Consider the following 72,089-nt stretch of genomic DNA (forward strand, 5'->3'; position numbering starts at 1 on the left):
TCTGCAAGTTCTTGTACACAGGTAAACTATCACAGGAGTCAGCAGGATCTGACACTAACACAAGGTATTACCCCAGGCCTATAGATTACTCTGCTTAGACTTCATCCCAAGATAATTTCCTTCCATCTGGAAGATGATATGAAAAAATGGTACCTCCTTACTCTAGACGCACTTTCCTGGCTTGTTTATAATGATGTTAATTACTTCAAGTACACAAAGACCAAAAACGGTACTTCTTTTTGTAACTAAAACTATGACAAATGGATTCATCCTGTATTCTACTTAATGCATCATCAAATAAAACCATTAGGCATATTTCAGTGACAAAACACACATTACTGACCACAGTGTAACAGGGAGAAAGATCCCAGTTTGACTTTTCAGATTCAACACTCAGTTTACAGCACTTACATTGAAAAATTACTCTTCTGATTTGTAAATGGAACTCACTCAGTATGGGAACTATTCAGACAGAAAACATATGGAATACTAGAGGGTCATTTTATCAAGATACTTTTCTGGCTGCAATCCTTAGGCACAAACATGCAGAAAATTGCTTTCTTCCAAAATAGGAAAATGGGACTCTCGGATGCTGTTCATAAAGAGAAAAAGGGAGCAGAAATAACCACATTTTTTTTTCTGCTTAAAAATGTACGTAGCATGGAATTTAAATCACAATCTGAGGCCTTTCAAAGATGGGTAGTAATAACTGCCATAAGCATTAAATTTAAAAAAAATCACACAAAACCCAGGGGCATTTTCATCTAGAAGTTATTACAGAACTGGATTTAACAATGAATTTCATTCTACTTTGAATTAACTGACTGAGCTGCAAGTACTGAGGTCTAGTTTTCAAATTTTTCATTGCATATGTTACATTTTTTAAAATACAGAAAAAAATGATGATGTATTTGAGAGTCCTGTCTGATACACTGGTTCTCGAACAGCTAAGAACTGCCCTGATTACTCAGTGCCAGCTCTCCTTGTTTCCAGCTGCTAAATCCCATTAGAAGCAGCTAAAAATACATTAAATACGTTCCTAATATTAGTTTTCCGTATAATCAATTGTTGTAGTTGTCATGTGGATAAGAGGAGACAGAAGAACTGGATCAGCAATAAAATAAACTCCTTTCAGAAGTGTGTTCAGTGAAGTTAAAACATATACAATCTTTGATTTCTGGGGTAATCAGGCACCTAATACCCATAAGGATGTTTTTCCTAAATTCTTGAGCAGAGCACTGGCTCTACTATGATTAATTGTGAAGTTTCAAGACTGATTAATTTGCCAGTAGCACAATCCTGCTCTCAAATCTATGACTAGCTAAGGGCAGATGAAAAATACAAAGTCTCTGCAATTTCTGTTGGAACACTCCTGCTTTGAAAGTGGGACGGGTGCAGATAAATCAAGCACTTGCTAGATGATAGTCTTCCATTACAGTCCGTTGCAGAGGAAAAGCATAATTTCCAAACAAAAATAAAGGATTGGTTGCTGCTGAACTGAAATGGAGCCACGGAGCTTACCTATATCATGCTACACTGGCTAGCCAAGACACTTCAGAGCTGTAGTACAGGGAGTTTACAGGCAGTGAGAAACAGTAGAGGAAAGGTTTGACTCAGATGTGGATTTGAAAGATCTGGAAGCAACAAATGACAGGATGAATTAAGACAGTAGCTGGACTACACAAAAAATGCTGAACAAGCCAGAGCCAGTACGTGTAATCCAGGGCACGAAGACTCTCGTATGCATAAGGATCAACAGCTAGACAAAGGGCTGTTTCTCACATTTTAAGCAAGTGAGAGACCAGATAGAGCTACTGGAACTACTCATTGAGTCCAAAAGCACGCATTTATATTTTGAAATTATGGATTTTTGCTGAGGAATGTGAGTTTCAGCATCTTGATGTTAATTCCAATCATAGGATAAGAATCAGTCTCTGTTAGATAACAGTATTGTTGAACCAAGATCCTGTTTACTTCTGGTTTTGCATTTTGCCTCTCCAGAAAAGCTAGTCGCGCTTGGCTTGTTCCCAATGTAAGGATTAGAATACAGGAATTCCTTAATTAACTTCATGCAATCTCTGACACAGGAGCCAATGCCTCCTGATACGGAAGATGACATGGAGAATCAATAATGGCATTACAAGATACATGCCCCCTCCTTTTACCCCTTCACCCTGCACTCCCCAGATCTTTACCGGAGACAGAAGGTGGTTACAAGAACTCTGTATCTGCTCTGATTAATTTCAGTGCAATGGTGTTTCTGTGGCTCTGATGAACAGCAATAAGTAAGAAGAAAAAAAAAAATGATCTACATAAAATAGATGCTAGCTAAACAACAAAAAATATTTGAACACCAAAAAAAAAAACCAAGAAACACAAATCATGGTCTTTATCACTTGGGAGGAGATGCTTTAGACCAGTTTACATAGGCACACAGAATATAATCTCAAACTAAGGCCCAGTCTATGGATGAAAAATCAGTGTACACCCACTATACCATGTGCAAGGCTCTGCCTCAACAGTAAGATTTCAGCCTCTGTTGACGTCAATGAAAAGTCCATGTTGGATCAACCTGTATCATCACAACTACCCCAAGTCTGTCCTGCAAGCAGAGGGACACAAAACCACTACTGGGAACGGCACAGGATGATGAGAGTTTAGGGTAGGAGCACTGCACACAGGTATTTTTATGCTAATAGCTATCCGCTGCTACACAAGTAATAACTGTGTTCACAGTTGGTGTCCACACACCCCATTGTTGCTGTCAATATTCAGAAAATAGTGCCCAAGGGTTCTGATAACTGCCCAACCGTGCTCTGAAAGAGGCTTGTCTCAGGGAAGCCCTTACGCAGGGGGACCAGCTCCCACCCGCTCTCTCCGGCTCCGAGAGCCGGGTGCCCGCTTGGCGCCCCAACGCTCTCTCTGCCGCGGGCCGGCCCGGGGTGGCGGGTGGGCTGGCCGCCCCCTCAGGGACCCCAACGCCCGGGGGCCGCGCCCGGCAGCCGCCAGCGAGCCGGAACGGGCTGCGGGAAACCTTTACTTAAACGAGCTGAGGAAAAGCCGACAGTGCGGCAGCGGGGGAGGAGCGCTGGGGGATTCCACGGCCCGGCGCCACCTCCACACCGGCCCCGCCGCCCCCCCCCAGCCGCCGCGTTCCGTTACCGCGCGCGTTCAAACACCCGCCCCCGCCGCCGCCGCCAAGTCTCGCGAGGGCGGGGGCAGCCGGCGCGCGGGCCGCGCCATGTCGGAGCCTGGTCGGCGCAGGCCGGGCCCCTCCCCGCGCCGCGCGCCCGGCGGCCTCAGCGCCTCGCACTGAGCGTGCGGCGAAGCCCGCCGATCCCGGAAGCGCTTCCCGGCTGCGCGCCGCGCTCCAGGCCCCCCTCCCCCTCTCCCTCCCCCCCCCCTCGCGGAGACCCGGTGCCACCCGGAGAACGCGCCCCCCCCCCTCCCCCTCCCCCGTACCGCGCGCCCTCACCGGGGGGGGCACGCGCCTCTCCCCCGTACCCGCCCCCCCCCCCCCCCCGCCGTCTCGCGCCTAGGAGGAGCGGGGGGGGCCGCGCGGGGCGCCTCGCGTGCCGCCCCCCTCCAACGGCCGCCGTCGCGGAGGCCCGGGGCAGAGCCGAGGGGCCGGACGGGCGGGCGGGCATGCAGCCGCCGACGGAGCCGAGCCCCCAGCGCAGCACGGTGAGGGGGGGCCGGGGCCGGGGCCGGGGCCGGGGCTGGGGCTGGGGTGGGTGGTGGCGGGGGCGAGGGGGAGGTGCGTGTGGGTGGGCTGAATTTGGGGGCGCGCAGGGCCGCCCGCTGCCGCGGGTGCCCCGTCAGGGAGGGAGGCGCAGGACAGAGTGGGGGGTGATAGCTCCGTGCCCCCCCCATTCCGCCGGGCGGTGGGGTGACCCTTACCCGCCCCGGCCAAGGGAGAGGCGGGATGGGAGCGGGTTGGAGCTGGCGGTTCCCTGTAGGCTGTCCGGGGGGAGACAGGCTGCCCCGGGGGAGAGAACCTCAGCGGGGAGGGGGGATCCACTGGGGTGTGCGGGGGCAGGGGTGTGGTGATGGGAGCGTGCTCGTGTGGATCCTGGCTCTTGTTTTGCTGCCGCACTCCCACGCACCGAGCAGAGAAAACTTTGGTCTTTGTTTTTGGAGGCCTTCGGAGAGGGTGGCTGGTTGATTGCCCGGGGATCCTGCGCGGGTGCCCACTTAGCAGGGGCTGCGGTGTCTGCTGGGCCACAGATGCTGCTCTTGCTGTGTAAACAAAAAAAAAAAAAAAATCTAAAAAAGCAAATAAATTCATAGGTAAAAGAGCTGCCACTGCCTCTTCGACATGTTGACTGCAGTATGATGATGCTGCTGTTGTGGCTTGGCTCTGGAGACAGAAGGCCCCCAAAGGTAGCAAGGCCTTAGTTATGCTCTGTCCAGAGTCTTGTCTTCAGGTCAGATTTGAGATCTTATCGGTTGTTTATGTTGGCTGTTGGGAAAAAATAGCTTGGGTTTTCTTTTAGTTTGTTTTTTAATATAGGTGGATATGGTGGAAGGATGCTACTCTTATTTATGGCTTGATACTGTTCCAATGTTAATGTCTGAGTGTGCAGTTAGTGTGTTTTCCCCTTGTTCAAACATGACTTGTAATGTAGTATTGGCTATTCTTTCCCTTGCTTTAGCAAGGAGAGGAAAGGGAGGTGGCTTAGGTGGCTTGAGAGTAACTGTACTTTGCAGTTTGGTAGAGCATCCCTGACACTAAAAAAATGGAATGGCCCAGGTCTGCCACAGTGGAAGGTAATGGAAAAACTTAAAGCAAGACACTATGTTCAGGTAAATATGCATAGAACTGCCTTTGAAGGTTTCAGTGGTAACTAATTTGAAGATGCTATTAGTAGTCTATCAATATCTTTATAGCTAATGAATACAGTAAATATTAGCTAATTAAAGATACTAGCTAAAAGGATAGCTATTTGTAATGCTTCTATAATTGCTTTTATAATAACTGCATTTCAGGATTTTTCAGCTTGATGTTGTACCGTAGCTTTCCTTTTCCCTTCTTCTGTTGTAAATAAATATTGAGAGTGGCTAGACCAGCCTGTCATGCTGATGTATTGACAGGTATCTGTTATTTTTAGTTCTGATGTTCATTGCTACAAAATTCAGTAGTAATTGTTTGTTTATAGGTTTATGTTCTGTAACAGATCCACTTGACCAGTTCTGTTTTCAGAGGACTTAGTATAAAAGAACTCTTAAAACGTAACAGGTGAAGCCTGCGTTGTCAAGGGTCAGAGTCTGTTCTGATAGCTTTAATTTTGTTTTCCAGATCTTTGAGAAGAGCACTACTTTCTTCTGCCCCTTGTCAAGTATACTTTCAGTTAACATATTTAATGTAAAAAGAAGAAATGTTAAATCATTTCCTCTCAGTAGTGAGAGAGGAACAGGATTCTTAAAAATAAAGTATTTCACAACATTTGTTAAAGCCTGCCCTTTGTCCTGTCTTGTGAATGGTGTCAGTTGATAGCAGCAATCTGAAGAATGCCGTAACAGCCAGTATTAATGTATATATAGACTGTCTCAGTTCATCCATAAAATTACTAATGTATCAAATTTTATGCACATGAGCAAAGGATAATAAAATCAGCATTTCAGTCTGCCTTTAATCTTAAATCTTTTGGTTTAGGTGCAGTGAGTTGGATAAGTATGATGGATGCATATTATGAAACTATACTTTTATGATGTATTTTTATCTGGTTTGGGTCATAACCTTTACTATAAGTGATTGCAGATAAATGTAAAGAGGGTGTTGTGAGATCTGTGTCCATTCTTTATTGTTTTTTCATGGATCTCATCAAGGCTCCTTTTTCCTTCTATTAGTTGTCATCTTGAGGAAGACAAGATCAGTTGAATAGCTGTTGTGAAAACGTGTCTTCTTTTCCACCCAGCTTTGGCAATATGTCTGTGCTGATGCCTGTTAGTGATTTTGCTAAAACACAAGCAAAAGCCTTTGATTTACTTCTTTGACACTAAAGATATTTTAGTGATGATCCAAACATTGAGTAAATGATCAAATGTAGTAAATTTTGATAATGTCAAGTCTATCATGTATGTGTAGTCATCCCACGCAACTATGGTATGACACATTTTGCTCTAGGAGTGTCTGTACGATGCTCTTCTTTCCACTGCTGTGAGCCAAAGTAGGTGCAGTGCCTGGTGTGTATGTACCTCTGTGTGCACACATACATGTAAGTAAAGGTATTTGCAGTGAAAGAGTTATTTTTGTTACATGGTACATTTAAAAGGCAGGTGACAAATGGAGAGCGAAACTGAGAGTTTATACAAAGCCTCAACCTTTCTCATAAACACCTTTTGGACTACTTTTGACTGCAAGTGTTTCAAGTTACAAAGTAGAAATGTCTTTGACTTGTGGTTTTGCAATATTTTTTCCTGTCCCTGTCCTGGTAGTTATTTGTCTTTTTTTTTTTTTTGCAAGTTGGAGCTATCCTTCCGTTATCTATATAATGTAAATTTTCTGTAGACTGTTACGTAGACATCATCCTGAGTGCCATTACACGGCACATGCAGGACAATCGGGGCATTGGGGCCAGCCAACATGGATTCATGAAAGGCAGGTCCTGCTTGACCAACCTGATCTCCTTCTATGACCAAGTGACCCACTTAGTAGATGAGGGCAGGGCTGTGGATGTAGTCTATCTAGACTTCAGTAAGGCATTTGACACTGTCTCCCACAGCATCCTCCAAGACAAACTGGCTGCCCAGGACTTGTATGGGTGGACTCTTCAATGGGTTAAAAACTGGCTGGATGGCCGAGCCCAGAGAGTGGTGGTGAATGGGGCAAAGTCCAACTGGCGGCCGGTCACTAGCGGTGTCCCCCAGGGCTCAGTTCTGGGGCTGGTGCTGTTTAATATCTTCATAGATGATCTAGACGTAGGGATTGAGTGCACCCTCAGTAAATTTGCAGATGACATCAAGCTGGGTGGGAGTGTCGATCTGCTGGAGTGTAGGAAGGCCCTACAGAGGGATCTGGACAGGTTAGATAGACGGGCCGAGACCAACGGCATGAGGTTCAACAAGAACAAGTGCCGGGTCTTACACTTTGGACACAACAACCCCATGCAGCGCTACAGGCTGGGGGAGGAGTGGTTAGAAAGTGGCCCGGCGGAAAGAGACCTGGGGGTGCTGATCGACAGCCGGCTAAACATGAGGCAGCAGTGTGCCCACGTGACCAAGAAGGCCAATGGCATCCTGGCCTCTATCAGGAATAGTGTAGCCAGCCGGTCTAGGGAAGTGATCGTCCGTCTGTACTCGGCACTGGTGAGGCCGCACCTTGAATACTGTGTCCAGTTCTGGGCCCTGCGCTTCAAGAAAGATGTTGAGGTGTTGGAGCGAGTCCAGAGGAGGGCGACCAACCTGGTGAAGGGTCTGGAGGGTCTGACCTACAAGGAACGGCTGAGGGAGCTGGGGTTGTTTAGCCTGGAGAAGAGGAGGCTCAGAGGTGACCTTTCAAATTGTGAGTATGCTAGTAATACTATGCCAATTTGTGTCTCCAGCTTCAAACGATGTTAAGTCTGACCTAATAGTGTAGATGGTTCTGTGGTACTGAGTATCCGTTCTAAGTATCTTGCTCTATATGAAGTGGATGGTTGGTCAGCGACTTCTTTGCTGTGTCAGTCAGTGCTTAAAAGGTGGCACTGTGGTATTAGTATCCAGGAGATTCATGTGCACAGCTACCACAAAAACCATCACTGAAGCCTTTTTACTGACATGAGAAGCTGGAATACATCTGACAAAATTTAGTATGTAATAAGAAGGTGAAATAAAGTTACAGTGTTGCTAATAAACCATACAGATCAAGATGTGCAATGAGTCCTTAATGTTTAGGTTTTTTCTTGTTCTTTTTCTGTTTTTAAAGATTAATACTAGTACTAGATAGATGACACTCTGTGTGTGTCTCACTTTAATGTCAGAGCGGAACTAACATTTCAATATTATTATACCCCATTGATTACTGTGTTGAATGTTTCTCCCTCTTCAAGTACTGTTCTGTAATAGCCAGCGTAACACTATAGTATGAAAGTGAAAAATGGCATCTCTGTTAAGGTTATATACAGCTTTGTGTTCTTAAGAAGCATTAGTTCTTGAATTCCAGGTGGACTTTATTTTATTCCTGGGCCTGAATTTAAAGTAGCGGTATTTTAAAAGCATCTTCAGTGTATTACCAGGTTTCGTTCTAACGTAGCTCTACTGTAAAGGAAATTACTTCTCCTTTTGCTCTTTTCAGAGGATTGTATAAAGCAGGATGACTTTGTAAGCAAATAGTAAAGCTACAGAATAGAGATAAAGGTTGTTCTGCTATAGTAGTGTTTAGTAACCTGACTGTCACATTTTAAGTATGGATGTTTTCCAATCTGCATGCGGGCTTGCTGGTGGATAATTAAAATTGTTTTCTTAAAAACACCTTTCAGCAGATTATGTTCAATCAATCATGTTCCACACGCAATACACTAATGAAATACTTGTTTTCAGATGAAATTGTGTATCCACTAAAGTGTATATTAATTTGAAAAGTGGATCAGTTTTGGTGAAATCATGGTTGATCTAGGAATGCTCTTAGAAAAAAATTCTAAAACTATCAGTATTTGTCTTGGATGTTGCGGCAGCAAAAAAATTGGATACTTTTCTAAAATGTATTCAGTGTTGACTGTTTCTTATCAGATTTGGTAACAAATCCACAGCAGTGCTAGTATCTTAATCTCATTGCAGCTTTAAGCTTTCATTTTCCCCTTTCTTGGTTATGCTCTAAGGTAATTTGTCCTGAAGTCTCATCTGTTTGAACAACTCATACTGGTTTATAATGTCACAACTTACTGAAAATAGCTGGCAAAAGGCTTATTTTGTTCTATGTATGTCCTAACATTTGTCACATTGGTATAAATCCTGAAGTATAATTCTTTTTGTTCTGTCGGGAGTTTGTATATTTTGGCTTAACTCAAACTGTGGACATTTACTCCTAACACTTGAAAGAGTTATGGATTTGTTTTCTTCTTTGTTTTTTGGCATTGGGCATGGGATCAATAATAGTTCAGAGCAAATAGGAGGGGGTTGTTGGTTTTTGTTGAATTTTTTTACCTAGATGTTGTGCAAGTTGTGAAAGGAATGTAAAATTTGGTTTTCACGTTGATGTTCTTGAAGATCAGCTTGCAGAAGTAGTAAGCCAGGCACTAGGTGTTTTGTGGAGCATTGCTGTTGAAATGTGTCTGCCTTTCTTTCCTGAAATTCTTAAGATTATCTTGATGGAATAGTAATTCTTACTGTAATCCTGCTAATCAGATCAGTAATGACATGTCGCGTTAAGTCAAAGTGTTAATTTGGTACAATTTCACTCTGTTGCTTCATATTTACTCAAAAAATGTTAATAGGATAAATTTCTACTAGCAAGCGTTTCTACATCAAACGTCATCTTTCTTCCCACAGCGAACCTGAAGGTAGTAAAAACTTTATTATTTTTGTGTAATTCTACTGAAATGCCACTATATGTCCTTTCCTGGTGCAAATCAAGTTTTAGCTGCTAGGTGATCTGGTAACATACAGATGTGACTTCAGTAATTTTGGAATCGCCGTGTAAGTGTTGTAACTGAACTCGGAACACTTAAATGAAATTAAATTTAAAAAGAGACATTTTTGTCAGTGCCTTTGTAGATTAGCATGGGTTTTGCAACTCATTAGTAAGTTTCAAATGGACAGCATGGGGTAACAGTTGTTTTAGTCTGGGTCTCTGCTTTGTTTCCTGCTGTTAGGACAGCATTGTGAAAATGTGGTTATAAAAGTTTGCTTGCTGTTCCTTCTTCATAAGCATCAGTGTGTTATGCAGGTATTTCAAAACATCTTACTGTTGGTCTGAAAGTGCTTCATGTGTTGTGAGCTTATGAGCTTTTTCAATAATTGTTAAGAATGATGTGTGCGGTTTTGTACTTTGTCTTGCTTCTATACTGAAGACATTAGCCTTTGATGTGTACCGGTTTCAGTATCAGGTAGTGACAGTGCGAGAAGTCCCTGTTCATATCCAGCTTCCTTCTGTGTTGGTTTGAGCTTATTAGCACTTTCTGTAACAAAAGTATTCTTTTACTATTGTTTTCTTGGAATATCCAGTTTAAAGGAAGAGAGGACAGAAGGGGAAAGCAGTTTCTACCATATCTGTTGCAGCAGAATTAAGTTTATAAATGGCAGAATGTAGACCCTCTTAAATGAAGTCTGCCTCTTTGCTTTTGAAGCCCATTCTCTAGATACAGTAAATGCTTCTTTTGCTTTAAAGAAAGTTCCAAGTCAAGTAGATGTTCTACCTGCCAATCCTTTTGCAGATTTGGGAGTTGAGGTAAATGAGGCTGAAGGTAGCCTTAGGCCTAAGAGAGACCTAAGTAAGATCAGCTTTTTTGATCTGTCTTTAGAAATGATCTTCTACTGTATTAAAAAAAAAAAAAAAAAAAAAAAAAAAAAAAAAGAGGAAAAAGAGTCAAAAAATCACCAAAGTGTTGAAATAAGAGTTCCTTCATCTAGGAGGAGGGGGTCTGTGAGAAGGAGATGAATTGGTGGCTTTGGTAGAGGACAGCTTTTAAGTTTTCCAAAGACAAGAAAGAAATTTGCTCTCAGCAACTCTGTACAGCAGGTCTTGATGTTTTTAGTACTGGATGACACCTTCCTATAGTAATGCGGACATTGAGGGATCTTCACTCATCTTTCTTGTTGTTACTCAGCGAGGCACTAGTACCAACAACACAGACATTGCTGGTACTGTGACAAACAGTACTTCTATTTCTGGAGGAACACCCAGTCACTTGAAAGCTGCTTTTCCCCAACAGGGACCACTTTCTTTAAAAGTTGTAACGAAAATGCATGATAGGTCTCCTGAGAGCATGTTACCCAAGATGTGATCAGGGCACGGAGACTTGTGTTATTTGGTTCTTGTCTGTACAGTTATGTTCTGGGCTTTTCATTTTCAGAAGTCCTGGTGCATGTACATCCATTAGTGGGAGGTCAAAACACAGCATTAGTGGACAGGTGTCTTCAGTCTGATGGAGGATTCCCCTCCTAGAAACAACAGAAAAGGTGAGGAAAGAGCTCCTACTTTTTTGGATTTTAAGGAATCCATATCTTCTCAAAGAGAAGATTCTTCTTACTCTTCTGGTGGTTGGGGGAGGTGTAGAAAACTTCTTATTGCCAGTCTTGGACTCACTGAAGGGGTCCGTGTGGGAATTGCTATTCGTTGACTTGGTATCTCTGCGAACTGGATGAAGGGGAAGTGGTGTTAGGGAACTGTCAGGAAAGGATCAAAAGAAGTTTGACTCTATTCTTCTGTGAATTCAGTTTAAAAAACCCCACAAAACCAAACAAAAAAGCAGTCCTTTTCTGTTCCCCTCCCTGCCTTGATTCCTGTTAAAAACTACATCATAGATCATTGTTTAGTCCATCTTTCTGTAAAGAAGTCTAAAGAATTCTCTTGATGTTTCTTGTTTTTTGAAAGTCCAAAAGGTAAGGGTTTCATAAATACTCAGAATGCTAGAAGAGGAAAAAAAAAAAGGGAAAAAGGTTTAAGTATTTTTTTTTTTTATTTATAGTCTTTGATTCAGGAGGGAAAATAGTACTTATGAGATTAACATTTTAGTATCTCTTGTTCTTATGTTTTTATTATGTGATAGAACACGGATTCCAGAAAGTATAGATGTGTCTTACAATAAAAGTTGTGCTCTTATGACAGTGGCAAATTTCTGCTTTGGGGATACTCAGAATAAAGTTACCTGAGCATAATCATTGGTCTACTGTATCCGCTTGTCCATTCACGGAATATTTGAGTTTGAGCGTTGTTAGTAGTAGTTTATAGTAAAAGCTACTGATATTTTGAATTAGTTCCTAAATGCTACTTTATGAACTGAGCATGTTTATATTCTTTTTTTTTTTAGCCACTGTTGGTGGTATTGCCATCAGTAAAAATGGTTAAGATGACTGCCACATGCTTATGTAAGCTGCACTCATTTTTAAATGAAACTATTTATGGTACAGGCTGTTTAGTCTGTTCAGAAAATGAAAACTCTACATGCTTAGGGGGAATGCATTTAGACTTGCTTAGACCTTTCTTTTGTCTGCTTTCCCTGAGTTTTGTTTTTTTTTTTTTTAGTGCGGTTGGTTTTTTTAAGTAGAATTTGTGAATTATGTAAACATGTTACATAATCATAAATAATCTTAATTTTTATTAAACTATAAGACATGTCAAGCAATCAGAAAAACTCAATGTTTTGGATTATTTGTTCATGAATAGTGATGATCCCATGTTATGTAGTATAAGTATTGTAGTTGCTTGGTTACCTGATAGTATGTACAGCATGACAGAATGCTACTAGAAGACTATCTAGTAGACAGGTACTCTACAAAAAAAATTGCTGGATTCTTTGTGATATTCAGGAAGTATTATGGTGGCTATTTCAGGAATTGTGCTCTTAAAAAGCAGTAGAATATTTGTATTGTAATTGTATTAAACAGTATTTAACTAGGGTTCCTTTAACAGTTAATTACATTGCTAGCTATGAAAAACAGAATGCTTAAACATTAAATGAGTTTACTAAGGTGTAAACCTCAAGGTTGAATTATAATAGGTTATTATCATGCATGTATTTGAGTACATATAATTTGTGTTAGTTTTATGAAATAAGTTACAGATAGTCAAAGATGAGTAACTTCTGAATATTTTAATGTAATTCTAAAACTTTCTGCTGAATAACTTTTCAGGATGGATTTGTGAGGATTGCAAATTTATTTTTGGGTGTTTGTTTTAATTCTTTCATGATACTAGATTAAACTCATATCACTTCTATGCATCTCAAAATACTATTTTTCAAGCACAATATAGGTATTTTGCGTAGTTTGCCCAGCTCTTTGGGTTATTTTCTCTGTTCTGTGATTCTTCTTGTTTGCTAATCCCTGAAATTCATTCACAACTGATCTGGACTGATATAGCTTTGTTTTTCCTATGGTCAAGGCTAAGAACTCTTCCCATTTCTTCCAAATAAAAAAGATGAAGACTCAGAAAGGCAGGCTTTCACAGAAGTTGGGAATAATCAACCCTTGTCCAATGTTTAGGTTCCTGGCTTGCTTGAATGTAGATCATGTGGATTTCACAGGGATACTGATTGTTCTATCATTTAACCTTGAAAATAAGACTTCTAGAAATATTATCTGTTTTTCTTCAGTGTCTAAAGCACTAAGTATGACCAACCGGATACATTGATTGCAACCAGAACTATTGGTTGCATAGTTGGTTGCAACTATGAGATGCCTGTGAGTCTTGGAAGGAAATCTGCTAAATGAAATCAAAGATTTATGACTTGGACCTCTTTTCATGATGGGATAGTCTAATTTGTAATAGTCTTTTTTGTCTTACCTAAAGGGAGAATCTGCTTTTGAGATCTTCCTGGTGAGATCTCATCGTGACCATTTTGTTCTAACACTTTCTCTTTCTGACTCCTGGCTGCCTGCTTCTGTCCCAATGTTTTGTACCTGATTATGGCACCAGGTTCTATGGGGTTTTGAGGTGGATCAGGGAGCTGATCCAGATTGAGCTGTTATTTCACGTTTGTAAATAAAAATTCAGCTTTGATAATGTTTAGTTTGCTATTTGGGCCGTAAACATTTGAGCTAGTTCATTGGGAGGAGCAAGCATTCAAAGGAAAGGAGAAGCAAATTCTTTTTTCAGAATTACTGTATTCTTGCTGGTTTAAAGTGATGATGAAACAGTCAGATGAGACTTCCTATGTGATCGTTCTCTCTTGTGGGAACACACAGAGTTTGTGCTATAGCTAAGCGTTTTATGCTAATAAATACTTGCCTGGACAAAAAGATTTTTTTTCCTCCAAAACTTATTTCGTGAAGTTAAAGGGGTTTTGTGCCTAATGCTCACTTGTTTTGATTTTTAATGTTTTTCAGAGTTCAGCAACAATAGCAAAACCCCCTCTCTTTTTCTGGGATTGCTGCTGTCTCAGTTGTGACACCGTATGCTGGAGAAAAAAATGAATGGATTTGGATGTTTGGTATTTCTTTTTGCTTATAACCCTCTATTTCTGTCTCTGCATAGAAGGGAAGTAGACTGCAGACCCATGCTCCCTGGTAAAAAAATTTGCAAGCAGCTTGATATTTGGGTGTAGTTGTGTTTGTAACTTTTGGTGTTTGTTTTTTTTTTTTATTCTTCCTTTTGTTAATTATTTTGCACTTCTGATGTTTAAGAATTTATTTTCTTCTCCATTTTTTTCTGGAAATAGACTTCAGCAGACCCTTAATCAGAAGTTCTAACATTACAGAATTTGCTAGCAATTTAAGTCTTTCTACTGACTCCCAGACTAGCCTAGGTTACATCTATTCTATTACATAATTTCCTCTAAAAAAACATATTTGTTAACACTAGTAATTTAAAAACTGACTTAAAATGTAAAATACATTTGAAAGGTCAATTTTATTTAGTTAAAATTCTGTAAATTGGGAATGTATCATTTTGAATTCTAGTAATGAGATTTCCTTTAATTTTTTGGCTCTTAATTGAAAGTAATAATTTGAATTTTAAAAGTTTCTTTCTGTAATAAATTATTAAAAATTCTCACCCTGCATACAATTTAAGCATGCTTGTTGTGATTCTTTCGTGATGGTGTTCAATTATTGACAAGTTTGGTGTTTGTAGTGAATACTTTGACGTAAATAAGTAGATAGTCAATACTACAGTGTTTGAACTTGTAGCTTGAATGTATGCCTTTTTTTCCTGTATGTGCAATTTCAGTTTATTCTGGAATCAGTTCAGTTATTTGAGCATGTATAACTACATAAAGAATGTCTTTACTCTTATGCATACTTGGACATTTGTTTATTATAAGGGCAGTGTCTCACTAGAAGAGTATTTTATCTGTGTCCAGTTAATTTACTTTTCAGATATGTAGAAAGTTGCTCTTCTGATCAAAGTGAATGGTCGAGTGTGGAAACGTGACAAATTATGAAAGCAGTAGGGATCCTGTATTTGAGCAAGTATGCACAGTGACTTGAATGTACGTTTTCTTTTAGAAGTGCTCAAATTTGTGTAAAATTTCAATTAACTTGAAAATTAGACAAAATATGTAATAAGACAGTTGAATTAAGAGTAACTCCATAGGTTAAACTGTTTACACAATAATGGAGAATTAGCGGGCCTTGAATATCCAAGGTCTTGTATATACGCTGAATGGAGTCTAGTAATCCTTGGCAGAAAAGTTTGCTAACATACTATACTATTATGTAAAGCTGGTAACTGGGGATTCTTTTGATTGTGGTTCTCAGGTAATATTGTTTTGAAAAAGATTCCACTTTTTTTTAGCCAAGAAAAACCCCAAACTTTAAACAGTACTGAATTCGGTTTACTGTGATGGAAAACTGGTGATGTAAAATAGCCATTAAGGTAAGAATCAATGACTTCTGTATTATAAGGGGTTTTAAAAGGTAAATTATCTTTGTTTTTTAAATCTGATGCTGAGTCAAAGGAACAGGCATCTTACAGAGGTATCTAAATACTTAATTTGCATATTTATCCAGCAATGGGAAGGAACAAGAGAAGCTGCACGTGATCTGTAGTCTTAACTTAACAGGTCTGTTACAGTATTGCTCAGCTCATCTGGCCATTCAGGTATCAAAAACCAAGTTTTAAATACAGAGTCCTATTTAGCAGAATTATTCTTAAAATGTGCTTATTCATAGCATTTTAGAAGTATGTTTGTATCTAATTTTCAGATAGGTTTGAATTCTGTTTCAAAATAAAGTAATAGTGTTTTATTGTCTGGAAGTGTACCATTGCTTTCCATTCCGTAGGGAAAGAGTGACATGGAGAACAAACCAGATACCCTGCTGAATAAGGCTTACGCTTAAGCAGCACTATAAATGTCAAAGATTTTCAGCTCCTTCCCTTTCCTCCATGTCTTCTAAAAGCGGAGAAAACACAAAGCATACACTTGAGTCCAGGTCATGCAAATGCTTAGAGCTGTGACTTGTGTTTAATGCTTGTGAGAATTCTGAAGAAGTCACTGGGCTGTTTGGTTAAGCAGAGCGTGTTAAGCAGACTACTCACGCTATGATTTCAGAATCAAGGCATCAGATTACAATATTATTTTAACGTATTTTTGCTTTCAACTGCGTTTTTGGTTCCAAAATGTAGAAATCTGTCACTCTGTGCTGCTTGTGTCTAGGGCAGACACTATCTGTCAATTATTGGCTTTGGGGAATGCTCTGGTGACGGTGTATTTGGCTGGCAGGGCGATGACTGCAAATTATTTTAAACTTTAGGTTTTTCTGCTGTCTAACCTCGTGTTGTATACAAGACTGCATTTGATTATGCAGGGAGATACATGACCTTGATTTTTTTTTTCCCTCTTGTGTTCACAGCAAATGATGCTCTTCTAAGACTCCAGGGAGTTAGACCAAGAGACCTGTGTTTCAGATTGAAATTCTTAGTGTCTAAATGAAGAGCTGGGCATGCTCCGTATTGTTACTTTCTACAAAATATATAGACATTGCCACTTCTTAACAGTAAAGAAATTGGACTATTGGTTGAAGAAGTAACTTCATATCACATCTTCTCCTTTGCTGCAGCACATAAGCAAAGAAACCACTATACCAAAGCAGGTGAAAGAAAGACTTAAGTTCTTGTAGCTTGCATCTGCAACCACTCAAACTATTGGATGGATATCTGTTGCACTCTTCTGTTCTTGTGAAGGTGAATAGCACTGAGCACAGCACAAATACTAGGGCAATTCTAGTGTAGTGTAAAGAATGTTTCAAGCAGTTCTTTTGCTACTGCTTTACCAAGTTATCCACAAGAACCTATATATCCCATAGGAATGGAGAGGTATGTTAAAACAAAAAGGGCAGTGGTTTTGGAGGATGCACCTACCTTGCGCTGCTGGACAGAATCTTCTTGTTTTAGAGAAGTGAAATAATCCAGACCTCTTAAGAGTAGAATTAGTTAGTAACTATTTTATGTTGAAGCTGTCTTTGAGCCCTATTTTTTTTGTTGTTCTTCTAAAGCAGGATTATGAGGATAGCTTCCTAAAAGGAAAATGAAATCAGAGCAGTTTATCCTACCAACCTTAATGGAGTGCAGTAGGGCAGATCAGTGTGGAACTGATCAGGCTTTAGAGAGATGCTGATTGCTTTAAGTGTTTAACATGCATGTTTAACTTACCTTTGAAAGAATATTTGTCATATAGAATAAAAATAAGGTATTTTAAAAACTGAAATTGTGAATACACAGTTTTGGGTGAAATGCTTTGAAAAGCGAAGTACTGCTTACTCCTGAAAGTTTCAGAAAGTGTGCTTCATTCATTTTGTCTCATATTCAGATTTATACCTTTTTTTTTCTGTAGCTGTACCTGGTGAAAGTGAAATTTGCTTGTCACTTCACCATCAGACAGCCATGCAGTGTGAACTGTGGAAAGACTGGCTAGTGGTAAAGGACCTCTTTCCCTTCAATTTTTATACTGTAAGCCTGATTTTATAAAGCCACAGAGTTCTTTAACATGTTCCTGCTATAGCTTGTGATCACAGGATCTGTGAGAGAGGGCTCTAGCTCCATCATCACAAAAGTGGTCTTTTTATACTCAGCTGTATGTAAAAAGTCATGCATGCTGCAGCCAGGAATTGTGTTAATCTCATCACTTGGATCTGAAATTTTCTGGCCTGGTACCAGACCAATAAAAATAAACAAGTGTTATGACTGGTGACCTGAATACTGACAACCTGCCTTTGCAGACGATATCATTGAGTAACCAAGGTGTCAGGACTGCAAACACAGTTTTTTTTAACCTACCAAAGTCATGACTGAAAGCTTCTGAGGGAGAGGTAAAGCATGGTCTTTCGAGTTCATGCTGTTATATAGCTATGAGTGACCTGTGAGTGACTGTAATTCATAAAGCTTCTAATTTAATGTTAAATTGTTAGAAAAACCAGTTTCCAGTCCTGTCCTCTGCCCAGCACACGCAGAAGAGCATGAAAGTTATTTGGCAGTGTGAAGTGGATATTAATATAATTTGTGGAAAAGTTTGGTGTTGGTGGCTGCCCTTTTACTGCTGCTATCTGTAGTTTCTCAGCCTGCCCTCTCTGGTGTTAAAACACCTGGTTTGGTGCCAGGCGCTCTGTAAGAAAGAGGACACTCTAAAGCTTTTATCAAGTAAAGCTATTGGATACTGTTCAAGTCCTTTGAAACTGTACAAGAATTTTGGCAGGAATGCATCAGTGCATCTTAGGATGAACAATTATATTATTATTCTGGTCTTTCCATTATCTGTTTTGGCTTGCCCTATTTCTGGCCTAAGATTGTGGAACAAGTGGGGCTGAAATATCTAGACTTCCTCATGGAGATTTGCCATTGAAGCAGTTCCACAGACAGGGCAGCTACAGCTTTATCTGAGTGTCAACTGTTTAAACATTACCTTATACTACCAAGGTTTCTATCTGCAACAATTATAGTATAGACCTTGCTTACAGAAAGAGGGAAGCTCATAGCTTTCCTTTCACCAGAATTGTTTTGTGTCCAATTATTATTCTTTATAGAGAAGGCTGAAGCCTGTGCAGAATGAAAACATTTTAAAATGCCTGCATTTATATAGTATCTAAGGCACATCTCCCCAGAAAGTCTGGAGCTAAGCTGAGGTAAAAATTTTCGTCTTAAAATAATGTTAATAGAAGATTAATGTGGCCTTAGAACAAATTACTGTCACAGAAACAAAAATGTAATTTTAAGGCACTCTTCCCTCTCTGCCCCAAAAAGCAAAAGAAAAAAAAAAAAAAGAAAAAAGAGAGAGAAAAAGCTCAGTCTAGGGTTTATATGACATTTGTGTATGTACGTATATATAGCTACATACGTATACGTGTGTATATACATGTTGTTGGCATGTGATGTTTTTATTTTAAGGATCTTTTCTGTTTTGCTAGTAAATTGGGTACAGCAGTTCCTCAACTATGGCACACACTCAAGCATCTGTAGATGTACATGTATGATTATAGATTACATCAAGTTTTAATATATTATAATTATATTGGAATAAACATATATAGATAAAATGAATACAATTAATATAATGTTATGTGTAACCTTTTAATATGACCTCCTTTTGTGACACCCTTATGGGTGCGTATTCATACAAAGACTTGTCAGAAGATATCACAAAATAGGCAAGGTTCATGTTACGGTTCCTTATCTTAACAAATTCTTCCAGAATGATGGATAGGCATGCTGTGTAACTTGTCCATCATATTTTACAGCAATTAGTCATGTCAGATAAATTTACGCCGTCAGGCCACTGAAGCTTAATTCAAAACTTCAGAAGTGGAAATTGATGTTTTCTGGTGTGTAGGGAGTGTGTGGTTTATATTTCTCTGTACTGTTGATAATCTTTTGCATTGCTCTGGATTGACTCCTGTCTGTTCCTTGTTTTTCTGTGTCTATTCTCTCCTTATTTCTGTGTTATTTTTTGTTCTCGTTTATAAGCGCCTGTCCACTTCCCTCGTCTGTTTCCTCTGCGTAGAGTCATATCCTCCATTAGTGTGTGTTTGCTGGGCATCCTGAAATGATGTTTTCTCACCCCCTCACTCAACTCCCTTTCTTTCTAATCTAGGGTTTTTCTTCCAGTTTAAGGTGGCCAAAGGGAGGAGAGGCTAGTAGTAGTCAGGCCAGAAACCGTGTTGCATAGATGTTCATGCTTCCCAGTACCATTTTCTTTTCTTTCTCAACTGGTCAGCTTGGATATAAGAGTTGTAGTGAATATAGTATGTAGGCAGTCTTTGCAATAGATGGTGCTTTTTGTGCTGTTGTCAGTTAAATGGGCCACTGATAAACTTACACAAGTCATTTAAATTGAAACTAATGCTAGTCAGTATCTCCTTTTATCTCTGCAGGAAAATGAATACTTCTTTGCAGGCATAAATATGCTTTGCAGTAATTTTCTTATTGATGCAGAAAAATGTGAAAGTTTAAGACAGGGTGTGTTACAGAAATTGTCCTGTAACATCCTGTAACACTCTTCCATATATGCACTTACCAACAAAACAGAAATCTTTGATTCAGTCAGTGTATTCAATACAGAGTTATTTTCAAGGTTTGTAGTGTAAAAATTCGTCAGAGACTTAACAGAGAAATTGTGTGAGTCTGGTTATTTTTAAGTATTGTTTACAACACTGTTACTGTTAGCCATCACAAAAGTCTGTCGGATATTGCAGAAGCAGGAAACCTGATGTTTAAACGGTTTATTTAGAAGTTTTTTCTCCTCTTTCTACCTTAAGAATGGCTTAATTCAAATAGTTCAAGTGTTCTTTGGTAACATAAGCAATTAAATTTTATTTTTAAAAGTTTCTGATGTCATAAATCACTCATTCTATGGCTAATTCATAGCATGGTTGGCTGAAGGGAGTGAATTTAAATTTTGTAGTTCTTGCACAGCTTGACTCTGAGAGGATGGCCAAGCTTTTACTTCACTGTGAAATTGTTTGCTGAGCCACCCAAGTAAATCAAATAACTGGTTAAAAATTCAAATGGTATAGCCCTGAATACATTAAATGTAGCAGTGTGGCTTTTATGGAAATATCAACAGGCTCAGATGACTAACGTGATTATGTTGCTTTTACTCTGCAAATGGACAGTAGTTTCTTTCAGATTTCTTGATAGTATTTCATTTTTTAGAGCAAACATTTTTAACAGGGAGAAGCCCAAATCAAAATGAGAAAGTGAAGAAAAGTGAAGGAGACATTTAGGCTAATTATGTGAGTGGCCGTTTGAATGTGCAACGGTTGATTTATGAGTGTAGTTAACTCTGAAGGTTTAGAAGTTCTGTTTGGTAAACCAAATGACAATTTGGTTTATAATTTTTAAATCATGATTGTTGTCTTTAGTCTTTTTGAAACTTACGGCTTTAGTGAATACTTACTGCTCTGAACTCCTGCAAAAGTACAGTGTTTCATTTTGTGGAAGTCTCTTGTTGAAGCACTTGTATTTTGACGAGTGTAAATAAATATACCTTACAACAAAGCCTGTTCTGAATGTCTTACAAGTGAATTCAAAGTGTAGCAATGAATTTGTGATGTAGGAGCAGGAGCTAGGAATCACTTACCTTGTGTGGGAGCTATCAAACATCTCTCAGGCTGGAACACCATTAAATTCCTGTTGAGCTGGTTGAGATTCAAACTGGTGACCTGCAGATAACCCTCCATAGCAATACTCAGAGACATTTCTTCTTCGAGAAATGTTAATCTCGCACCTCTGAGAAGGAAGCTCACTTTCTGGAACAATTTGTGTGTTAAACAATAGTCCAGTATTTTTGCAGTTTGTTAGCTAAGTTTCTCTCACTAGTATAAACTTCAGCTTCTAGTAATTGTTAAACCTGGAAATATGAATAGCAGGCTGTACTTCAAAAAAAAATGCTGAAGTTTGATTCATGGATTTGTAATAGACCTTTTCCCATGCTTTATAGTATGTACTCAGTTTCACGTTTCCTCGTATCCTTTCTGGCTCGTTTTGATTCCCCAAGTAGGATATAATGGCCAAAAAAATTTTGCTTCATTATAAAACTGCTTTTAGCAAGGCCAACACTTAGAGTTTATGAATCGGGAAATCTGACAGTGTGCTTGTTTACTGCAGGCTATTTTTCCAGCCGCAGCCTGTATTTCACAAACATTCAGTCAATAATCATAGATCATATGTCTTTGTAAGAAAGGCAGTCCTCATCACTTTTGGTACTACTAACGTGATACTTGTGATAATCTGAGGATTATCTGTGAGGCATACAAATTCACTTGTGTTTACGACTTCTAGTTTCACCTATATTCTGCAGAACTCTTCTGGAAATTAGTACTTGTTGCATAGTAGCATCATTCCTGAACTATCTCACTGCCTTGAAAACTTACTTCTTTTGTAACTTTGTTATGTAGCAAGAGCTACTTCTAGTTGTTCCATGGAGTGAAAGGAGCATACATTCCTAATGAAGTATTTACTAGTATGTGATGTGGCCTTTCAAAATATAAAAGAGGCTTATAAGAAAGAAGCGGGAAGACTTTTTACCAGGGCCTATTGTAACAGGACGAGGGGCAATGATTTTAAACTGAAAGATGGTAGGTTTAGATTGGACATGAGGAAGAAATCGCTTAATGGTGATGGTGGTGAGACACTGAAACAGGCTGCTCGAAGAAGTGGATGCCCCATTGTTAGAAGTGTTCAAGGCCAGGTTGGACAGGGCTTCAAGCAACCTGATCTAGTGGAAGATGTCTGTACCCATGACAGGGGGGTTCGAGTAGATGATCTTTGAAGGTCTGTTCCAACCCAAACTGTTCTATGAGTCTGTGATCTACTTGGTAGAGGAATTACTGGCCAAGAACGTCTTATCTACTTGCTAAAATAAGTATAATTGTCTTCTCATTTTCATTCAGTTTTTTATATCCTGGTGTAATGTACCATGTAGCTATTAAAAGTAAATTATACTTTGTGGAGATGATTTTTCACTCCTTTTCTTTTGATTCCAAAGCAGTGGAATAAATAAGGTCTCTTATTGTCAAATACTAGTCCTACCTTAAAGGACAGAAATTTAATCATGACCAAGGCCATAGAATAATGTGTGACTTGTTTTGAAAATGTTAGATCTAACTCCTTTTCCAGCTAGCAGCTTGGTGTCTCAGTGCCTGATGGGTTTTTTTTTTAAATCTATGTAAACAGTAAACTGTTTATATTGTTCTTGTGATTTTTTTTTTTTCTGTCTTCTCTCATAGATGGAAGAGGAAGAACAGATAACAGTAGTCCATTTAGATGTTGATGGCTCACGAGGATGATAGACTGTAATGAAAGGGAGAAAAGCAAAGCAAATGCCAAAGCACACAAAGCAATACAAAATACATGCCTAAGAGAGAATAGTGATTGATTATGATTTTTTTAATTTTAGTAACAACATGTATCATGGGTATGCTTGCCCACAGACCACAGATGAAACCTTATGCTTGAGTCCTGTTTCTAGGCAGTGTTGTGCCAAAAAATGAATTTCCTCTGTCCAGGTTTCTCTTACCTCAGAAAGCATATTGCTTTTGTGTGATGAAGATACACCACGTTGTATCACAACATTCTTCATTTATAGATTCTGTGGAAGTAGTTTCAAACATGGGTAAAACTGATCATTGCTTAAGTTTAAGCTGATGGGGGAAAAAAAAACCAGCCAAGAGAAGGAATGTCTTCATTGCTTTACACTCCCATTTCATCAGTGTGAGATAATAGTATTCTCATCGTGCTGGCTTAAATGAGTTGCATTCCATTTCAGTACTCCAAGCTGTTCTAGGCCATCAAATGACCCAGCTGTGTAACTATTGTATGGCTAAGCTAAATTGACAGGGATATCAAACCAAGCATTGTCAGGTGAGCTTGTATAACTTACCATAGTACAAGAGGCTAATTGGTCAGCAGTGATAGCTTGTCAACTTTATTTTTAGTTTTATTTTGCTGTTTACCTCTTTATTGTGCTTCACATTGCCTTCCTACCATCCAGGAGCTTTATGAATCTGTTGATCTTTTATACAAGTGAACGAATGTTCATCATAAGACAGCTTGTCAAACCATGAAGTTGTGTTGTTAGTGGCATAGCCGGTCATTCAGAGCAGCAACAGCAGCATGCTGAGCTCAGCTTTAAATATTGACTCCTTTTCTTTTGCTTTATTGAACTTAATATGTCTATATGAACTGACAAAACGTCTTTAAACTCTATTGTACATGTCTTTCCTACTCTGTGAAGCAATACAGTCCCAAAGCTGTGGGATGTATCATCCTGTAAATAAAAAAAGCTTCTGTAACAAATGGTCATTGTGATTTGTGAGGTGAGAGTTGTTCTTAGCTATATGTAATCCTAAAAACCATTTTAGCTGGACCGTTGCAGGGAAGAGTAATCCTTGTTTTTTGTCATACATCATGTTTAAACAGAGTGAGTGTGTTACTGAAGATGGTTGTGAGCAAAAACTGCTCTCTTGGCACTGTTACAATAGTTCAGTTTCTAGTATTCCTCAGATTTTAGGGTCTTCCAGCTAGCAAATCTTTATAAAGGTGTCACATAGCAATGAAAGTATTTTCCTTCCTTTGCTGCAAGAGCAATCCAGAGTCTTAGCAGAAGCGATATGAGTGTTCAGACATACTGTGGGAGGAGTTGGTTGGTTTTGTTCATTTGAATGGTTAACTAAATGGAAACTTAGTGTACAAAATTGTTCTCTGTTATTCCCGGTATCAGTATAGTGTGATGAATTTAAACCATTTACAGTCAGTTTAATATTCTGCTGCAGGCACCTTTCCATTTAAGCCAACAGTGGTTCCAGAGGCTGCTCAAGGATTAGAGGTGAGGTTACGTTAATTCATCTGCAGCCAGGTTACATGCCAGGCATGTTTACAAGGCTATAATTGGGTGCAGATGCCTGTTAAATAGTAGGTGTGTGTGGGATGGGATGTTAAAAAAACATGTTTTTGCTTAATTAATCCTTTGTGTGAAGTAACTCAGTTTGAACCATCATCTTCAAATTTCATGGTTTTATACAAGCTCATTTACAAAAATGTTGCTCTTTAACAGCTTTTCTGCTGTATGTTTGCAGTCATTGTAGGAAGCACCACAGTAATTATACACCTTAACATCTGCTGGAGTATTGAAATACAGAAGTGGAATTGGGATGTGATCGTGTAGTAATGTAGACTTTGGCCAAAATCATATTTATTTGTTAAAACCACAGTGTTAGGTAAAAAAAACAAAAGATGTTAATACCTTGTCTAATAAAGGGCTTTCTAAATCTGTCGGTTGAGCTAATTTGCTATTGGTATGCAGTGTATGGAGTGTATTCTAACCTTTGGAAGCATGTAACCAGTGCATCAACGGAGGCATAAAAGGTATAGTCGTATCAGTGATAAAGAGCTGGCTGCCAGTAATCAGTTGGTCTGTCATAGTTTTCAGGAAGAATTTTTGTAGAGAACAGTATTGCATGGACTGCGGGGAAGTGACGTGGAGTTTGAAGTACAGTTTCAGTTCTGACCGCTTGTTGGTGGTGTATCTTGTAAGCTCAGCTGACAGTTATGCAGTACCACAATCATGTTCTCTAACTCCAGTATTGACAGCACTTGGCAAAATCTCCATCCTGTTTTAGTGCTGTTCATACAAGAACAGCTTCAGTTCTTTTGTTCTAAATCTGCTTCAGGTGAAGGTGCATTTTTGTTATGGCTTTAACTGATCAGTTGGCTTACCTGTGCTGAAAAGAGAGGGGTGGTGTTCCTAGTCCTGTATCCCTTTCCCCTTTTTACACTTTTTTTCTCCCTTTCTGCAGTGGTGTGATACTCAGTGGGCCATGCATTGTGCAAGGTAAACTTATTAAACAGCAAAAATTGGTGTGTTGTTTTTTTTTTTTTAATTGGTTTAGTAGGTTGAGCAAGTCCAACTGAGTTGACTCGAGTGGGAAGAAAGGTCGAGAAAGCCGTTCAGTTTTGTATGAGTTGTAACTCACTACCACTGATCTTGCTGCTTTTTCATGCTGCCTCATATGCGGTAAATCTTGGCATCCTTGGAGGACTGTAGCCAAATCTCTAGATGACTCTGGAGGCAGTGGAAGTTTATCCACATCTATTCTAGAAGCTAAATTGATGTCTGCCCTCTAAGCAGTTCTTGCTTATAGGGTAACTTCATTCAAGAAACTGTAACAAATGTGTAATTCACTGAATAGTTTTTGATTTATATACATGTATATGTAAATAAAAACTTAGAAATCCTTTCCCAGAAAGACAGTTTCTAGGGACTTAACTTGCCCAAGTTTTTTTTTTATTCCCAGATTTTTTTTTCAAAACGATGGAATAACTTATTCTTGAGACCAAATTCAGCAAAATAAGTAAGTAGGAAAAACGCAATCACAAAACTGAAAAACTAATTTCAAGAACTGTAGCTAACGTGACCAAAGTGAGAGAAACATCTCATGGATTGAAATTACCTCAAGAAGCAGTATGATTTGTAAGATGCACTCACAACTTCTTTCCATTTGACAAATAAATTTAGAAGAAAAGATTTAAAATGTCACTCAGATTCAGAACTCATGCTGTGCAGCCAGTTAGCCTAGCATGGCTTTGAAAACAAAATGGCATGTTTTAGTAAAGCGATTACAAATGAGTGTTAAGCTTTTATTATTGTTCTTCCATTTAAAGAACATCGTATTTTTCCTTTGGGCATGATCTCATTTTTATTTACCCTGCCATTTTTTGTGAAAGTAAAATTCTTTACTGATTTAGATTAAGGAAACTGAATTTTAGAATTTTGTATCTTTTTCCGCTTCCTCGGTTCTTCTCCTCACTCTTCACAGTTCTCCCTCTGTTCACTACCAGAGAAATAAGGAAAGTTCCTGTTCAGGGAGGGTATTCAGAAACTTAATGTTCTTCTGTTTGGCTCAGAACGGAAGTAAAGTTCTGAGTAGCACTGGTATCAGTGTTACTCAGAAGTTTTATGCCTAAATGCCAGTAGCAAATATAAACAGGAATGAGTTGTTGGTATTGGCAAATGATATTTAAACAGATAACAATTAGGAATTACTGTCATGAGTTTGGATTGTGTAAGTGTTTATTGGATGTGCTACTTCATATTTGCTACAAATAAGTGTAAATGTCTCAAGTCTTTTGCTTGGTGGAGGTGTTGTATGTGTTCATTTTTCTTTCAGCTTACTGATTTGTGTTAATAGTCATTTTGTTCTTTCTGTTCTGAATGTTCTGAAAATTCTATAATTAACAAGTTGATATTGTTTTACTGTTTTGTCCACCTAAATTTTATGGTACCTTCATACCCTAGTTCCTGCGATGTTTAGACAGAATAGAGCATCCAGCTTTACTAGCTTTCCCTGAATCCTTTTCTACCTCTTGGCTAAAAGCCAAGTTCAGTGCAAGTGTTTGAAGGAATTGCCCTATGAGTGCTTAAGTAAAAAATTTCCTACTGCATTTATGAATCTGGAGGCCAAAATTTATCTTCAACACCTTGACCAAACAGAGATGAACAAGGAGGAAAAAAATAGATTAATTTACAAATATTGGGTTGAGTTCATGTGAATGCCATTCAATAAATCCAGTTTTTATCTGTAGGTGTCAGCATGCATTTGATTAGAAGTCACAACAACGAAATTTAAGAACTACATGTGTGTAGTATTCAGAGGAAAAATTGAGGTTCTTTACCTGATCTGTGTTTTCTCATCTTGGTAATCTAAAGATTTATATAATCTTAAAATGAAAGAATTTACATAAAACATATGAAAGCAGGATGCCTTTGAGGTGTTGCTTTTATAAACTGATTTGTTTATTACTGTGTTTTGTCTTGTTGGATTTTTTTTCTTCTTATCCTTCAAGGCCCAACTGTTCTTCTAAAACTCTTAACAATTAACTTTAAATGGATGCACCCTGAGAAACTGTCTTCCAGATAACTTGTTTTCTGGAAATTCACTCGGGAATTATTTTAGTTCCTGCATACATTGTAATAGCTTAAGTGCACACCAGTACCTAATTTATAAACTTCCAGATAGTATGCATTGACTGAATTTATTTTCAGTTGGATCTCATTACTGATGATTCACATATCTTCATTTTAGGTGATTGAGTGCTTCAAAAATAACAGTAGTGAAATGGATTTCCTTCGGTATATATTTGAGCACATCTGTGGGGAGTATCAAGACTATAGTAATTCTACTTTTTTTATTCATTCTTTCAGAAAAGAGCCATCAGTTGTTTGGTGGAACTGTTGACTATTTTCTTAACTTGCAAGGTACACAAATGGCTTAAGGAAAGAAGATTAAATTTAAGATACTGTTTTTCTGAATGTATAATTTGGGCATGTAGAAGGTGTGAAAAACTGATTAGTGTACTTGTTTAAGAATTAAGTCATGCTTTGCATAATCCCCGAGATTCACTAGTGGCTCTGGAGGTCATCTCTGTGTGTTAAAGCAGCAGGACCAATTCTGCAGCAATATCCTTTGGTTTTGCCTTTAGAACTGCCGTGTATGTAGCAACGTTAATTTATTCCACCCTCGTGAAACACTTTTCAATGAGAGTTTGGGTATCCTTAACTCATTTTTGAAAGTTACAGGTGAAGTGGCTTGCTTTTGTTGTGACTTTGGGTTGTTTTTTGATGTGTTCTGCTTTGTGGACTTTCAGTAATTGTAAGAGTGGTAGCGTAATGCACCTTGGCATATCCCTTAGCCTGTGCATGCTGTGAAAGAAAGCAGCTTTGAAGGGTTGCTTTCCTAGTCTCTTGTGGCTCAGTAGGAGCTCTTGTTGTTTAAGCATCTTAGCTGTGTAATCTGCGCTGTAAACTCTTGGCTCTCTGAACAACTTGCATCTCCACCTGCCTGGTGCTGTGGAGCAACATGGGGAGCAAGTATTGTATTCCAGACAGTTTGTGCCAGCTTAGAGTGCAAAATGTGCAGTCAGTTGTAGGCAGGTCAATCAGGACAAAATGCTGGACAATAGGTAGGACAAAACGCTGGGCCACTAGATGCGGCAGTAGTGAATTTTGTGGTATTGGCTGAAAAATAACAAATTCCCACAGCAGTGTAGCCGTGGAATCCAATGAGTTCTGAATGATTGTGAAAGACAATTATTTCGTGTTTCTTCTAGACTTTTCAAGGCTATCTGTGTAACTGTAAAGGCTAGAAGCTTCAGCTCTTCAGAATGAGAATGGAAATTTCTGTTACCCATTATTTGTGTTTAGAAGAGAACTCTATGATAAAATTCATAGTTGGCCAATAACTGCCAGTTACTTTGAGTGTTACATCTCTACTCACCACACTTTATTCAGGAAGTATTATAAAAACATCAAAGAAATGAATTTAGATTATTATAAAAGCATTGTAGAAAAACACTGTATTGTTGATGGATCTCCTTTCTGCTCACCCATGTTACATTTGAATTTGCATTTGAAGAGAGAAGTGATGCAAAGGCTTTTGCTCATGCAAATGAAATTCTTAAAATTATTATGTACTATTTCAGATTTTCAGATACTGTCACTGTTATTCTGCAGGGGTGTTGACTGCAATTTATTCTGGTAGGGTACTCCTCCATTACTGCACTTCATCCCCTGCCTCCTGGGAAAAGGAGTGTTGTCTGGAAACGCATAGATCTTGGTTACTGCCAGGTTTTCTTTGAGAATTCTTGTGATCTGCCTTTCAGAGTATGATGTTTGTTTGTCATTTATGAAAAATAAGTTTTACAAAAGATCCCCTACTATGCGTGCAGAGATGAAGTTTTCAGGTGGCTCTTGTAGTCAGTGGAAACTCATTTCCTTTTAAAATAAAAGCGGTCTGCAGCATTGCTGCAGTGGACAGGACTGCATTGTGATTATACTATGTAAGTTTATTGTAGTATTTCTTAAATCACAGCAGGATAATTCACATATCTTGCTGTTCTTTAAACTTGTCTGTTTATCTTGAGAAAGAGTGTGATGTGACAGATACTGGATACTAGAATCAGATATGATAGAGAGCAACCCTTCCTGTAAGCATATGTTATTTAATGAATGCTAATGTCAGTTAACAGCTGTCCACGTACAAAGTAGCCAGATAGTGGAGTGGACTTGACTTCTGGTTTTGTGGTGGTGGTTGTTTTGCTCCTTTTCAGAGAAAGGAAGTAGTATTTAGAAAGAGGTGAAAAAGAAGTTGATTATTAAATATTCAAAATAATAAAAAATCAAACACCAAAGCTTTTTTACCCAAAAGCTGACATTTTATATTTCTTTGAAGATATCTATTCTATTTTCCTGCCTGTGAAAACTAAGAGACTTTCTTAGGAAACATATAGGAAACTGCTGGAATTTATTAGTATGTAAAGGTATGCATATGTTTGTGCTGATCTGTTGTACTGATCTAGATGGCTGTTAGAAGCTGAGCTAACAAGTGAAAGCTGACTGGAATACCTATACTATGTGCCACTCAGTGCCACAATTTCACTGAGATTGAGATAAGCTTGGTTTATGGGGGACTTTGAGTAGCTAATATATTGCTTGAACACCAACTCTGCTGGTATCTGACTTTCATTTCCATTTTTGAAGACAGCAGTACATTCTCTGCAGTTAAGAATTCAACTGAGTAGTAATGTTGGAAAGGCTTTTGAAGCTTAGCAATAATAGGTATGTTACAGGGTCTGTCATGCACCACCTCACGCAAAGTCTTTGTGAATCTTTACTTAGACTTCACGTACCTTTTGATTACTGCTGTGATCATGAGCCAAAAGTGAGAAAAGCATTTGTTGACTCAGACTGTATTTGCCTTCTAGTAGTCCTTGGTTATTGAAGTTCAGATAGAATCTTTTCGCTGTTAAATACAAGAATCCTGAAATGGATAGAGGGTTTTTTGTCATTAATCATGTTAGTATGAATATAATAGGTGCTTTGCAAAAATCTTAAATAGATGTTGATCATAATCCTAAAAAGGACTCTTTAAATTCTGCTTAACTCTTGTTGTGTTTCACAAAAATTGCTTCCAACTTCTTGGATTTGTAGTGATCTAAAGAGGAAAGAGTTTAAGCCCTATTACTAGAGGAGTATTTTTGGATAATTGTGCTACTTAGTTTTCCAGCCTGTTATTTCTAGCATGTTGTAAATAACAGAGACGTGCATGCTTTGTGATAACTTCAGACTTTTCTACAAACTGTTCAGAATTTCACTGAGAATATATATTTAACAGTTTCATTTTCTGCAGGTCAGATTAATTTAAGTTATGCCTACGTGGTACCACAATGGGACTGTGTGAAGACCTGAACTAGCACGTTCCAGTGAAATGTCACGTAGACATACCTGTGATATGTTAAGTGTTTTAATATTAGAATTTGAGACATGATGATTCCCACTCTTGTGAGTAAGCCGTTGTCTCTCTTGATATCTAGATCTAAAAATGTAATACAGTAATTCTTTTACACATGCAGCTGGGGAAGGAGGAAAAGCTGTTTTGATGGCTTAAAAGATAATTGATTGTGTTTTCTTACAGAAAATGCCAGAAGCCTCAGAAGACCGTAATCATTGGAAGGCCTGTTGACTTCCATTTTTTGGTAATCTGGAACATCATCCATCTGGCATGGCGCAGGGCAGTCAACAACTCGACATGCAGGTACTCCATGATCTCCGACAACGTTTCCCTGAGATACCTGAAGGAGTGGTATCTCAGTGCATGCTTCAGGTATGGTAAAGAGTTTTTAAAAGTCTGTGTATTTTATTTTTGTAGTATGAAAATTCTTTTCAGTAGCATACATTTAACATAGATTTTCGTTCTTCTGGTTTTATTTTGAAAGGATGGAATGCTCCACTACTTGCATTTTTATCCTTTTTGTACAAAGATTTTATCATTCTTCACCTATGTTTGTGGTTTTTTTTGCACTGACTATTCTTCCTTGTCTATGTGACCTGTGACTGTATGCATACAGGGAATAAGGAAAGTGGCTAATGGGATGATTATTGATGATGGCTACATAAATAACATACATGTGCTGGAGGAGATTTTAGCAAACAATGACTCATTCTTCCAAGATAAGGAACTGGCTTTAGCTTGGAATCTAAAGGTTTTCTGTCTTCATGGCATCTTTGCCACAGCTGTGCAAAAGTTTATTTTTACTTCTCTGTTTCCAAGTCAGGTGGCAGTTTTTTGTTGCGTTTTTTTTTTTTTCATAGAATCATAGAGTGATTTGGGTTGGAAGGGACCTTAAAGATCATCTAGTTCCAACCCTGCTGCCATGGGCAGGGACACCTTTCCACTAGACCAGGTTGCTCAAAGCCTCATCCAACCTGGCCTTAAACACTGCCAGGGAGGGGGCATCCACAACTTCTGTGGGCAACCTGGTCCAGTGTCTCACCACCCTCACAGTAAAGAATTTCCTCCTAATATCTAATCTAAATCTACCCTCTTTCAATTTAAAACTGTTACTCCTCGTCCTATCACTACTTGCCCTTGTAAAAATCCCTCTCCCGCTTTCCTGTAGGCCCCCTTCAGGTACTGGAAGGCTGCTAGAAGGTCTCCCGGAGCCTTCTCTTCTCCAGGCTGAACAAGCCCAACTCTCTCAGCCTGTCTTCATAGGAGAGGTGTTCCACCCCTCTGATCATCTTCGTGGCCCTCCTCTGGACTTGCTCCAACAGCTCCATGTCCTTCTTATGTTGGGGGCCCCAGAGCTAAACGCAGTACTCCAGGTGGAGTCTCATGAGAGCAGAGTTAGAGGGGCAGAATCACCTCCCTTGACCTTCTGGCCACGCTTCTTTTGATGCAGCCCAGGATACGGTTGGCTTTCTGGGCTGCAAGCAGGCACTGCCGGCTCATGTTGGGCTTCTCATCAACCATCACCCCCAAGTCCTTCTCCTCAGGGCTGCTCTCAATCCATTCTCTGCCCAGCCTGTATTTGTGCTTGGGATTGCCCTGACCCATACGCAGGACCTTGCACTTGGCCTTGTTGAACTTAATGTGGTTGGCATGGGCCCACCTCTCAAGCCTGTCAAGGTCCCTCTGAATGAATGGCATCCCTTCCCTCCAGTGTGTCGATCGCACCACACATCTTGGTGTTGTCAGCAAACTTGCTGAGGGCGCACTGATTTTTTCCATTTCTTCCTTCCACCTTCATCTAAAATCACAAATTGGAAGTGATAATAAGTGACCACACATCATAATTTTTCAAAGTCGTGGTTGTCTGGGAATACCTTCCGTTGATGGGAGGATTCAAGAGTGGAATAGAAACATGTAAGATCTGGTTTGGCCTTGTGTTGCCATGGCTAAGGTGGAACCTAATGTGATAAACTGCTTCATATGAAAGCAGCAAAGCTGTATTTGCATCCTACCTGTCCCTGGCAGAAGAGTAGGGTTACTTATAACTGTGGCTGTAATTTTTGCATTGTGTGTCTTCTAAACCGTACAAATACAAATGAATTGCTTTCAGACAAATGTAAAGTGGGGGAAGCCCTGCAATATAAAGCTTTACTTATCCTGACAGTCACCTCTTTTGTACTATTAAGTACATGATCCTTTTGATGAACTTTTGATGATCCTTTTGATGTCTGTTTAAGTCACAGACATCTTTAAACTGATAAAATTGAAGAACACCTAATGCTGCAGAAGCATATGGCGTTCTATATCTATAATACGGTGTTGTGGATAGCTAGTTAACATTACATTGCAAATATCTGTATTTTTTTTAAATGTAGAATTTGTTTCCAAACTCACTTTACGTTTGCTTTAAGATACATGAGCTGGTTTCCATTAACCTATTGCCATACATGTTCTAGATTTAAACTGGTGTGAGTTGTGGACCTATTAAAAATTGAGGGTCCTTTGAAATAACAAATATATTCCATACCCTGAGAAAATCAGATTAGAGCTTGTCGTATCTATGTTCTCTCTACCTCCACCCTGATGAAGTGACCTAAGGAAGCTGAGGACTTTCTTTATCAAGTTCTGTTTAGATTGCAAGTGGCTGATTGTAGTGGTTAACTTTTTTGAGACTGCTGTCTTGGCACTGTGGTGCTGGTTATTATTACAAGGTCTGGTTCCCATATGTTCTGGTTTTAGATTTTTCTGTGATATGTCTGGATATTCCCATTGACCACTGGGATCTAGAAGGGCAGCTTGGCATGAAGGGGAAGTAGTCAGGGAGAAGTATCCATAGAGTGAGAGCCGTACATAATTAAGTGCTGGACTCTTCTGTCTTCTGTCATGTTCAGTAGTAAGTCTTCATCTGAGAAGATGCTGAATATGTATGTTTGATAGTGAAATCATACAAAATTTTGGGAAAGTCATCTTCACTTTAGTATTAAGACTGACTAGGTATCAGTCCTTTAGAAAAGAAATGTGACTCTGACTTTTCAGCCAACTAGATAGGCTGTTGAAAATTGTATTGCCAGGCCACGTGAGTATTACTATGTATACAGACTTTATATAGTGATAGTGTTTAAAATAGAAATGAAACCATTATTAATGTATATACCTTAGAATGGAATTCTTAGCACACTAAGGAAGGCGGGGGTGTATGCTTGTATATATAAATATGTACATACTTGTTCTGGTAGGAGGTGCTGTATGTCACAGAAGGTACCAGTCTTGGATCACATGTAACAAAGTTAGGGTGCTGAGGGCCAGATGTAGTTGAACTTGACTTCAAGTGAATTTTTTTCTTTAACTACTGTTTAAATTAAAAACAAGAGCCATAGCTGATACAGGATTTTGTATGAGAAACTGGGGAGGAAAAAAAATAAATCCACAATATGGAATGCTTTCTAGTGATTTTAGTCTTTTGGAAAAGCTATCATTCATGGCGTTCTTTTAACAAGACTAGATTAAGCTAAAATGAGTGGAGAGAGGAAGAAGGGAAAGGGAATTCCCCATTATACTTTTAATTTGATTCATAATTAATTGTCTGTATAGTTTCAGCTGCTGGCACCACAGAAGAAATCAAACATTTAGAGGGGTTATTTGGTTTCCTCACTGATGTGTGAATAAACCTTTTTTTAGCCTTGAGCCTGAAATTCTTAAAGGCAGTTGAAATTATGTCAGAATTGTAACGTGCTTTATGGAATTGCCAGTACTTTTTCAAGCAATACTTTGACTTCATTTTTAAGGCACTAAATTCTGTTCTACCAAGAGAAGCTGATTTAAAATGTTGGGCTTTTAAACTTTCAGGTAAAGAGAAATACTCAGGTAAACAGTAAAATAAAGGTGAAAACAGTAAACACTCCAGGAAACATTAAAATGTGATCTGCATTTTTGTTTTGACTTTCCCATTTGCGATTTTGATCTAGTCTATTTTGATTTGTGTTGTTAGTGGAAGCAGTTAATTGTACTTACCTGTTCCTTGCAGAAGATGGCAAGAGTTCTAACCATTGCTTTCCCCAAAACGGGACTTGATTTTTTTAAATACGTCATAGTGTAGCTAATGTTACCATAACATTTTGCTAGATGCAATGTGGGCTATGTACTATTTGCATAAGATGACCTAGTAGGTGTTACCTTTATTTAAAATTTGAGTGTGTGAAATGTTATCCCTAGTTGTGTTCAAGGTGGGCTTGATTGCAGCTTCAGTTGAATGCTTGTTGAACACTGAGCAGTGGCTTTTTCTTTTGCTATTTGATAATAATAGGCATTCATTCTTACTCCTAGAACAACAACAACCTAGATGCCTGTTGTCGGGCCCTTGCACAGGAGAGCAACAAATACTTATATATGGAGTACCAGAGCCCTGATGACACCAGAATGAATAGAAATAGCCTTTTGCACATTAATCTGGGTATTCATCCTCATACCAGCTATCATGCAGGGGATGGAGCTCAACTTAATGGTGGTCGTACACTGGTACACAGTTCAAGCGATGGACATATTGATCCACAACGCACAGCAGGTAAACAGCTGATATGCTTAGTTCAAGAACCACATTCTGCTCCCGCTGTTGTGGCAGCTTCTCCTAGTTACAATCCATTTTTCATGAATGACCAGAATAGAAATGCAGCTACTCCTCCTCCACAGCCACCTCCACAGCCATCTTCCATACAACCAGGAATGAACACGTCTGCTATGCAAGGCCCTCCTCCCACGTATATGCACATACCTCGGTACAGTACAAATCCCATTACTGTTACAGTATCACAAAACCTCCCCTCTGGACAGAGTGTACCCAGAGCTCTACAAATTCTTCCACAGATTCCAAGCAATCTTTATGGGACTCCTAGCGCTATTTATATAAGACAAACATCTCAAAGTTCTTCAGGACGACAGACTCCTCAGAATACACAGTGGCATTCATCGCCACAGGGCCCAGTTCCACATTATACTCCCCGTCCTCTACCTGTGTATCCACATCAACAGAACTACCAGCCTTCTCAGTATTCTCCTAAACAACCCCAGATCCCTCAGTCAGCTTTTCGGTCGCCACCGGCATCTCAGTGTCCCTCTCCCTTTGGCTCTCCTCAACACCAAGTTCAACCTCCTCAATTGGGTCATCAGAGTTCACATGTTTTCATGCCTCCTAGTCCTTCAACTGTCCCACCCCATCCGTATCAGCAAGCATCCCAGACTTTTCAAAAACAGGGCGGTCACTCTGTATCGTATCTTCCTCCTTTTGCTGGACCTAGTTTATCCAAAGGTTCCATGAATAAAATAGAAATTACAGTTGAGCCACCACAAAGACCTGGGACTGCAATGAACAGAAGTCCTTCACCAATAAGTAATCAACCATCTCAACGAAACCAGCACTCACTGTATGCAGCCACTACTCCTCCTTCAGGCTCTCCATCAAGAGGTATGTCGGGTCAACCCAAACCTCCATTTAGTGTTAATCCAGTATATATTACCTACACTCAACCAACTGGACCTACAGGTGCACCAACACAGTCTCCTCGGGTAATGGTATCTCAGCCAAACCCAACCATTTTTAAAATCACAGTAGGTCGAGCACCGACTGAGAATCTTTTAAATTTAGTGGACCAAGAAGAGCATTCTGCAGCACCAGAACCTATTCAGCCTATTTCTGTAATCCCAGGATCTGGAGGAGAAAAGGGAAGCCATAAGTATCAGAGAAGTTCTAGTTCTGGATCAGACGACTATGCTTACACTCAAGGTAAATGTTTCACCCTGCAGATTGTATTACTGTAAAATGCATTTTCAGCTTGATTTTGCTACTTACTGAGTGAGAATTTTTGAACCCATACAAAGAAGAATAGAAATTGCACCAAAAGTCTTCTAATGAGTTTGCTCTGATTTTTAAAAAATTTTGCCAGATTTCAGTCTAATACATAATTTCTGAGGTTCTTAGAGTTGCTATGCTTTTGATATTAAGGGAATTTCTTAAAAGAAAACACTGCAGCTAACAAGAGTAAGTGGTTTGTTCATATACTGTGCATCTGATTTGTAAACTCTGCATTGAAGAACTGTCGTGGATTTACATCAGGATTTTATTAATTTTGTATTTGTTCCATACTTGGGTGCTTTATAAAACCTGAAGCACTAACTTCTGCAGGGAAATTGAATCCAATTTGTTTGGTTTAGTTTGAAGAATATTAAGTGAAAGAGGAGAGGGAGGTAGGATTGCAGCTAAAATTGCTTTGGGTATCAACACAAATCATATTTTTGTTTTGAAAGGTATTAAAATAACTATTTCGAAGAACTGGATCGAAAGTTCACTTCTTCCACTTAGAGTTTTCAAAGAGGAGGAAGAGATTGGCAGGCAAATTTTAGGATGTGTGTTCTGCTGCATAGGGATAGAACATAGTTAGTCTTAATGCCATGTATAAATGAAGAATTAAGTACTTTAGTAAAAAAAAATAAATGGTGAAATCTAACCTTCAACTGAAAACTGCTTTTCTCCAACTAATCTGCTTTATAGATTTGAAACATTTAAAATTGAGCAAATGAATCAGTCTGCAAGCATTCAAACCAATCATTTGGGGTAATGACAGAATGATAATCGGCAGCAATTATTTAAAGAATGTGCTTTATTTCTGGATTTGTGTTTGGAAAAGAGAGTCTATTCCTCCATTGCTCCTTCTAGCCTTCCTTTCACTTTAGAGGGCTGAAAATAATGGTTATAATGCTGCCCTGTCATTCTTGATTTCTTATTTTGATTTGTGTCTTTTCAGCTGTTCTAACTCATCAACAAAGAGCTGTTCTGTACCTGGTAGACCCAATTAGAAATTTTATGTAGACAGAATGAACACCAGTAGGTCTGTAACTCCTAGGCCATATGCTTTGTTTGGTAGCGTTCCTGTTGCAGCTTCATTAACGATTGTCAGTTATGTGAGAAAACTATAAGTAGCTTCACATAACTGAGAAAAACATATTCTGAAATGTAGAAATTAGGTTTTGCGTTTGTGTCTTTGACTAGATTTGTGCCTTTGGAGAACAAAACCAATAGATATAGTTAGTATATGCTTTTTAGGGCATCTGCTTTTGTGGCAATACCTACCACAGCTGGGACCTTATTATAGCCTTTGGTATTGCTGCACTCTGATGGAAATAAATTGTAGAAGAATAAATGTTATATTTTTTACTACCACGAAGGAGTCCTAAAGAAGAGTATATTTAACAGCTTAATATAGGGAACAAGTTTATTTAATTTTCTTTTGAATATGAACCATTGTGAAAAGTGTCACTAAAAATCCATTCTGGTGTCTGTACTTCCACTGTTTCTTTGTAGCGTGAGTCATGTCTGCTGAGTTGTACTAGAGTATAATGTGAAGCTGTGTAATGTAGTCATATCAGATGTTAAATTGGAAGAGTCACACAAAGACAAGGTTTAATAGTAATAGTGGAAAATCATGCAGCCTGGTATCTGTACTTTTTTTTTTTAAATTTTGTGATCTCTTAAACTCTACTTGGATGACTTAAGCTACTTCAAAAAGTAGAGAACAGTTTTGTTCAGTGGTATTGGTGCCTGTATTATAAAAACATCTGATGTTATTCTTGGATAGGATTTTCAGTGTTTATTCTTTGTCCGTGAATTGGTGGATCCATACAAAATGCAAAGTACAGTGCTACTTCTTTCCACAGAATACTGCCATCTGATAAACGCTGTCATTTTTATGCGTCTGACTGGGTGATTTTTTCAATCCTCCCCTAATAAGCTGTGTCATATTGGTGATTTTTTTCTCTACCTTTTTTTTTTTTTTTAGCTAATGTGCAACTATTTTTGAGATATTGTGTGGTTTTTCTTTGCCTGTGTTGGATAGGGGTGAAGAAAAGGGCAGGTAGGTGCTGGCTGGTGCTTTGTATAAAATAGCATTTTGCAGGTTCTACAACATCTTCATACATTTGAACAGTTTGCTGGAACATTGTTATATGAGCAGCGTGCTTGTCTGCCCCCCAGCAAATTTCTCTTATTTTTCTCTGTGCTAGTAAACTCTAATCAGACAAAACCATCCAGATCAGAAAATGCTGAGCATCACACTAGTTGACTTGACCAGCTTTACATCACAATGAAATACTGAGAAACACTGTTCCTGCAGAAACTGATTATTATTTTCTAGCTAGTCAAAATTCTTTCTTTGGCTGCTCTGGGAGCCCAACGTCATCTTGTAACTGAGAGTCATAAATTTCAGTACCATGACAAAAATATGAGGGAATGATTAACAGCAGAGAGAGGTTAGAGGACAGCAAATCAGCTCTATTGTAGAATTAAAGACTCTGAAGCACCTGAGCTGCCCCCACTTCTTATTTTCTGGATTCTCTGATTTGTTTTATTGAAGTACTATAATTTTGCCTTTGAGCACTGGGGAACTTACAGTATTGAGAGTTACAGTACTCTCTGAAAAGCTAAGACTATTTAAAGTTGTTATAGCATAATATGTAATAGCAGTGAAAAAAACAATTAAGGACTGACATTTGGCTAATGTCTTAAGGCTAGTCTGTCAGCTGCTATTGAGCAGCAGATATGAAGTATGTGTTACCTTCTGATCTTACCTCTGGTGTTTTGGTTTTTTTTTTTTGTCAGTACAGTATTAATATGACTAGGTTGCTGTTTCATTCTGAGAAGCTGTCTCCTTGTACAGGTGCCTTTGTATTTTTGAGACGAGAAAGACCAAATGCAAAAAAAGAAGCTCTGACAAGAATGGTAATATTAACTTCAAGTTACTGTCTAAAATATATTTTTATTCTGGAAGAACTTTGTTCTAAATTGCAGTCCATTTGGCATGAAAGCATCTTCACAGTGATATTTGGCTGCATGATTATGATCACTTTCTTTTTTTTCCAGAAGGGTCACTCATGAATCTTAAGCATTCAGTTTTCCAAGTTTTTGTGTGTTAGTAACTATTTCTTCCATGTAAAACATTAGCCTTGCTGTTACATCAACGAGCAAGGATGGAGAGATTAGCAAAGGAGCTGAAGCTTGAGAAAGAAGAGCTCGAACGCCTGAAAGCCGAGGTCAATGGTATGGAGCATGATCTAATGCAGAGACGGCTTCGAAGAGTTAGCTGTACAACTGCAACTCCAACAGTAAGCAATTTGTTAGTATTTTAATTCAAGATACAAATTTACTTCTTATGTTTTCATGAACTAAAGTATTATAACAAAAAATATTTTGCAATATTTTCAATCTTGGAGATGATTTTTGTAAGCTCTTGGGGTTGTCATAAGCCAGTTCTTACAATTTAAGAAACAGACGTGTGTCCAGCTTTCTTAGTGTTCACAACAGAATTTCTGAAGTCAGTATACATGTGCTTTTCTGGACCACAGAACTGAACAGATAGTTACTTTCCTAGCAACCTATAAAAGTGTATGTCCAAGTCAATTTAAAGAGCCTGAGCCATATACAGCTTGGTGTTAATGCAGGAAGGTTTCACTTTTTTTTTAAAAGGTATTTTGTTATATTGAGGTATTTTGTTGTTTGAGACCTTGCATCTCCTAGACAATCTATTTCCCATTTGGTATGTGCAGGATGTGCCAAGTAACTTTTCAGTGGCAGTGTTAGCTCAAATAGTTGGCACCTCTCTCTCCTCTTTTCCTTGTTGATGCTTCCTATCTGCGTGACTTCTACCTGCAGGTGACTCTAGCCCAAACATCTGTGTGGCTCTGATAAGAGAATTCATCTGACTGGTGCAGTTATTAGACAAATCAGTTCAGACTCACTCACTATGTTGACATAAACAATGCACACAGATGTAGGCTGGAAAGCATAGTAGGGGCTGTTAGCTCCTTAACTAGTATAGCTGCTGTATGTCTCACCTGTTTCAGGGCAGCATTTGACAGGTATGTTCCAGGGAGGAATACAGAGGCACTGTCTTGAGTGCACAAGGCTGAGGTTAGGAAAGCCAAGCCCAACTGGAGTTGAATCTGGCACAGGATGTCAAAGACAAAAAGAAGGGCTTCTATTAGTACATAGGTGACAAAAGGAAGGCTAGTGAAAATGTGAGCCCGGTGCTCAACGAGACCTGGTTACATAGGATATGGAAAAGGCTGATATACTGAATGCCTTCTTTGCCTCAGTCTATACAGGCCTTCAGAAATCCTGAGTCCCAGAGACTCTGGGAAAAGTCTGGAGCAAGGAAGGTATGCCCTTGATGGAAGAGGATCAGGTCAGGGAATACTTAAGCAAAGTGGATGTACATGAGTTCATGGTCCTGGATGGGGTGCACCCACAAGTGCTGAGAGAGCTGGCAGATGTCATTGTGAGGCCACTCTAGATAATCTTTGATTGATCATGGCATTTGGGAGAAGTGCACGAAGACTGGAGGAAAGCAAATGTCACTTCTGTCTTCAAGAAGGAGGACCTAGGGAACTACAGGCTGGTCACCCTCACCTTGTTTCCTGGGAAAGTGATGGAGCACTTCCTGGAGACCATTTCCAGGCACATGAAGGACAAGAAAGTGATCAACAGGGGTCAGCATGGATTCACCAAGGGGAAGTCAAGCTTTACCAATTTGATAAACTTATAGGATGAAAAGACTGGCCTGGTAGATGAGGGGAGAGCAGTGGTTATTGTCTACCTAGACTTCAGTAAGGCTTTCAACATTTTCTCCTGGAGGATCTTCATAGAGAAACTGATGAAGTATGGGCTGGATGAGCAGACAGTGAGGTGACTGAAAACTGGCTGAACAGCCAGGCCAAGAGTGTGGTAATCAGTGGCACAAAGTCTGATTGGAGGCCAGTAGTCGGCAGTGTACCACAGGGGATCAATACTGGGTCTGATCGCATTTAATATCTTCCTTAATGATCTGGATGATGGGGCAGAGTGTACTCTCAGCAAGATTGCTGATGACACAAAACTGGGAGAGTTGTGCTGGCATTCAGAGGGACCTCAGTAAGATGGAGAAATGGGCTGGCAGAAACCTTATGCCATCCAGCAAGGGGAAGTGCTAAGTCCTGCACCAGTATAAGCTGTGGGCCGACCAGCTGGAAAGCGGTTTTGCAGGAGAGACCGTGGTGGTCCTGGTGGAGACCAAGCTGAATATGAGCCAGCAATGTGGCAAAGGCAGCTAATGATGTCCTTGGCTGCATTAGGAGTGTTGCCAGCAAGGGGAAAGAAGTTACCTTTTCCCTTTATTCAGCACTGGTGAGGCCACACTTGGAGTATGGTGTCCAGGATTGGGCTACCCGGTACAAGAGAGAGATGTGGTCATACTGGAGAGTCCAGTGAAAGGCGATGAAGATGATGAAGGGACTGGACCATCTCTCCTGTGAGGACAGACTGAGAGCTGGGACTGTTCAGCCTGGAGAATAGAAGGTTCAGGGGGGATCTTATCAATGTATATAAATACATGAAAGGAGGGTGCAAAGAGGACAGAGCCAGGCTCTTTCCACTGTGACAGGACCAGAGGCAATGGGCACAAACTGAAACACAGGAGGGCCCCTCTGAACATTAGGAATCACTTTTTTACTGTGTGGTTGACTGAGCCCTGGCACAGGTTGCCCAGAGCAGTTGTGGAGTCTTCATCCTTGGAGATATTCAAAAGCCATCTGCCATCTGGACAGAGGACTTGGACCAGATGACCTCCAGAGGTCCCTTTCAACCTCAGACATTCTGTGATTTTGTGACTGTGATGCTGGACAGGATAGTTATTCCTACATACACGTTAATAATCACTGCTGCGAGTGTTAAGAACACTTTGTTATTCCAGTAACTTGGAGTTTCTTAATGATATGCAAATATATGGACTTAAATAACTGATTCTTCTGTTAAGAACAGTTACTGTCTTGCAGCGTTGAACAATTTAAATGTACTGGGCTAGAAGGTTTGGCATGTTGGAGCTCCTTGAGGTGATGCAAATAAACAAACTTCTGACCTTATTTGGTTATAATCAAGTAATAATGTGAACTGCAGCTTGTATTCTGTTTCGTGATCATCTTGATGTGAACTCATGTAGCAAGTCATCAATTTGTACAGAATTTTATAACGTGTATGGTTTTATAGTCTTGAGCTCAACTGTCTTCTTACTAATGAATTTTAATATTAACTAACTTGTTCATTTTTGTTGGTTTGGTTTCTTTTCCTCTTCAAATGCCAATAGAAGAATGTTTTTTGAGGAAATAAATTGGGTAGGGGGGACAGGACAGACAGTGGAATCTTGGCTGTTGTTTTCAGTGTGTTATCTATACTCAGTTTCTAATAAAGCTGTTAACAAAGATATAGCAATGTTATTTCCGTGTCAGATAAGTTACTGACTTTCCCACAATTACTATTTTGGGTTGTTTCTTTCTAGCCTGAGGAAATGACCAGATTGAGAAGCCTCAACAGACAGCTCCAGATAAATGTTGACTGTACACTGAAAGAAGTTGATCTCCTTCAATCTAGAGGTATAGAACTGATAGTTTTTTAAAAACTTAAGTTAACTGTGGGTGGGAGTGTTGCAGACAACACCGAGCTGGGCAGGAGTGTTGATCTGCCTGAGGGTAGGAAGGCTCTACAGAGAGATCTGGACAGGCTGGATCGATGGGTCAAGGCCAACTGTATGAGGTTCAACAAGGCCAAGTGTCAGGTCCTGCACTTGCGTCACAACAACCCCACGCAACGCTACAGGCTTGGGGAAGAGTGACTGGAAAGCTGCCTGGCGGAAAAAGGACCTGGGGCTATTGGTTGACAGCCGGCTGAATATTAGCTGACAGTGTGCCCAGGTGGCCAAGAAGGCCAAGAGCATCCTGGCTTGTATCAGAAATAGTGTGGCCAGCAGGATGAGGGAAGTGATCATCTCTCTGTACTCAGCACTGGTGAGGCCACACCTCGAATACTGTGTTCAGTTTTGGGCCTCTCACTACAAGAAAAACATTGAGGTGCTGGAGAGACCCCAAAGAAGGGCAGTGAAGCTGGTGAAAGGTCTAGAGAACAAGTCTTATGAGGAGCAGCTGAGGGAACTGGGGTTGTTTAGTCTGGAGAAAAGGAGGCTGAGGGGAGACCTTATCGCTCTCTACAACTATCTGAAAGGAGGTTGTAGTGGGGTGTGTGTTGGTCTCTTCTCCCAAGTAACAAATGAGACGAAACGTCCCCAAGCTGTGCCAGGGGAGGTTTAGATTGGATATCAGGAAAAATTCCTTCACCGAAAGAGTTATCAAGCATTGGAACAGGCTGCCCAGGGAAGTGGTGGAGTCACCATCCTGGGAGATATTTAAAAGACATGTAGATGTGGTGCTTCGGGACATGGTTTAGTGGTGGACTTGGTAGTGTTAGGTTAACAGTTGGACTCAATGATCTTAAGGGTCTTTTCCAACCTAAATTATGCTATGATTCTGATATAGTATGTGCTTAAATGTGGATATTTGGACTCTTCAAAGTTCAATTTTGATCATCAATATCAGTTTATCTCTAAAAGGCGTATTTTTTTCAGTTGCAAAGTGATAAATTTGACTTGCTGATATTTCTGTTGGCCAAGTTAAATTACATTACCAATGAAGTGGTGACTTAAAAGTGACTTTGTGAAGAGCAAATTTTTAAAAAAATACTCCTTAGTGAAGGTTCTTTACTTAAAAATTTAACTTTTTGCTGACAAAGGCTCTGACCAAGTAATACAAAGCAGAACTACAGGTTGCAACCAAGAAGTTGACAAACAGAAGGTCTACTTAGGTCTTTAAAAATCCTCTTTCTGCAACAGAAACTTGACATAAATACCATCAAATAGACTAGAATATGCATAGTCCTCCTTTTTTACCAAGAATGTGTCCTACAGGAAGATTTAAATTTTCACATAGTTTTAAAGCAATACAGAACGTTGAGCTGGAGTTGGTTCTTTGATATGGAATTAGCCTGCTAAAAATTACTGGAATCAACACAAAACTGAAAATATGTGACAAAAGACTACTCGGGGAAAAAGCTAATATATGTCATAATAGAAAAATGTATAAAATCTGAAGTCTCTAGATGTTCATATCACTGGCATAGGCATGTAAGTAACCTTGGAGTTACGCCTTCTTACTTTTCTTTTCTGACAGGGAACTTCGATCCGAAAGCCACATGTAACTTCTATGATAACATAGAGCCTGGTCCTGTTGTGCCACCAAAGCCATACAAAAAGGGTAGGTCAACAAACAAGCATGAAGTTACCTAATCTGCATTGAGAAAGATGCTTTTTTTTTTCTTCTTTTTTTAAAAAGCCCTGTGATGACAGGAAGCAATTCTAATTATTGTAACTTTTCTCTATATATAAACCAAAACAGAATGGTTTTATATATGTTTGTAAATACTGTTATTCACTATTTAAAAAAGAGTTGAAAGTATACAAATTTTTGCGTGTTAACTTGAGCTTCCTAATTATTTTTTTTTAAAATGCTTCTAGGTTAAAAGCTCTATGTCAGGTTTGTTTAGGTGTCTTCTAATAAGTGTCATTAGGATTTTATAGTTTAGTTGGGAATTTTTACCCAGGTTTAATTGGTCACAGAAGCTTTTTAAAATTTGCATTTGTATTTTTATTTATATTTTAACTTAACTGGTTACACTTTACATATTTTTTGTGCAGAGTATGAATTTCACAGTAGCCCTGAAGTTTTAGCACAGCAAGAGCTTCAGGCATTTTAAGGACCAAGACAGAACACATTTCCTCCCATCAGTCTAAAGAGATAACAGTGTCCCACTTGTAGCTGAATTTCAAATTCATATAAGGGAATTTTCCCCCTCTTTTGAAGCAAGTATTTTACCCTTCGATATAATAAAATGCTTAGTATGTGGAAATTTAGAAGAAAGAGGAGGCCCAGAACTACTGCTCATGGTTCAAAAAAGAAAAAAAACGTACTGGGATGTGTTCCCTGCATAGGTGGCAACGTCCAGGAAAGACAGTAGCTGCAGGTGAGCAGTGGCATGAAGGTGGCTGCCAGGGTTCGTGTTAAATTGCAGTGGCCATGTGGTTGATTTAAGGCACTGCTATTTCGTGATGCCTGAATTCATTCTCTTAATTACACTAGCCTATTTGATCTATTATTTCAAAGCAAAATAACTTGCAAAACTTGCATGAAATAAGTGATTTTATTTGGCAGTTGGAAAGATAGGGCCTTGTAAGGATTTGTACGACTTCTATGACTAGCTTTCTGGTTTTGTCTGTCAACTTACCAGAGATCAGTTCTAGGGCTCGTGTACTGTATTCTGAGCTTGGCTTTTAACATGGAGTTGTCAAATTTTTTTTTTTCCTTAAAAAATCCGTTTCCTTAATACTCAGCTGTTGAAAGCATGGGCAGAGAGGTATGGTCAGACAAGGGTCTGCCCTGTGCTGCCAAGTGGCTAGCCAACATGAATGCAGTCTAGTGGCCACACTACTTGCTTAGGAGGAGTTTGTTGAGGCCAAGTGCTGTTAATGAGACTACGCAACTTCTGGTCTGGAGAGGGCGTACATCTAAGCAAGGAAGTTACTTTTATTTTCTCTAAGTATGTCTCTGAAGACAAACCTAAGTACTATTTGTGCTAACTTAGTCATCAGCAATCTGCTAGATTTCTCAGCAGATGACAGCAATGTGTGCACTTTGAATTACAAATTGCAGTCCTTTTTTACAGTGTAAGTTCTCTTTTAATTAAGCTGTTCTACAGATGTTTTTTTAGCAGATGGGTATCTTAACCTTACCTTCTAGGTATGTGTGCTAATGTTGTTTCGAATATTATCGTTTTGTAAAATGTTGTGTTTCCACATCCTAGGAGTATTTGTCACTTTTAGTACATAACCTGAGATCTTGAAGTGGTCATCTTGTTTTGAAACAGGCCTACCATTTTATTTTTATATTGTATTTTCTTCAGCCTGGATAAATGCTAGAAAAAGATGCAGAAAATATGTCATGTGTCAGACTGTTTGAAGGAACTAAGTCAGAAGTAGTGTTTCACGTCAGGTAAAGTAGGGTTATTGGAATTTAGAATTTGGTAATAGACTGCTGTACATAAACCTTTGAAGTTATTCCTTAACAGGATGGTGTTGCAGTTTCAGTAATACTCTTTTCAGTACGTTTTAAGCTATTAAACCTTTAGCAGTATCAGTGACCTAACACTGGTGACTGCTCTTTTTGTTTTTAATGTAGTGTGGTTAAGTGACTCTTCACAGAAGTGAAATACTTTAAATATTCAGATTTCACAAACTGAATTAGAAGTGCTTTATCAGAAGACCTTTAACGTTACCTAAGTGGAAAGGTTTCCCCATTCATTTTAAGACAGAATGTTTAATGAGGTGACAAACCAGTAGTATGATCTTGCCTATCATCCTTCTCTTCTGACATAAGAAAAAATGTTTTCCTTTGGCTTTTTTTAGAGCATCAAAACAGCTCCAAACAGACACCACGAACTCAGCCGAGAGATGAAGACTTTGAAGGGGCTCCATGGAATTGTGATAGCTGCACCTTTCTAAATCACCCAGCACTAAATCGCTGTGAGCAGTGTGAAATGCCACGATACACCTGAAAATCAGGAAGAGGCTGCATTGGGTTGAAAACAACAGGCTCTCAAGCCAACAGATATAGGAGAAGGAAACATGGGGAACCTTTCAGTCCATCTGCCCGGCCTTTGCCAGTCAACAATCTTCATATTGCAAGGGGTGGGAGTAATGTGTTAAGATGTTTCTGCTTGTGCTACACTAAAAATAAATAAATTAAGGGTGAAATTCTTTCTTATCCTATTGCAGTGAGCAAAGCAGAAAATGAAACCTGCAAATATAAAAGGATTAATTTTGGGAAGAATATACACAGGAAAGCAAATAACTACTGGTGTTTAGTCCTGTGGTTATAATTACTGCTTAGTGGCTCTAAAAAAAAAAAAATTTTTGTTTTGTTTTGTTTTTTCAAAAAAAATCATAGGACTCTTAGTAATGGTGTGAAATGTTACACTTAACCAGAAAAACTGAAGAGCCAGAGCTGACTTAACCTGGCCACAGCTAGCTGGAAAACAAAGGTTCCCTGTGCTTCTAGATTGTAAGCTACTGAAAAAGAAGACAGGTAAATGCAATGATAAATTTTGCAATGTATAAAAAGCAAAGAGAAGGGAATTTGTAATTGCTGCTTTCTTTCAGGGTAACTTATGTCTACAAAAAATTGCTGTTTGAAATAGTAACCTAAGGTGACTAAATGAGATACCGTATGAGCGTTACAGAGTTTAATCAGAGGTAATTTTTTACAATCCCTTTTGCTTGTACAGTGCTCACCTGGCTGTGTCAACACTGGTAATAAACTAGGAATGAATTCTGCTGTATTACGGATGAAAATACTGCTGCATGCTTTCATTAGGCCGTCGTGTTTCAAAGCTAAAAGTATGCTTTTATATACAACAATCTTACAAGCTGTGCTCTGTAGCAGCACGGTGACATATGCCAAACACAGACTACTCCAAATTCGGTTTGGAAGACTTGAGCTCAGCCATGGTTGTGTGTGAGAAGAGTTTGTACCCAGTTCCTTAGGCCTTTTCACCTTCCAATTTGTGAAGAATTCATGATGTTTACAGCACAGAAGGTACTTTGTGCCCCAGTTCAAAGTTAGCTGAAAAATAATTAATTAGCTCTTCAGTAAAGGTTTATTTGCACATTGTTAATAAACCAGCCTGTGTAAAATAGCAGATGCCAGATCCTGAAAAATTACACGCTGCATTCTTTTTGTTTTGGTCAGGAAATATTTGCCGTAGGTTGAAGAACACAAGACTTGCAACTGAGAATCATACTGGTACTTTTATGCATATGATATACTGTATTATAAAGGTGATGTTCAATTTGTTTGGTTGCTTCAGGTTGCTGTAATAAAGCACTCAATACTTGTGAAATCGAACTTGGGTTTGGGCAGCTGAATGATTATTTTACACACTGTGTGAGTGAGTAGGATGTTCCTGTGTACTGGTCAGAAGCTGGTACAGTGCATTTGAGTTTTTATGGTATAACTTTGTCAAGGTTCAGAGATGCAGCCAAGCACATCAGCTGAGTTATGGTAATTGACTTTGCAACTGTGAGGCAAAATATGCTAGCTAAACCTTACCAAAAGGGATTTAAACTACTTCATTTTAAGTTGTTCTTAGCTCATGGCAGCCACATCCTTATGCTCAGTTACCACAATTCACTTGATGTGTGATAACATGTTAAGCTGTGGTAGAACAATCATGTGTCTGAATCCTTATTTAAAATCAAGCAGCGTTTGTAAAGGATGGGTGGAGAAAAACTCATCTTGACTGCATTGCTCAATCTGGTGTCTTCTCTCCCTGCAGTTTATAAAGATAACAGTAAAAACAAACTGTGATCTTAGATGAGGAACCAATATTTCATCTGGCATTTTTCAGTATGTTCTTGCACTAATTAAATCTTCAGCATAATTTTAAATAAGCTGAGAGATTTCCAGCATCAGTGTGTACCACTGATGAGCAAAGCAAAGACAAAGGCATCAGAGCTAGTTTTCCTTCCTTCCTTCCTTCCTTCCTTCCTTCCTTCCTTCCTTCCTTCCTTCCTTTCTTCCTTCCTTGCTTCCTTCCTTCCTTATGAATTTATATTACTATGTGGGGAGCTCATCACATGTGGAAAGGGGTAAAAAAAAATACTGTCAAATGAAGTTAGAAGGCAAATATTAATTTCGTTCATATAAGTGCGCAGTCTGACAAAACTGAGATGACTAGAAAGCAGATGAGCAGAAGCATTGTACCTAGGATAAGCAGTACTGTTGCTGTTATCAGCTGTATAATGATTTACTCAAAACAATACCAGTAACTTCATGAGTTTTCTATTGTGATGCCTTTGCCTTTGTATTATTTCAATTTTCTGTTCATTTGTACTTCTGTGGAAGTTCTAGAAGCATTTGTTTTTGCTGGAATTACAAAATGATAGCAACTGAAATGACAGTCAGCAAATGAGAGTAGGTGTGTCATGCATCAATACAGTTGTGCCATTTTCAGACAGAGTAGAGGCTACTTTTGGAGGGGGGGGGGAAAGCATGCAGTCCAATAATTCCCTGAACTGTAATAACATAAATGGAGACTTGCTAATCTTAGTCATAGCTTCACCAGAGGAAGAGAAGGAAGGCTGCCATGACAGCGAGATGCTTTTTGGAAGACTGAAGGAATGCTGTTAAATTGCAAATGAATTCCTTTGTACCAATAATTTTACTCTGTTTTTTCAATTACTCTCATTTGTTGCTTGTACAAAAAAGACCTCTTTCTGTTGTATTATTTTACTTGTAAATGCCCATACTCAAACATTAATAGTAAAGACTTTACATGGTGCTTGAATATTTTTAGTTTGTTAGAATGTAATTGTATTTTGAATATTGGAAGATCCATTTTCCTTCTGAAAGCAGGTGATGCCATTCACACCCCAACCGAATTGCAGATTATGCCAAAAAAAATGGTTTATGTAATATTTATTGAATGCACATAAAACCCTAATGTCAGCTGGCATACAAAATGCACTGTATTGTATAAAACTTCTGTGTGTGTGAGTGAATGGTGGGATGCTGATGCCATTGTGTTGAGTTAATGCACTACTTGTGTTTTCTTTTTTTTCCTTAATGACTGAGCTTTCCCTCAACCATGCTACTAGAGTGGTGGAGTTTGTAACTGACTTGGACATTCAGATTTTCACTGTTCATTGAAATTTTATAAAGCTTATTTTATATTTACTGTGCTATTACAATGAATTCCCTTTAATTATAGAATACTACTGTAGTTCTTTAAAAGTTTATTTAGAGTGGGGTTTGTGGAAAATGATTCAGAACATAGTAAACCAAAAGAAATCCTCAACTCTGGATCTACTTTTAATTTGATGTAATTATTAGTCTTGTTTGGGTGAAGAGGAAAGGGGTGGGAAATCAAGCAAAAGGAAGTACTTCGTAAAATGTAGTCTTAGATCAGATTGAATTGTGTATCTGTGTGTCTGTGGTATGTGTGTGTTTCCCTTGAAAAATGGGAGGTGTGGTGAAAAGGTGTAATAATTCTTAAAAGAGCTGGTCTCAGTACTTTCTGATTATTATACTCTACTAAATCACGTTTTTAAAAAAAAGGATTTCTTTCAGTTACTTTATATATCCCAGTTATACATCTCTCATTTCAATTTCTAAATACTTTTACATTGCATATTGATTGTAAAACCCCTTGAAACTGAAATAAAAATACTTGAGTTAAAATGGGGACAAAACAAAATAAAAACAATAAAGAATGTTTTAAAAAAAGAATGTGAGAATATTAAATATGTTAAAAACAAGCTTGTCATCAGGATAATAGTTTTTGTTTGAAAATTCAGTGGTATACCGTAGAATGTGAAAATTACTGTCCTGACAAGGAGTGGACAGTTGGACATAAACAATTCATCAGCTTGTTTGGTACCACAGAATTCACGTGCTCTGTCCTACAGTGACTCTAAATCCCGTAAAGAAAGAAGACATGCACAGATATCACATCTCATAGTCAGTACTGTCTCTATGTGCTGCTGCATTTGTTTCGTTTCAAAATGTCAATATTCTATGAAGCTAGCCATGACTGAACTGTGCCAGATTTCTTCAGTTTGGGGCTTTCATTGCTGTTTATGTCCATAAATATTAATGCGAATATTTTTCTTGGTTTTGAATAATCAGAAATCAATGAAGTTAATGCAATATTATAATCCTGGATTTTCAGTACCTTTGAAACCGATTTTAAAAAAAACTGTGTTCTTGAAACTTATTTATTTATGGTGGCACCAGTGTATCTAATCTCTATTTCCTGCTGTGTGAAACCCTGTTAAATTTTTTCATTAAAAGAAGAAGACACGAACTTGTTTAATCCTGTATATATGGTGTCTACATTCTAGATTTGTGTATGCTGTGAATGAACTTATTACTAAGAGATGAAATTGTATAAAAGCATTCAGAGGCTATGCATGCATGGTACCTCCAGAAAATGCGTACTCCAAGTTGCAGATTCCTGCAAAAATAAATTAATAAAACTAAGCAAACATTACATCCTGCATTTGTTCTTGTATGTAGTAGGAAACAGTTAAAAAATACAGCCTTTTTACTTTCATAGTCCAATGGTTTCTGGTCTTCCACTTGAACCCATAGCTATAGCAAATTTGTTTCAGGGCTTCCGGGGTTTTCTTTTCGGTGATCAGTATGATTCTCACTAGGAAATTGCTGAATATTGAGCTGGGATCCAAATCCTGTTCCTGTGAGTATGGACAGCTTGTATAAGCAGGAGTCCCATGTAGATGGTGGATATTCTGTGCAGCTTCTGGTGTCGGAACAGGACACTGGATGTGAAGTTGAGTTCATCACTTTTCTCTTAGTTTTGAATGGAAAGTTGTTACTGAAGGAGTACCTTTATCTACTATAGCAGATGATCACCTTTTGTTTGCAGTCTTGATTGCAGGCATTCCTGCTTATCCTTGGTACTACTGAGGATCTGGATTACAAAAGTCCATCTTCTGCTATAACCTCTTACAGAAAGGCACTGCTCTGGGAGAGGGTGGAGAATTTGAAATTCATGAATCAGTATGCAGGGTTTTTATTAGTGTGTTTTCTCAATTATCTTGATATATCAGCTCACCATCAGCTCACAAATGGAAAGTTCTGTAGCTGTGCTATGGCTGTATTGTGTTCACATACAGTTTCAGTCATTAAACACATTCTGGTCTAACAAACATACTACAACCTTGGCTTTGAGCTTTTGTCAGCAAATGTAAGAATTTAGTTTTGCATTCCTTTTGCTAAATTGAATTTATAAAAATTTCAGGATAGGTTTGTATTTCAATCAAGCATTCAATTTTTTCACTTCAGAAATCATTGTAATTGAAACTTTAAATATTTTTAAAAAGGTTTCAAAGCTTTAAAAAAAAAGTTTAAAAATGTTAAGGTACCTGTAAAATAAACTATGTTAATGGCGAACACACAAGGCCAAAAGATAGTAGATCTAACAGCTGATAGTGACCAGTATTTTTTTTTGTTGTTGTTTCCCTGAAGTCATGAGGAAGAGGATCTGCCTGAAATAATTGCATAAAACTAGTTCATTTATTCATAAGAATTGCTTGGTTTTGACAGTACTGCACCGTGTCTTAAACCTGTGGGGCTTAGAGAGATGATTTGTCCTGTGATCTGGTAAGTATTCCAGGGATTCTGTGCTGCTGCTTCTGATCAGTCAAGATGATCCATAATGCAGGGTAAGTACTGTATTTTCTTTACTTGTACCCTCTGTGATTGTAAGTATACTTTTTGAAAGGAAATTACTTAGGTAACTAAGTTCGTAGAATCACAGAATGGTTAGGGTTGGAAGGGACCTCTGGAGATCATCTAGTCCAACCCCCTGCCAAAGCAGGTTCACCTAGAGCACATTGCACAGGGTCATGTCCAGGCAGGTTTTGAATATCTCTAGAGAAGGAGACTCCACAACCACCTGGGCAGCCTGTTCCAGTGCTCTGTCACCCTCAGAGAAGTTCTTCCTCATACTCAGATGGAACTTCCCATGTTTCAGTTTGTGCCTGTTGCCCCTTGTGCTGTCGCTGGGCACCACTGAGAAGAGTCTGGCCCCATCCTCTTGACACCTGCCCCTAAGGTATTTGTAAGCATTGATAAGATCCCCCCTCAGTCTTCTCCAGGCTAAACAGACCCAGCTCCTTCAGCCTTTCCTCATAAGAGAGATGCTCCAGTCCTCTGATCATCTTTGTAGCCCTCCGCTGGACTCTCTTTCTCCAACTTCACCTAACAGCTGGACTCAAATCGTTATATATTAAATGGGTTACCTGATGTTTTGTGGAAACCTTGTAAAGTTGTTAGAGAAGGGGCTATGTTAATTTTTCAGATAGTCTGTGGCTGTGGCATGTTCTTGTTTGATAGTAAAAACCAGGCCAGACCTGTAAAAGCCTCTTGCAGGAGTGACACTTTGTTTTACAAAATATTCTGTCCCTCTAGAAAACAGTAATTTTGGATTTACAAATAAATAGATAGTTAAATACATTCATAAAAAAACGCCACTCTGCAAGTAAGTTCTTTCCAGTTAGGCAAGACTTGCATGTACTTGCTGATTTTACAAGTTCCATTTTGGAAGATTTTGAGAAATTAACTGTCCTTTGTTCCCAAACCATAGAAAGTTTACTTAAAAAAAGGAGTAAATAGAATTCTGTTACTGCTTTAGAAACGAAACCAAAAAAACTCCGAATCAAACATACACAACACAGGTACTACTTTATTTTTCACTAAAAGCTTAATTTTTTTTGAAGTGTTTTAGGAAAAAAAGTTTAGGCATGTGAGAGTGGGCTTTATTTTTTCTTTTAGGAAAAATATGGAATATTTTTGGAAAAATTTTCCTAGATGAGGGAGGTCATCATAGGTTTGAAAGTTACATTCTGATTCCAAACTGATACAGCTCTTGTATAACAATTGGTACCAAATTCTGGTGTTAGTTACAAAGACTGGGAGCAGTAGCAGTGTGCCTGGAACTGCTGGTGGCCAGCTGCTCAGCTGAAACGGGATGTGTGCCATCTTTTGGAAGCATTTAATGGCCATATATTGGCCCTGTGTCATGTGCTGGGACGTGCAGCCGGTATGTGACAGTGAAGCATCATGGGTTGCAACAAGTTGGTTGTCCCCTTGTGTTGTGGGACGAGCCAGTGAGAGCTGGCCATCTGGCACACCTTGTGGTACCCTCACCCACTGGCTGTCACTTCACAGGGCCTGCCTTCAGTTTAGTCGCCTGACACGTAGATGTTACCACGGCAGGAGAGATCATTGGCCTTTGGGGAAAGAATGAAAAAAACCAGGACCAAACACTCCTCACCCTTGTGGAAGAGGTGGTTCAGGAGCTGCCTGGGAGTTGTGGATTTGAGTTAGATGAAGCTGGGGCTTCCCTACCCTAAATCAAAGATGTAAGTCACAGCTCGATGAATATTTATCACAAGCTCTCAAGGGCTCTCTGCTGGTTTGTTCTCAAGTATCCTGAACCAGTCTTACAGATTCCTGGCATTGGGGATTATATTTCACCTGAAATTTTTCTTCTCTAATTTTGAGCCTGTTCAATTAATTCTAATGACTTGGCAAAGCTGAAGTTGCTGTCGGTGATGTAAATGGGTCTCTGCAGAGTACCCTGTGTGCTGGAGGGTGCCTAGTGTGACTTGGCTGGGGTCCAGAACCCAAGGAGGGGGAGAATACACTTTCCAGACAGATACATGGGTTTAGAGTAAGCAAAGTCTGAGAAAACTTTGCAGGGAATGACTTGTGTCTTTATGATATCTTGTGACTCCTTTCCCCTAATCAAATTTCTATATGCTTTGCTTTCTTCATGATGAACAGCTGTTGTGGTGAAAAGCCTTGGTCATCTTTCATCACTGCAGGTACTGAAGCCTGATGGATTGGCTTGGTTGCTGTTCCAGGTAACTGATTTTAACGTTCCTCCCCCCACACACTTTTGTTTTAAATGATTGTTCACAAGCCAAACAGATGTTTTTTTCTTTTTTTTTTTTTGACTGATAATGATATATGACCATGAATCTGTTGCTGATCACTATCTTTTCAAACTCTGAAAATTTCAAAGCTACAGTGAGTAGGTAACAAGCTTTGTCTACATTCATACTGTTCTTCACAACACTGGTACCTCAGGTCAGTGTTGTACCACAGAGAAAGAACTAGATAAATACTTAATAAAGCAAATCTTAAAAAATACATATAATTTTTAAATTTACTTCAGGCTTTACTGTTACTTTTTAATGAAACTGTTTGAGAAGCAGACTGGCCGACTTGATCCTGTAGCCCTTTTAAGAAACTCAAGCCGATGCTGCTAGTAAGGATTGTTATCTCGTGTCCTGGTTTGGCCCAAACCAGGCCAATTAGTCTTAAAGAAACCAAGGTCACTGCTAAATTCCTCACTGCTTATGAGTGAAGAGCCGAAGGGGGGTTGCACCTGCAGGAAGGAGCAGACAGGGCTGGATGTTCAAGGGTTCCACCCCTTATTCCATACCATTCACGTCATACTCGGATCACCACTACCTTTTCATTTTCAAATATATACACACATATCACTAGTTTATGATTCATCTCTATACAAAAAGTTCATCAAGTTCATTTAGTTCAGGATTGTGGGTTTCCATCTGGCTAGCAGTCTCTCAGCATTCTCTCTGGCTAGCAGTCTCTCTTTTGTCATGGTTCGTGCCCACAGGTTGCAGGTTAAAGATGTCAGACTCGAGGAGGTTACTGGACGCCACTTGATGAAGCTAGCTCTGGTCTCATCACCACTGTCTTAACCTGAAAGACACTTATGCAGCAACAACATACAGTTCAGACTTAAGTAGTCTTACCCAGAATCAGATCACCTTCAGGGACACATCAGACTTCGCCATCTTGCAACATCACCCACCAAGTACATCCAGGTCCCTGAGCAAAAGCAATCCCACGAATGGGTTTACCTTTGCCCGTTGCAGGAAGAATCCAGACAGTTTTTCCCAACAGATTCCTTTCATGTACCACCGGGACTTTATCTCCTTCTACTGTATGTAAAAGGTCTGACTGAGCAGGGCCAGCTCGATTGATAGATCCCCTGGTGTTAACTAACCAGGTAGCTTGTGCCAGATGCTTATCCCAGTTTTTAAAGGTTCCACCCCCCATTGCTTTCAGGGTAGTTTTTAACAGCCCATTATACCGTTCAATTTTCCCAGATGCTGGTGCATGATAGGAGATGTGATATACCCATTCGATGCCATGCTCTTTGGCCCAGTTGTCTATGAGACTGTTTTTGAAATGAGTGCCATTGTCCGACTCAATTCTCTCTGGCGTGCCGTGTCGCCACAAGATTTGCTTTTCAAGGCCCAGAATAGTGTTCCGGGCAGTGGCATGGGGCACAGAGTATGTTTCCAACCATCCGGTGGTCGCCTCCACCATGGTAAGCACATAGCGTTTACCCTGGCGGGTTTGAGGGAGTGTGATATAGTCAATTTGCCAGGCCTCCCCATATTTATATTTCAACCACCTCCCCCCATACCACAAAGGTTTTAACCGTTTGGCTTGCTTAATTGCGGCGCATGTTTCACAGTCATGGATAACCTGTGCGATAGAGTCCATGGTTAAGTCCACCCCTCGGTCACGAGCTCATCTGTATGTTGCATCTCTCCCTTGATGACCTGAAGTGTCATGAGCCCACCAAGCTAAAAATAGTTCACCTTTATGTTCCCAGTCCAAATCTATTTGGAACACTTTAGCAGCTTGATCCGCTTGTTGGTTGTTTCGATGTTCCTCAGTTGCCCGACTTTTAGGTACGTGAGCATCTACATGACGTACCTTCACGACTAGTTTCTCTAGCCGAGCAGCAATATCTTGCCACAGTTCAGCAGCCCAAATAGGTTTCCCTTTGCGCTGCCAGTTGCTTCTCTTCCACTGCTTTAACCACCCCCACAAGGCATTTGCTACCATCCATGAGTCAGTATAAAGATACAGCCTTGGCCACTTTTCTCGTTCAGCAATGTCTAAAGCCAGCTGGATGGCTTTTACTTCTGCAAATTGACTTGATTCACCTTGTCCTTCTGTGGCTTCTGTGACTCGTTGTATGGGACTCCATACAGCAGCTTTCCACTTCCGATGCTTTCCTACAAGACGGCAGGATCCATAGGTGAACAGGGCATACTGCTTCTCATCCTCTGGTAGTTCATTATATGGTGGGGCTTCTTCAGCACGTGTCACCTCCTTTTCTGGTGGCATTCCGAAGTCTTTGCCTTCTGGCCAGTCCATGATCACTTCTAAGATTCCTGGGCGATTTGGATTTCCTATTCGAGCCCTCTGTGTAATTAATGCAATCCATTTACTCCATGTAGCATCAGTTGCATGATGGGTAGTGGGAACCTTACCCTTGAACATCCAGCCTAGTACTGGTAATCGAGGTGCCAGGAGAAGTTGTGCTTCAGTACCAATTACCTCTGAAGCAGCTCTAACTCCTTCATATGCTGCCAGTATCTCTTTTTCAGATGGGGTGTAATTGGCCTCGGAACCCTTGTATCCTCGACTCCAAAATCCTAGGGGTCGACCTCGAGTCTCCCCTGGTACTTTCTGCCAGAGGCTCCAGGTAGGACCATTGTCCCCAGCTGAGGTGTAGAGCACATTTTTAACATCTTGTCCCGTACGGACTGGTCCAAGGGCTACTGCATGCACAATCGCTTGTTTAATCTGTTCAAAAGCCTGTCGTTGTTCAGGGCCCCACTGAAAATCATTTTTCTTTCTGGTCACTTGATAAAGAGGGCGTACAATCTGGCTGTAATCTGGAATATGCATTCTCCAGAAACCCACAACGCCTAAGAAGGCTTGTGTTTCCTTTTTGTTAGTTGGTGCGGACATAGCTGTTATTTTGTTGATCACCTCTATCGGGATCTGGCGACGCCCATCTTGCCATTTAATCCCTAAAAACTGGATCTCCCGGGCAGGTCCCTTGACCTTGCCTCTTTTTATGGCAAAACCAGCTTTCAGAAGAATTTGGATTATTTTCTCCCCTTTGTCAAAAACTTCTGCTGCTGTATCACCCCACACAATGATGTCATCAATATATTGCAAATGTTCTGGAGCTCCACCCTTTTCTAGTGCAGTCTGGATCAGTCCATGGCAAATAGTAGGACTGTGTTTCCACCCCTGGGTCAGTCGATTCCAGGTGTACTGGATACCTCTCCAGGTAAAAGCAAACTGTGGCCTGCACTTTGGTGCCAAAGGAATAGAGAAAAATGCATTAGCAATGTCTATGGTGGCGTACCACTTGGCTGCCTTTGACTCCAGTTCGTATTGAAGTTCTAGCATGTCTGGCACAGCAGCACTCAGCGGTGGCGTAACTTCATTTAGGCCACGATAGTCCACAGTTAATCTCCATTCTCCATCAGACTTTCGCACTGGCCATATAGGACTATTAAAGGGTGAGCGAGTCTTGCCAATTACTCCTTGATTTTCTAATTGTCTAATCAGTTTATGAATGGGGATCAGGGAGTCTCGATTGGTGCGATATTGTCGTCGGTGCACCGTGGCAGTAGCAATTGGCACCTGTTGTTCTTCAACCTTCAGCAACCCCACAACAGAAGGATCCTCTGAGAGGCCAGGCAAGGTAAACAGCTGTTTAATGTCCTCAGTCTCTACAGCTGCTATACCAAAGGCCCATCTATACCCTTTTGGGTCCTTAAAATACCCTCTCTTGAGGTAGTCTATGCCAAGGATGCACGGAGCATCTGGGCCAGTCACAATGGGGTGCTTTTTCCATTCATTTTTAGTTAGGCTCACTTCAGCCTCCAATACAGATAACACTTGAGATCCTCCTGTTACTCCTGAAATACTGATAGATTCTGCCCCTTTATGATCCGATGGCATTAGGGTGCACTGTGCACCAGTGTCTACCAAGGCGCGATACCTTTGTGGTTTTGATGTGCCAGGCCATCGAATCCACACAGTCCAATAAACTCGGTTGTCCCTCTCCTCCACCTGGCTGGAGGCAGGGCCCCCCTAATTAAGAAATGGATTCGTGCTGCTCACAGGGACTGGACCTTCATTTCTCCTATTCACACTTGGGAAAAAGGGATTTGAGGCCCATCTACCGTGACTGGGGTCCTGCTCATTGGTAACTGGAGCAGCCATCCTTCTAGAAAAATTCTCTCTGGTATTTCTTTTAGCTTGCAACTCACGTACTCGTGCCTGTAGGGTACTGGTAGGTTGTCCATGCCATCTGCTCATGTCCTCCCCATAACCACGCAGGGCAAACCACAGGATACCTCGTGATGTGTTCCGTTTCCTTTGAGCTGGTCCTGTAGGAGAGCGTTTTCTCCTAACAGCTGCAACGCGCGCCTGTGTAGGTAGAGAGTCAAGTTTATTCTTGATCATGGACAGTTTGTCTGACAGTTGTTTAAATGAGTCCTTGTTTTGCTTAGTCAGTTTTTCCACAGCCGAGATGCGTGCCTGCAGTGGGGAAGAAATACTATCTTCATACTGTCGCATACAGTTAGCCATTTCGCCCACACTAGATCGTGCCATAGCATCTTCTCCCCAGACTAATATTGACAATGTATGGGTATATGTCGGTGGAGCATTCTTCACAACCTTCCGGAACATGGATCGGTTGCATTCCACTTCATCAGGATCTACAGGATCTACAATGTCCTGTGGGTGTCTATAAATGATCTCTTGCACAGCCAGTTCTCTAAGGTAGTTAATACCTTTTTCTATAGTGGTCCATTTGCTTAGGTGGCTCATAACATCATCTTTATAGGGATATCTGCTCTTTACAGCTGACAAGAGTCGCCTACAGAGACTGATAGTGTTTGACTTTCTTGCGAGCGCCTTATCAATACCACCATCTCTGGACAGGGATCCCAACTGTCTGGCTTCTCTGCCATCTAATTGCATGCTATCTGCCCCATTATCCCAGCATCGGAGCAACCAGGTAATAATAGGTTCACCGTCATAACGGCTGAAGTCTTTCCTTATATTTCTCAGGTCCTTCAGGGATAAGGAGTGGTAGGTTATCTCTACGTCCGAGTCCTCCTCTTGTGATAGTTCTGCTTTAGAAGGACCTTTCTTCTGTGATGGGTCTGCTTTAAAAGGACGATTGAGGAAACCCCCATCTGTGTTGGGCCCTAACTCTGCCTGAGAAGGGCCCTCACCTGGGTCATATGATGGCTCTGCCTTAGAAGGCTCTGAGTCATCATCCTTCACTTCACGAGCTGATTTCTTTTGGTATTTCTTCCTGGTTACAGGAGCAATTGGTACAGATTCGATAGATGCTGGGGTCTGAGTAGATGCAGTGGCTGTCGTGGGAGTGCTGAGAGTCTGAGTAGCTGCAGTGGCCATCTTGGGGGGTGTAGCAGCTGTGGTACAGGCTGCCGAGGTTTCAGTGGGTTTAGTGGCTGTAGCGGCAGCACACACTGTAGGATCTGAGGTGGCTGCATAACACCTACAACTGTCCCTGCACCGATATTTAATCTTATCCCACATCAGAGACACATTTAGGACAACCGAAAACAAAAACATGCCACCTAGACAGCACCATCCTAATTTCGCAAAATCTAGTGGAATCAGCTTGGCAGAAAAGGAGAAGGTACTATTTCCCGAAGTAAAACTGGAAGTGTAATCATTAACAGAATCAGCTAAAGGACGCCTGGAGCGTGCAGATGAAGTCGCTGCTACTGATTCGCAATTAAAGCTGCCCATCATTGTGTCATAGAGATAAGAGATCGGAATATTAACTGCCCAGTTTATCACAGCATAAATCAGTATCAAACCCCATACCAAAACAATACATTTCGACCAGCGCCCACTGCTAAACTGCATGTAAACATTCATAAGAAGCAAGCCCACAGTGCCCACGGCAGGTAAGGCATCATTGCAATACTCAACTGTGAAAGAAACTCTATATATATAAAGACGAGATAACACAGCATTCAAAAATGACATCACCATCTTCACTATCTGTTTTAATTTCCAACCCCTGGTAAATCTCAAAGGAAGAAATCTGATATTCTCTCAGCTGAGCCCTCTGGGTCTCCTCCCACCAGAGCCAGGATTCAACTTATCAGAGCAACCTGTTGGAGCTTCTCTCGAGCCCCACGTTGGGCACCAATAAATCTGTCACAGTTTAAAGCTGGGCCAGCTATTAACCTGGTGGCAGATGCTCTCTGTTAACCCTCCCCCCCCCCCACCCTAAGGGAAAGGGAAAAGGGAGAAAAACTTACAGGTTGGAAAGTTAAAACAATTTTAATAAACTATAGTAATGAAAAAGAGTATAATAAGAATAATAGAAATAATCAAATATATACAAACATATACAAAACCAAGATCAAGAGCCTGGAAATCCTCCTCAGGCAGAGTTGCTCCCCCCCAGCATGGGCAGAGGGGAAAATGCAGTAGCTCCCCCTGCCATCACACCTGCAGGCTTTTAACTGGAGAATTGGCAAAGCTGGTACCAGTCAGTGGGAGACAGGAGAGCCCCTCCCTCCTGGACCCCACCTCCAGGAGGCAGTGGGTTAGTGATAAATAGGAAAGTGAGAATGACGTGTATGGGATGGAATACCTCATTGGTCAATCTTGGGTCACCTGCCCTGTCTGCTCCTCCCTGCAGGTGCAACCCCCCTTCGGCTCTTCACTCATAAGCAGTGAGGAAGTTAGCAGTGACCTTGATTTCTTTAAGACTAATTGGCCTGGTTTGGGCCAAACCAGGACATTTCGGTAACACAGCAACTGCCAGACAAAATATGCATACCTTGTTTTGTACAACTGAAGTGAAATATTTGAAATAAGTTTATTTTTTAAATATGTAAGTTGGCCTTATCACATGATTGATTAAATGAAAAGCTAAGCGATTTGCATGCAAAACATTCTCATCTAGTACTCCATGTATTACAGTATTAAAACAGAGAACCATCAATCAGATTTTCAAGAGACTGATAAAATCCTTTTTATTTTCAACTGCAGCAATATTAAATTTACCGAACGTGATACCAGGTGCCCTTCAAATATTCTGTCATGTTTTCTGGGTTGATTGCCTTCCAGTTCTAGTCCAAGATGAAATATATGCTGCTTTGACCAAGGAGGTTCCCCAAGTATTTGAGGGTTCCTTGACTGAGGTTGTCTGATGCATAGCAAAATTTTTCCAAATTACTAACTTCCAGTTCTGTGACAGTTCTTGGTGCAAATGCTCACCTTGTGAGCATCGCCTTCTCTCCAGCAGCACTTCTGTAAATGAAGCAGACACTTAGAAGTGAAAAAACCCAAACAGATTAACTATGAACTTTTAAAGACAACTCTGTGAGTGTTGAACAGCTGTGTGCATGCAGGATCTGTCATGAAAAATAACCTTCATCATTGAAACGTAACTCTCAGATGTTGTTCCATCTGCAATAGCGGCTGATGCAATAGTATCCCAGTGCAAGAGACACTGTTCATGTAGAAATTCAAGTGATTCCACCCTCCCAATTTAATCTGTTAGAAAAGCAGAGAATGTGTTAGGTGTATCAATGTGCTTTTTTGACTGGCTCTTTCCTAGGTTGCTAGTTAATTCCTAAATTTAGATATTTTTCCCCGCTTCCAGTGGGACTGAGGTGCAAAGCCATATCATTTGTGATTCTTTATAGTGTCTATTTTTTCTAATAAATCCTTAGTAGGAATTCAATTCTCATGAGAGGTTGACTATTTCAAATCCCAGCTATGTGTTCTCGATACCTAGAACTGAGAAGAAATAGCCATTTTTCCTTCTCCTTGTCTTTCTGATTTACTTGTATCAATGCCAATGCTGAAACTCCCTACGGTCACACAGGTTGCTAATCTCAGAGCACTGCCGTGTCCTGGTGCCCTCTTCAAATACATTCTCCCTCACTGGGAATCAAATGAAAATTGGCTTACTGTATTAACAGGGTGCCTGCACTACCGGGGTTATGGAAATTAAGATTATTGGGATCCAAGCCATACACCTTCAGCCCTTGTAGATCAGGGTGGGTGGACACCCTATCTCAGGCAAGAAGACTGAGAAGTCTTTGGAGGAAAATGCAGGCATATGCAACTGCTCTTGTGTGCCAGGTGCCAGCAGCTGGGGAGGGCGAGGGGTCGGGGCAGCCCCTGGAGAGACCCTGTGTCTGAGGACCGGTGCTGGGCATCCACGTTGGACACGTGTATGTGTGTCCTCCCACTGACAGACCTCCATCCTGATCCACTGGAGGGGGGTCAGGGTGCGACCGCTGGTGCTGTTTGTGTTCATGTAAATGCTGAGCATGTCTGTCTGCGTGGATCTGCATGCCCAGCCATACGTACCCGTGCTGGTGTATGGCACCCACGTGTGTACGTGTGGCTATGGGTAATACGCGTTTAGCCCTGCTGCTGCTCTGTCCTGGGGGCACGGAGCAGCTGCAGCCTTGTCTCCATCAGGCTACGGGGTTTGCCAGCTCCACACCGCTGGCAGCATGTAGCCGTAGAAATGCACTTCAGAAGGTGCAGTCGTTCAGGAGAACAGAGCACATAAACCCCAGGAAAGAGACATAATCGTACCAATGACAACACAGTAATAACAGGATGTCATGCTAAATATGGCTAAGCAATTTAAGAGTATTCTGGTTGTGACACAAATCATCTCTCCACCAAGGAGGGAAATATAAATGTTTTCATGAGCTGTAAAGATCACCAAGTGTGTGAAATTCCCACGTGGTGATGCCTGGCTTTAAAAATGAAAGCAAGTTTATAACAGCAGTAAGTGCAGAGTGTGTAAATGTTTCCCAGTAGTTTTCAAAGCCGTTCCTTAAAACTGGAAGTGAAAGATAACCACTTTGCTCTTTTTCCAGCTCACAAATTCTACTGACATCTAATTTGTTCTACAAGAGAAACTACCTTGAAAAAAATTCTCTGCCCTGACAAATGAGGGACCTGTTCCTTATCCAGAGGAATAAATTACTCTCTCCCAGAGAAGAATTTTATCTTGTCTGGGTTTTCCTAAGTTCTGCAGATATGCAGATCTTTATGAAGTCCTGCCATTCTTCAGCTGCAACATTTTTTCACCTGCCTTTGCCAGTTGCAAGTAAAGGCCTTGCTGGCCTCCTGCAGGACACTGGTCTGATGCTGAAGACCTGCTGTGAGAGATACACACGTGTGTAATCTAGATAGGTTTATTAAACATGTCATGCTAGTTTCTTATGGGAAGAGGTCACCATTCATGCTGTTCCATTAGGATTCAGAAATCCCAGTACCGCCTCGGACACCAGTTCCTCTTGTGATCTTGGTCACCTCTCAGATCCTCTGCTTCTCTGTCTCTAATTTTGGGGAAACCAATCAAAACTACCCATTTTGAAACCATGCTGACCCAAGTGCAGCATATTATCATTAAAGACATCTGAACATCTGATAGTGCCCACGTAATGCCTTATAGCTGACTTTTGCCTTTTTTCCGTGCCTGGCCAGAAGGGAGTATTTTGGAGCTCTGTTCTACAACTGCGTGCATGAGTCCTGCTGAAGAAGAGAGGATCCAGTTTAGTATGCATGTTTTGGCAGATTAAGATTTTTAGTAAGAGAACGTGTGAGAAACTACAGCCAGGTGCTATTTTTATTCACAATATTCAGTATTGAGGTGTGAGGAGAGTTAGGTGATGGTGAGGAACATCAAAAGTAAAATATGTTGTTTCTTTGTGTCGTTATTTAAATGAAATACTGTATTCAAGGCACTGTGATTAACTTTTTATTGGTAGACGTTATCCTTCATGGTTAAAACCACACCTCAAAAGAAGAGAGGGGGGAGATTTGAGAAAAGAGCATCTTCCTCTCAACTTGAAAACATTACAGATAGGCAATATTGGTTGTGCACAACAGTTATATGAGACCACAGTTACAAACAGATTTTCTTACCTGCTTATTTGGAAGGCATAAACAAGATTTATCCCATTACACCCCATTCAGTTTTTAGCTTTCTAGCTTTCTCCAATTATACTAATTTGTTTTCTTCTTGTATTGACAAACTTCAAAATTACTGAATGTTAGCATATCTTACTCTCAGTAGTTTTATTGAAAAACCTGCACCTTAGGAAATATACAGAAATCTAGCTAAAGCTGGGCTTCTCCTTATTGCCAGGGCAAGTTTTGTGACTAGTGGTTGTCCTCTATGGTCACAGTAGCAACAGTGCCTTTATTCACAACTCTAACTCTTCCCAAAGTCAATGAAAAAGGGTCAGATGATAGAATATAGGTAAGTTGGTCCTCTACTTCTAACAGCCAAGAAAGACCTGTCTCAGAAGAGCTAAGAGCATTGCTTCTGGGAGACCAAGGAGAGATGGAAAGAGAAGCAAGACAGTTAGCATGTCCCAAGGCCGCCATCACTGGCTGTGTCAAAGGTGTGCAAAAGCCAGCATGCTTTGGCCTCTTAACCCTTGTGTTTCCCAAACCCCAGCTGTCAGGGGGCTCCCCCAATGCAAAAGTGCGAGAACTGCTGCAAAGTTATTTCCTTTCGTTTGATGTTGTCCCACAAAACCTCACAGCAAGGGTGTGGGGGTGGTGGTGGTGGGAGCGTGAATAAACATGAAAGATAGAAATAGCAACAATATTTTGTTCTAATGTGCTATCAGCAAAGTCTCTCAGGTTTCTTTCTTTCATTTTTTTTCCCCTCTACCTTCTGTTTGTCAATTAAATACATCTTGATAAAAAGAACAAAGTTGTGAATGTATCCCACTGCAGAAAAGAGCAAACAAGTGCCTATAAAAAACATCACTTCATACTGATTTGCTCCTACAGTATTAAAGATGAACTGTGGCCACTAGGGACACAACTGGAAGCTGTCCTCATTGACACTCATTGCTCCCTAAAAATGAAAATGTTTAATTGGCATTACAGCATTTACTACCAAGGAAACATTATTAGTTTCCAGAAATATTTAGCTTGCCTTTTGTTCTTGGTACTACATTTCCATTGAAGTTTAATTCTCCTTTTTTTCCCTCCCAATTGCTTGTTTACTCCTTATTTTCTCATGTTGTCTGTCTGGTACAGTTGTGTGGCTGTTCCAAGTGATTGTACCATAGACCAAGTTCCGTGCTAACTTCAACTTGACAGTTAAAGAGTATTTTTATCTCATTATTTCCTAATGTTGTCATCTGTTGAGTGAAGAGCTCAGACTATCTGCTCCTGAAACATTTCTCTCCACTGTCTGAGGTTTGTGTGACTGGCCAACGCACCCCTGCAGTGGAAGAAGGCTCAGAGGAGATGAGCAAGGATGACGTGGCCACTCAATGGAATAAACATTTCCTGAGCCATCACCTGCAAGCAGGAAAAATGCTTTCAAGCCATAAGCATTTTACGCATCTTATGGCTAAGACTGGACATAGGAGACAAGCTCAGCTCACACTGGGAAGAGAGTGGCTGTGCTTTCTTGGTCTAATATGCTGTAGTATATTATCTTTCATTTGCCACCATTTGAAAAATCAGAAATTAAAAGTCTGCAGCAGATTAAGACTCTTCATATGTTGTAGGAAGAGATATGATCTAGATTAAGGCTCTAAATGTCACATCATCACTGAAACCCCCATTATTTTTTTTCTCCCCTTCTTTTTTGATTCATTGTTTTAAAAAAAAAAAAGGTAAGTGGCCTGGTATGCTGCACTAATTCTGAACACTGCAGAAAGGCATGCTAATGGCACCAAATCTAAATGACTTAGTTTTACCGATCATCTTGAAGGGATAATATGCTGGTAAACCCCCAGATATTCCTTTAATATGTACCTTTTAGTTGTCAGGTTACATTTATTCCCACACTGCAGTAGTACAGACTTTCTAACAGGTTAATTCCAAAGTCCTTTTCAAAGACTTCAGCCATTTCCTACAATGAACGAGGATCTGTATCAATCCAGTGCTGAAATACTGGCCCTTCCTTTCCAGGAGGAGGAGGAGAAAGAGGAGATGGAGCCAAGAGCAGCAGTTCTGTGGGCAGGGGAGCAGTTACACCCTGCTACGCATCCCTCGGGTTTATCACCATAACAGATTCTGAAAGCAACAACAATAGGATTAATCTCAAATTATATTGGTGTGATGCACTGACTTCTCACTGTGGCCGATGCACCTGCCCTGACAAAGACCTGACAAGGACCTTCACAAGGCAAAAGCCCATGAACAGCTCTGCGCCACAGCTCTTGTTGCCCCTCATGTGGTGGTGGACAACACCTACGTGCTTTGGCTAAGTGGCTCGGGGTCCTCAGTCAATGGGGGGGTCTACATGACCATATTTGACCACAGATCAGGTTCGACAAGGGTGTAAACGGAGCCCCGCCGGGAGCCATTTAGAGTCAGTCCTCCTCGGAGAAGCAGGCCTGCAGTAGGGGACTCTCCCCTTGGGCTGGGATGCTGCCTAATGAAACTCCTCAAGGTTGAGAGCCCTCCCTTTATTAGGGGAGTGATTGTGCATTTTGGATCATCGGCCGCAAAACCTTAAGAATTCTTAAGCCAGTCATGTAGTATTAATTCCCAGCCGACATTCTGAACCTGTGGATTGTTAATGTCTGGTGGAGTCTCAAGCAGTTTTGGTTGGAGTAAAACTTAGTTTGATCTTGTTATCATTTTGTAAAATAAATCCTGTTTCTAGTTTGTTATTCAGTTTGGCTTGGTTTTGTGAGGTTCTGCGACACTCACACATAATGTTTTGCTATTGTTTCTTACCTTCCTGTTTATGGAGTTCTGCAATTGCTGTGTTGCTGTTAAACTGCAGTTAAATTACTGACTTTAGCAAAGAAAAACTACCTACAGAGGGAGTATACATGACATGAACCACAAGATGGGTATACATACCTGTTTGGGTTTTATTTTCATCTGATAGGAAAATATTGGTAGTTTTACTTGGTGTTTACTTGCCCTGTAAGCAGGCTGTTTGGAAATGTAGATATGTGTGTGTGCATACACAAATATAACAGATAATTCAATTTACTGATAGCTTGTAGCTGGTTCCAGTGGAGCTGTACACTTGCATGCATTGAATTTATGTGTTAAAGCAATGAGAAATACATTATGGTGTTGAAATGATAGGAAACGTACCACAGGTGTAGTAAAAAATGTCGTTATAGCCAGATGATCCTTAGTCTAGCTTAGTACAGCTGACTAAATATAGTAGGCTGTATAGGTTTCTCCATTTTTTGAATGAAACAAATAATAAGTATGCTTAACAAATATTTGTATTTGCTTTTTCTTTTAAGGTTGCTGGTATGGTAAATTTTAAAGCTACGTAACTTGCTGCATTGTGCTTAGTCTCTTAAAACCCTCCAAAGCAAATCTAAATAAGAGAGACAACAGTTAGAAGAAAGCTTTTAACCAACATGAGACAGGCATAAAGAGAAGAGAAACGTGTGAAATGAAATTCCTGCAGACACCTGGTTTTATTGAACAAAAAATGTCCTGAAGGTAATACCTGCTAAATACAAATTTTAAAATGTGTATTTCTGGAAGATAATTAGCGTGTGCGATACTTAAATGTTAGCTGCAAAATAGCCAGGCGTTAGCACACAATCATGCAAAGTTAATAGCACGACTTTTAGTTGGAAGCCTTATTTTGGACAAGCTGAAGTTAAGAAGGCCCCCTTCGTGTTTGTACGCAATGGCCGTGTTCCGGTTTAAAGCAAAAAATCCCTGTCCCACCGTAACAGCTGTTGCTTTCATTGTCCCATCGCTGCTCTAGTAGTTCAGCCCGTTCCCGGGTGCCCAAAACTGTCACCCCCAGCAGCAGCAGCAGCCTGTGCTTGGAGCCATGTTGCCCTTTGTGTGAGGCTTTGGACAGCAGCAGGGGCAGCAGCGGGGCTGTGGGTGGGAGCAGGACCATGAGCAGGAGCAGGACCATGAGCAGGAGCGGGACCATGTGCGGCAGTGGGGCTGTGGGCGGCAGCGGGGCCGCAGGCAGGAGCAGGGCGACAGCGGCTGCAGCCATGGGCCTTGGTCCAAAGTGCCAGCCACAGGGTCCGGGTTGTCGCTGCCCAGCAAAACCCACACAGCTCGTCCCTGCACAGCGCTGACGGAGAGAGCAGAAAACAGCTTTGCATCAGCCAGAGCTGCTGCGGACCGTGGGCAGCTCCAGCCCGGTCAGCAGCTGCACCAGCCAGCTGCTACAAAAGAGGCGTTTTTGGAGGCGATGCTCTGATCCGAAAACAAAGGCAAAATCCGACAGCAGAGGTTTGTGAAGATAGCGGATATATTGCCCTGTGAAAAGTTTGGAATTATGCTGTTACATGCCACAGCGCCTTTTATACTTGGCTAGGTTTGAAAAATCACATGGTGCAGTTTGAAATGGCTGGAAAAATAAAAAAAAAAATCAATATAAGGCTCTACCCCACTGCCTGAGCAGTGGAAGGGATTCCAGCATAAAATTAGAAACCAGTCCTATGTCTCCTCTGTAACAGTCTCTTCTGCTACTCAGTGAAAACCTGCTTTTCCTGACCCTATGGATCTGGAGGTCACATCCTTTGTCCTCTCCCACATTCGTACCCTAAGAGCATCCACGAAGCAGGCTATCAGCCTAGGCTTGACAACAGCATTTCTAAAACCATAGTTATCACTAGTTTGTGACTCACAAGTTGGTCAAACCCCAGAAAGCTTCACTTTCTTCCTGAGCTGCTGCCAGTTCCCTGCAGGGACGTGCCACCGTCACCCCATCCCAGCTCGCCCAGGCACCTTCCCTCTCCCCGCTCACCCCGGCCTGGCCGGCAGCGGGGGTCTCCCTTGGGCTTCTCTTTCCTTTCAGCCCTCCCGCTGCTCTCTTCAAATAGGAAACAAACAGAAGCAGAGCCAGCTACTAGGCAGAACCTGCAGCCTGACTTCTTATATATTTTAATATTTGGGTAAATATGAGATTTGGAGCCTCATGAGTGAACAAGGTCCCCGGGGAGAGGCTCCTTTTGAGGAAAGGCAGCCCATCCAGGCTCGGGCTGAGCGCTTTTTCTACGCTCTGAGTGCAGAAGTGCAGCCCTCAGCTCCCTCACCGTGCCAAACAGCCGGTGCTGCTTCCCTTTGCTGTTTTTTCATGTCACTCTCCACAGTGAGCCACAGGACCCAAGTATGTATTGGTGACACAATGCAGAGAGGCACATCAGTGAAGAACTGAGCTGGAGTTGTCCAATGTGTTCGAGAAGCTGCCCCTGAATTAGCATGGGGGAAACCTGGCACCTGGCTGTATTTTAAATGAAACTGATACAGTATGCTTGTACTTACTAGTTGCTTAAAGATGTATGTAGGATATAGTCTGTTAGGATGATGCAGTGAAACTCGTATTTGTGGTAGAACATTTACTTACTGCACCTGTACTTAATAATTGCTTAAAGATGTATATAGAATACATTCTGTCAGGACATAACTAGTCTGTCTTGAAGAAAGAAGACATCGTCCTCATCTACATCTAGGGAGGCTAGCATGAAGAAAAACAACCACCCGAGGCCAGCACGACCACCTTATCTACATCTAGCGAGACAGGGAGGCTGGCCAGATGAAAAAGAACAAAGGAGTACCCCAAAGCAGAAGGACTTTGATGTGTGGCCTGGTTAATGGAAAAGAATGACCATTGTCAAACGTAAATCAACCTTGATGGAAGTATTAGTTTCTAAAAATAAGCATTTATGTTAATTGTAATTAGATATAGTAACCAATGAAAAGTGTGTAATGCAAATAGAAGGATGACTTCATGTAATCTTAGTGTATAAAAATGGTACTGGGATTTGCAATAGGTGTGCTTGATTTGTGGATAATTCCACTGAGCACCCTGCGCAGAATAAATACAATATCTCTCCTCAGCATGTGAGATTGTTTAATTGCATGCCGGGCTCAAACCCGCTTTTCAGACAACAAAACTTTTATAGTTCACAGAACATAATCATTCAGTCACAGGCCTCAGAGAAAATACTGCTACTCCTTTTCATCTGTGGGCTTGATCCTGTAAGGTGCAGACACCTTTCATCTTTCCAGTGATTGTGGTGGCAGCTGGGAAACTCAGCACCTTGCAGAGCTGGGCTGGCTGACATAGGATGATCCACTAAAAAAAGCAGTGCTGGGCAGCAGCCCTTAACAGGGCAACCAAGTTGGTTTAGATGTCCTTCTTTCTGCACTGCTCTTTTCTCACTCTTTTTTTTGACTCATCTGAAGATATCTGAATTTATCATATTCATGTAACTCTGCATAAAACAATGCAGAACCACATAACGCAAGTAAAACATTTACTGAGAACTACCTAGTACTGATTTGGATGTATGACAATTCTTAACATACTTTACAGGAATATTTATGAGAACGCAATAACCGTGGTGTCCAGCACTCGGTGTTCAAGGTGCATTCTTGAAACATCTGAATTATAGTACTTAAAGAGATTACAATGTAGAGTAAAAAAAGTATTAGAGTGGAACATACAGTTTTATTTATTTATAGAAGCCAGATTTTTTTACAGGAAAATATGGAATAAGTCAGCTCTAACACTAGTGCAATTTCTTATTTCCGACACTAAACCACTTTTGCAATAATGGAAACTCAGTGAAGAATATTTAGCAGAAAAATCCTCTTTAGTATTCACGTGCTCAGTTCTCCTTTCTGTAGGAAAACGCATTTTTTTGTCCACCTCTTCCACAGATTTCAATGCGTTCTTTTCAAACTATTTGTTACTTGTTTGGACTGTATATGATGTTGAGAAAGGTGCTGTAGACACGAGTCCAGGCACAACAGAGAATAAATAGCCAAATTTGGTGCCAAAACATGGAGGTTACTTTATCTAATAAACATAATTT

General features: G+C 40.2%; 1 protein-coding gene across 6 annotated transcripts; it reads left to right on the top strand.

Annotated features, from left to right (window-relative positions):
* The first annotated feature begins 3,283 nt into the window (after positions 1-3,283).
* Positions 3,284-51,856, top strand: TAB3 (TGF-beta activated kinase 1 (MAP3K7) binding protein 3). 6 transcript variants are annotated; one of them, XM_068425189.1, is made up of 8 exons: positions 3,284-3,684; positions 31,039-31,227; positions 35,179-36,313; positions 36,458-36,631; positions 39,842-40,002; positions 43,206-43,299; positions 44,926-45,009; positions 47,214-51,856. In XM_068425189.1, the coding sequence occupies exons 2-8, from the start codon at positions 31,126-31,128 to the stop codon at positions 47,360-47,362; spliced, it is 1,899 nt and encodes a 632-aa protein (XP_068281290.1). In that variant the 5' UTR covers positions 3,284-3,684; positions 31,039-31,125; the 3' UTR covers positions 47,363-51,856. The 6 variants fall into 6 exon arrangements, with proteins under 6 accessions (XP_068281290.1, XP_068281291.1, XP_068281292.1 ...); XM_068425190.1 differs by having other exon boundaries at positions 36,494-36,631; XM_068425191.1 differs by having other exon boundaries at positions 36,554-36,631.
* The last annotated feature ends 20,233 nt before the right edge of the window (positions 51,857-72,089 follow it).

This window comes from Nyctibius grandis, chromosome 2 (assembly GCF_013368605.1).
Source record: "Nyctibius grandis isolate bNycGra1 chromosome 2, bNycGra1.pri, whole genome shotgun sequence".
Lineage (NCBI taxonomy): Eukaryota > Metazoa > Chordata > Aves > Nyctibiiformes > Nyctibiidae > Nyctibius > Nyctibius grandis.

Excerpts from the sequence above, each read along its gene's own strand:
- TAB3 (XM_068425185.1), top strand. The coding sequence starts at position 31,126 with ATGGCGCAGGGCAGTCAACAACTCGACATGCAGGTACTCCATGATCTC. Across the intron at positions 40,003-43,205 it reads GTACAACTGCAACTCCAACA|CCTGAGGAAATGACCAGATT; the intron begins GTAAGCAATTTG and ends GTTTCTTTCTAG. Across the intron at positions 43,300-44,925 it reads TGATCTCCTTCAATCTAGAG|GGAACTTCGATCCGAAAGCC; the intron begins GTATAGAACTGA and ends CTTTTCTGACAG.